Source organism: Schistocerca cancellata, chromosome 10, assembly GCF_023864275.1.
Source record: "Schistocerca cancellata isolate TAMUIC-IGC-003103 chromosome 10, iqSchCanc2.1, whole genome shotgun sequence".
Lineage (NCBI taxonomy): Eukaryota > Metazoa > Arthropoda > Insecta > Orthoptera > Acrididae > Schistocerca > Schistocerca cancellata.
Window position 1 is genome coordinate 107,523,660 of NC_064635.1, and position 72,089 is coordinate 107,595,748.

The following is a 72,089-nucleotide window of genomic DNA, read 5'->3' on the forward strand; positions in this document are numbered from 1 at the left end:
CGGACACACCAGGAACCGCGGTGTTGGCCGTCGAATGGCGCTAGCTGCGCAGCATTTGTGCACCGCCGCCGTCAGTGTCAGCCAGTTTGCCGTGGCATACGGAGCTCCATCGCAGTCTTTAACACTGGTAGCATGCCGCGACAGCGTGGACGTGAACCGTATGTGCAGTTGACGGACTTTGAGCGAGGGCGTATAGTGGGCATGCGGGAGGCCGGGTGGACGTACCGCCGAATTGATCAACACGTGGGGCGTGAGGTCTCCACAGTACATCGAAGTTGTCGCCAGTGGTCGGCGGAAGGTGCCCGTGCCCGTCGACCTGGGACCGGACCGCAGCGACGCACGGATGCACGCCAAGACCGTAGGATCCTACGCAGTGCCGTAGGGGACCGCACCACCACTTCCCAGCAAATTAGGGACACTGTTGCTCCTGGGGTATCGGCGAGGACCATTCGCAACCGTCTCCATGAAGCTGCGCTACGGTCCCGCACACCGTTAGGCCGTCTTCCGCTCACGCCCCAACATCGTGCAGCCCGCCTCCAGTGGTGTCGCGACAGGCGTGAATGGAGGGACGAATGGAGACGTGTCGTCTTCAGCGATGAGAGTCGCTTCTGCCTTGGTGCCAATGATGGTCGTATGCGTGTTTGGCGCCGTGCAGGTGAGCGCCACAATCAGGACTGCATACGACCGAGGCACACAGGGCCAACACCCGGCATCATGGTGTGGGGAGCGATCTCCTACACTGGCCGTACACCACTGGTGATCGTCGAGGGGACACTGAATAGTGCACGGTACATCCAAACCGTCATCGAACCCATCGTTCTACCATTCCTAGACCGGCAAGGGAACTTGCTGTTCCAACAGGACAATGCACGTCCGCATGTATCCCGTACCACCCAACGTGCTCTAGAAGGTGTAAGTCAACTACCCTGGCCAGCAAGATCTCCGGATCTGTCCCCCATTGAGCATGTTTGGGACTGGATGAAGCGTCGTCTCACGCGGTCTGCACGTCCAGCATGAACGCTGGTCCAACTGAGGCGCCAGGTGGAAATGGCATGGCAAGCCGTTCCACAGGACTACATCCAGCATCTCTACGATCGGCTCCATGGGAGAATAGCAGCCTGCATTGCTGCGAAAGGTGGATATACACTGTACTAGTGCCGACATTGTGCATGCTCTGTTGCCTGTGTCTATGTGCCTGTGGTTCTGTCAGTGTGATCATGTGATGTATCTGACCCCAGGAATGTGTCAATAAAGTTTCCCCTTCCTGGGACAATGAATTCACGGTGTTCTTATTTCAATTTCCAGGAGTGTACATGGCCAGTTCCTTTTGCTGCCTTCCTTGCTGCCCAAACTTCCCTCGTTCGCTCGCTGTGTTTCTGTTTCCGGTTCTCTGTCCATGCTTCTTGTCGGCGTTGTGTCTTCGGCTTCATCTTGATTGCCTTTTTGGTTGCCCATATTTCTTTCATCTTCTGGCTGTGATCTTGCTTGCGTTCTTCGGTCCATTTTATGCCTGTTCGTTTGTCACATTGTATCTCATGTAGTTTACTTTTCTTAATGATGTTTCTGAACTTTATTCTGTCGTTTATTGTGTCTGCTGTTATGTTGAGCTGGTTCAGGTCGTTTTCTACCTCTGCCACCCATTTGTTGTTTCTAGTGGTTACCCAGTCAAAGATCTGTTTGGTCAGCCTGTGTGATGGCGTTCTGTATAGGTGTCCATAGAATTGTAGTCTGCGTTTTCTAATCTTTTCTGTGATTGTCTCCGTATGTTTGTACAGTTCCTCTGTAGGTTTCTCGATCCATATTCCATTGTTGTTAGTTGCGCCAAATATTTTCCTAAGTATTTTCCGTTCTACTTTTTCTAATTGTCTGATACGTGTATGCCCTAGGATTAGTATGGTCTCTGCTGCATATAGTGCCTCGGGGAGCACCACCGTGTCGTAATGGCGTAATTTGGCTTTGGAGTAAATCGGTCAAGTATTTTTCGAGATGTTTCGTAACAACGTTTTTCGTACTGCGTACTTTCAGTTGATCTAGGTTCACCAAAATTGGCATGAAACAAGCCTTGTTTCTTTCCAATTTTGGCGAACCTAGATCAACTGAAAGTACGCAGTACGAAAAACGTTGGAAAGAAAAAAAATTGGAAAGAAACAAGGCTTGTTTCTTGCCAATTTTGGTGAACCTAGATCAACTGAAAGTACGCAGTACGAAAAACGTAGCTACGAAACATCTCGAAAAATGCTTGACCGATTTACTTCAAAGTTCTTGGGCGATTTACTTGAAATTTCTACATACAGATGAAACAATGAAGAAAATTAATGAAAAATTAAATGCGTACCAAACGAAATATTTCGCGATAAACTGGTGGTAATTCCTATCGCGAGAGTAAATTACAACAGCAACATCCATCTTGGACGTAGTACATCGCAGGACGAGCGAATTTGACAGAAACCTGAGTGAAAAATCTAATTTATTGATTGGTTACCATTATTGCACACGGAATATGCCCTAGAAGATATTTTAGTTCTTGTTCCACAGTTATAATTGTTACTAAAATCCATAGCGCCACGCAATCGGTAAGGCAGGTCGTGGATATAGTACCAACAAAAGTCGCTAGATCGCGAGCTGATCAAAATATCGAAGAGAACCCGAGATCTGCTGAACTGTGACATAAGCTGTTCGAACAGTTCGAGTCGTGCTCAAACACTGCCCTACTTGAAACAGTGAAGACTGAGATGAAACAACAGAAGACGAATTCTCCAGAAACACGATGAGATACTTATCGTAAAATGTAACAACAGATGTTGCAACTATTCATATTTTCATAGATGTGAAGACGTTTTCATCGTTGCAGTCCGCTGACACCCAGTGATTGAGATCCTCTTCGATTAGAAGTGACTGCAGTTTTCCAAGCAGCTTGTAATTTGTATGAGTGTCAACAAAGCAAAGGGCCAATCACTTTGTGCGGCAGGTACAAAACAAGGCGGGCAAGACCAGGAATTGCAGGTTGTCTCATATAAATGGGGATTTCTTTCTCTGTCTCAATCCGAGCTTCTCTGCATCTCAGCCTTCACACACACACACACACACACACACACACACACACACACACTGTAATGTAACCCGTTCGTGTATGTATTGTTCTAAAAATATAAATATGAAAGTAAAATGTTGACGAACACCACGTTCTCGGTAAAAAATGGAATTCATATAGGTATAAAATTTAGTAATGGAGCTGTGAACTTTAAACAGTCTTCTTGCTGCATGAACTGACTTGTTACTCTCATAAATACATTTTCTTACCGAGCAAATAGTAGCATCAGAGCCACAAATCGTCATTGGAAACCAGCGAGCTTGGCGACACACGACCGGTTTACTATTAATTGTTTATGCAATGGGATCTGTAAGTCCACGGTGTTGCCGATAAGTTGAGAAAGCCGTCCCGAAACACATGTGCTACAAAACGCCACTGTTTCCTGCGCGTGTGTCCCGACATCAATACGGGATACGATCACCATGCACACGTACACAGGCCGCACAGTGGGTTGGCACACTCTGGATCAGGTGGTCGAGCAGCTGCTGGGGTATAGCCTCCCATTCTTGCACCAGTGCCTGTCGGAGCTCCTGAAGTGTCGTACGGGTTTGAAGACGTGCAGCGATACGTCGACCGAGAGCATCCCAGACGTGCTCGATGGGGTTTAGGTCTGGAGAACAGGTAAGCTATCCATTCGCCTGATATCTACTGTTTCAAGGTACTCCTCCACGATGGCAGCTCGGTGGGGCCGTGTGTTATCATTCATCAGGAGGAAGGTGGGACCCACAGCACCCCTGAAAAGGCGGGCATACTGGTGTAAAATGACGTCCCGGTACACCTGACCTGTTACAGTTCCTCTGTCAAAGACATGCAGGGGTGTACGTGCACCAGTCACAGTCCCACCCCACACCATCAAACCACGACCTTCATACAGGTCCGTTTCAAGGACATTAGGGGGTTGGTATATGATTACTGGTTCACGCCAGATGAAAACCGTTCGAGAATCACTGTTCAGGCTACAGGTATATCTGGACTCGTCCGTGAACATAACCTGGGACAACTGTTCCAGTGAGCATGTACTGTGATCAGGAGTCAGTGGAATGCACCTTGCAGATCTCCGGGAGAATAAACCATGTCTGTTCAGATGTCCGTAGACTGTATACCTGAAGACAACTGTTCCAGCGGCTGAGATAAGATCCCGAGCAAGGCTACCTGCAGTACTCCGTCTGCGGGCACTGATGGTGCCCAGCCTCCAGTGGCCCTAGTATTTTACACCTCGTAACGTCATCAGTATGTGTTCTTTGAGTCACCATTAGTACTTCTGAAAACGTCTGCACACTTTCTCGCTGCACTGTACTCTGACATGCACGAACACACCTCTGCGTATGTGGACTGCTGCCAGCGCAGGTCAAATGCACCGCACGGTCATACCCCGAGGTGATTTAAACCCGCAAACCGCCCACCAGAGCGTTGTTTCACCATGTATCAGCATTATCCTTAATTTATGAGCATGAGTGTACCTTCAATTTTTCCGGGCATTTCCAACGGTCTTCATTCTGTGTTCTCGAGCATCATCATGTTTAATGAAATGCTTTTTTTTTTAACTACCCCTTCAAGACCTGGTAAGAAATCACTTCTGTTAATGGGTGAAACACGTAGCGCGTAGAGAATCCTCCTTGGCGAAACTAAAAGAAGTGACCTAGCCTTACTGCAGTTCATAGTTAGATGTGCAGCAAGGCACACAGCATTTCCTCGTCATCTAAAAACAGTTCACTTGATCTGCGGATATATGAAACTGAAATGTGTACAGCGGCTTACGGTAACAGCTGCGTAGATTCTAAGTGAAAATGAAATGAATTTTTCTAGAGTAATGTTCTCACCTTGTTTATACTGAACAGTAATTAATTGATACTGTAGGACGACCTATGGGCTGCACAATAACAGTCGATAAGGATAAATTACGTAAGCTACAATAATCGACAAACAGGAAGCTACGAACGCTTCACACAACTACGTAAACACGCTGTGACCAGAGCCCCGACGTGACGTCACCTCCATTCTCAGTTGAAGCATCCAGGCCCGTACTTCCACGGGTGCCTCGCACACACCGTCTAACACTGGTCACGAGTTGCATTATGGAGCTATCCTGTCTGATTAGCACTCCATTAAATACAAACACTCATGCTAATGGATCGTCATATCTGTTGCAGCTACAGGAATCCGACTGACGTGATAGCAAATCCCGAAACAGATTGCATCAGCACGGCACAAACTGAAAAAAAAAGAGAAAACCACTCGTTGGCTGTATCTGATGGCTTGATAATCCTTTGAACCAATCGCATGCGGATAAAAAGTGTATTCACACATTTTCCGATTTAATCACGTTCATATCCCTGCGAGTTGGCATTAAAGCAAATATACACTCTAAATCAGGGTCAAAGGGACTTTTTGTATGGACGGATTCTATTGAAATAGCGGGAAATGAGGTTTTAATTTTTTCTTTTTCCGTTAATGAAGTACGCACAGCAATGTCTCATGTTTCTTTCTTCTTCTGCCGGTTTGAAATACGCGTCGTCCTAGTTGTGTGCAGCATACCTTATTCTTCAAGATTGAGATATCGACGGTTTGGCGCAGGAGGCAGGATTTAGAACAAAAGTCTCAAATCTCGTATTTGGTGATTATTTAGAGACTGCTTTTACAACAGCATGTTACGCAGTTTTCTGTGTCAGTCACCTGTTTATTTTGCCTCTACGGGCTTCAATGGTTCACATCATCATGTTCAGGTGGACAGCTGTTTATTTACTTAGTTGGTGTTGTTTAAGAGTACAGACGTCTTTTCACAGTAGAAGACCAAGGGCAGTGAGAGTTATGTTGCTTCTTTCCCTAATGATAAAATTATTTGTTTAGAAAATGCTCTTTTGAGATTAAAATACATGAATTTCTGACACTGTATTGTACTTACAGGGGCGGCACAGCTGCCAACAGTCTCCACTATACATTACGTTCACACTGTCACTTTAACGATGTTGTACATATGGCACATATGCTTCCTTAGATTGGATACAAGCATAAAGATTAAATGATTTCTACATTAATATTTTTTAATTTTTTTGTAAAAATGTATGAACGGCAGTGCAGTGGTTAGACACTGGACTCGCATTCGGAAGGACGACGGTTCAATCCCGCGTCCGGCCATCCTGATTTAGGTTTTCCGTGATTTCCCTAAATCACTCCAGGCAAATGCCGGAATGGTTCCTCTGAAAGGGCACGGCCGACTTCCTTCCCCATCCTTCCCTACTCCGATGAGACCGATGACCACGCTGTCTGGTCTCCTTTCCCAAACCAACCAAGTTATATCTACATAGATGCACTTTTTTTGTATTTTTAGAAATATGAATGGGCTGCAGCACTGGACACAAAAATAAAAGATGAAATGACTATGTACATATATATGTCTTTCATTTATTTCAAAAATATGAATCGGCTGAAATAGAATGTGGACAAGTGCACAATTAGATTATCATATTTATTTCTTATATATTAAAAGATTTTAACAGATCGTACATATCTATTGTAATTCGAACTATTGAGAAATATATAGAAGTGGTTATACTGATTGCTATGCATTGAAATTTCAGGTTATGAGAATGCTTATTCTAAAAAAAATCGGTTGAGGCTTTTTCACTATTGTCTTCGAGTGAATGTGCCCTAAGTTTGTTGTTTTAACCTCAATAGTACATTATCTAAATAAAACATTTTTATCATCAGCAAAAGACGCAACGTATCCTACACTGCCCTTCGTCTGCTACTGTCAGACGGTGTCTGAACTCTTAACCAACTCCAGCTACATAAATAATCCGTTTTCCACCTGTGAATTATGGTGTGAACCATCGAAATGCATAGTGGCAAAATAACCAAGTAACTGAAGCATAAAACTGTTCTGTTTGTATGTATCAAAAGTCGCAGCCGTTATGATGGCGTCCTTTATGACGAAACATTCAAGCGCACTTGTTTAGTGGTATCTTTGTGGTATATCCAGCAACTTCGTGTACCGTCTTCACATGTCACCACGGAGTTAATTGTCTGAAGATTATTATGTTTGGCAGAAGCTTGGAACCAAAATTAATTTCGACGCGATCTGGACCTACTCTTATTGTCATACCTGTGTAACGCCTGAAAGAAGTTCTAGCAAAATTGGGACTCATATCACTTGATATCTGGATAAATGTACTGTCACAGAGAGACACCCCGAGTGACCTCATGGTAGGCGGATTAGGGTGAAATAGTGCAACATAAAAGTATAACCGAGGAAAGCCTGAAGCGAATTGAACCAAATGTGGCATATGGATGGCTCATTATTTGCTTAATAATATTGCCACGGTGAAATATCCTCACTATCTCCAGATGCAGAAGTGATGACGTGTAGAAACGTCAGGTGTCTTGAATCACTTTAAAACGCTGGTCGTTGAACTGCGGCCCACGGGCCATATGCAAGCTGAATCATATGTTTGCATAGACTGCAGTCCTTCTATAATCAGTTGCAACTAACAGCCGAGTTTAAGAGAGTATAGTTTTCCTCCTGAGTAACATAAAAAATACTTAGAGAGACAGTAATACTTTAGGATGTACTTAGTCTTAATTTAATTCATTTAGATGAATGCATGGTGTCTGTTCTATCAGACATATCCGAAAGAACAGATATCACGCATTCATACACTGAAGAGCCAAGAAATTGGTGCACCTGCCTATTATCGTATAGCTCCCCAACACGTCGTGGCATGGACTCGACTAATGTTTGAAGTAGTGCTGGAGGGAACTGACACCATGAATCCTGAAGGGCTGTCCATAAATCAGTACGAGGGCGTGGATATCTCTCCTGAACAGTATGTTGCAAGAAATCCCAGACATTCTGAATAATCAGAATGAGATTTTCACTCTGCAGCGGAGTGTGCGCTGATATGAAACTTCCTGGCAGATTAAAACTGTGTGCCCGACCGAGACTCGAACTCGGGACCTTTGCCTTTCGCGGGCAAGTGCTCTACCACCTGAGCTACCGAAGCACGACTCACGCCCGGTACTCACAGCTTTACTTCTGCCAGTACCTCGTCTCCTACCTTCCAAACTTTACAGAAGCTCTCCTGCGAAACTTGCAGAACTAGCACTCCTGAAAGAAAGGATATTGCGGAGACATGGCTTAGCCACAGCCTGGGGGCTGCAGAGTGAAAATCTCATTCTGGAAACATCCCCCAGGCTGTGGCTAAGCCATGTCTCCGCAATATCCTTTCTTTCAGGAGTGCTAGTTCTGCAAGTTTCGCAGGAGAGCTTCTGTAAAGTTTGGAAGGTAGGAGACGAGGTACTGGCAGAAGTAAAGCTGTGAGTACCGGGCGTGAGTCGTGCTTCGGTAGCTCAGGTGGTAGAGCACTTGCCCGCGAAAGGCAAAGGTCCCGAGTTCGAGTCTCGGTCGGGCACACAGTTTTAATCTGCCAGGAAGTTTCATTCTGAATAATGTTCATGCCTGGGAAATTTGGTTGCCAGCGGAAGTGTTTCAGTGAACACATGGTGTGTCGTGGGGCGATCACTCTGTTTTTAAAATAATTGAAAAGCCACGATCGCTTCAATATCGTTTACTAGATGACAGGTTTCAGCACTCTGAAGGTGCCATCATCGGATCCACGTTTCAAATCCGATGATGGACACCCCACAGGTCTAGAATTGCTACAGAGTGGCTCCAGGAACACTCTTCTGAACTGAAACACCTCCTAAAATAATTGAAAAGCCACGATCGCTTCAATACCATTTACTAGATGACCGGTTTCAGCACTCTGAAGGTGCCATCATCGGATCCACGTTTCAAATCCGATGATGGCACCTTCAGGGTGCTGAAACCGGTCATCTAGTAAATGGTATTGAAGCGATCGTGGCTTTTCAATTATTTTAGGAGGTGTTTCAGTACAGAAGAGTGTTCCTGGAGCCACTCTGTAGAAATTCTAGACCTGTGGGGTGTCCATTGTCCTGCTGGAATTGCCCAAGTCTGTGGGAATGCGCAATGAACATGAATGGGTGCAGGTGATCAGACAGGATGCTTACGTACGTGTCACCTGCCAGAGCCGCATGTAGATGTATCAGGGGTCCCATATCACTCCAACTACACACGCTACCACTCCTCCACCAACTTGAACAGTCTCCTGCTGTCATGCAGGGTCCATGGATTCATGAGGTTGTCTCCATACACATACACGTCCATCAGCTCGATACAATTAGAAATGGAACTCGTCCGACCAGGCAACATCTTTCCAGTCATCAACAGTATATTGTCGGTTTTGACGGGCTCAGACGAGGAGTAAAGCTTTGTTTCGTGCAGTCATCAATGGCACAGTAGGCGGCCTTCGGTTCCCAAAGCTCATACTGGTGATGTTACGTTCGATGGTGCCTACGCTGACACTTGTTGATGGCGCAATATGGAAATCTGTAGCAGTTTGCGGAAGTGTTGCACTTCTGTCACGCTGAACGATTCCCTCCAGTCGTCGTCGTTGGTCCTGTTCTTGCAGGATCTTTTCCCGGCCACAGCGATCTTGGAGATCTGATGTTTTACCGGATTCCTGATATTCAAGGTACTCTCGTGAAATGCTCGCACAGGAAATTCCCCACTTCATCGTATCTCAGAGGTGCTGTGTCCCATCGGTCGTGCGCCGACTATAACACCACGTTCAAACTCACTTAAATCTTGATAACCTGCCTTTGTAGCAACAGTTACCAATCTAACAACTGCGCCCTACCCTTATTGTGGCGTTGCTGACCATAGTGCCGTATTCTGTACGTTTACATACCTCTGTATTTGAAAACTTATGCCTGTGCGAGTTTCTATGGCGCTTCAGTGTCTATCGCCTAGATGGGCAGTGGATTCATCTTCTTCAGTGCTGATGCACTAATACGTGCCATCTCCTGCGGTAATCTCAGAGTAGTGAGTATGGAGGACATGACAGGGGAATGTGGACTGGTGCGAATGTGGGTCGGCCTGGAGGCGTGTCGAGATAGTCTGTGCAGTAGCCAATAACACTACGTCTGGGTGCAGAAAGTGGTTATTGCAGGAAATCTCAAGTTCGAATCCCAGTGTGGCAAAAATTTTAACACGTTGCTCTGATTCCGTGTAATGTCCTGGAGCAGCTGATGTACTATTCCATTTCCATCTCTTTCTCCGTCTCCAGCTTCAGTTTAAATATGACAGAATTCAGCAGTGAGCTGAGTCATGCTGGCCATTTATCTCAAGGGCAGAAGGGCTATAGCAGGGTCACTTCAGGAGAGAATGTGAGGTGGTTTTCTCGTTTCTTCTTTTGCCTTCCAGTACCGACAGCTCATGCACGTCTCATAGCCGTCAGTTACAATGGTACAAGTTTTGACATTGACGTAACATGGATACGTGAATGTGTGTTATAGAGATGGTCATCTTCAATTGCGGTATGTATTTTTACTACGAATTATGAAGTTAAATACAACACACTGAGTAGGATAAAATTGAATTTGAAAACATTTTGTAATAGGATGACCGAAGCAGGTGACATGTTTTTGTAGGGTATGGCTGGGTAGAAGAAGGTGGCTGTTTTTAGCAGTCTTCCTCTTTTTTATTGTTGGTTCTTCCAATACATTTTCCGGTAGCTCAGCCCCACCGCTTGTGTCGTGGTGGAGACGTGCTGATGCACGCAGCTCCGGGAACGCGACGCCGTGGTCGGTCAGCGGCTGCGCAGGCGGTAGGAGGTTAGCGGCACGAGGCCCGGCCCAGTGCGCCTCCTGCAGGCGCGGCGGCTCGTGATGACGCTGGGAGTCGCCGGTGCAGCAGTGGGCAACGCCCCCCGCCGGCCGGTCCTCGGGGACAGCGTCACTGATGACGACGTGACAGCGACCGAACTCCCAATTGGTCGAGCGGATGCCGACGCCCACCTCTGATGCCCTTAAATTGTGCAGACCGCTGCTGAATCTTCCGGTTATGCGGTGCCGTGTTTATTAGAACGTTCTCGATGAGTTGGCTAACGCAACCGCGTCATACGTGGCCCGCGCCTACATAATTCTGCTAATGCTGCGTTCTGACTGTTGATGGCTGCCGCGCACGTACACACATACCAACACTCGTTGCAAAACTGTGTCACCTGCATAATGCGCTGGCCAGCCTTCGTCCGCCGTCTGCTGAGAGGCTGGCGCATAGCGCACTGAAACATACAAAATCACAATTTCACACCATATTTCCTAAATATAACCCCTTGTCCCAATTTAGTAAACATTTGTGACTGGATCTCATATTACATAAAGCCTTTAAATATCAGCCCAGTTACTGTTATTAATCAGTTAGTCATCCGCTCACAGAGGCAGCACAACACTCCATCAGGCAGCTACTGTGCCACAACTTTGTTGTCGCTGACGATTGCGGCAATCTAAATCAGAAAAGAGTCAGTGTAATGGTATAGACTTTTAACGATCAGTACATACTATAGCTAGTATACTGGAGGCTCGTAACAAACTACGAGGGTCATTCAATAATTAAAGAGACAAATTGGTATGGGGGAAAAACTGTTAGTAGGGCAAGTTTGGTACTTTTATGGCATCAATGGGATGATGCCTGATCATTGTTTAGTTTTTAACCTCAAAAATACATCCTAGGTGGCGAGTCCGCTTGAAACATTCACAGTAGTTGAACAACGTTCTGTTATTCGTTTTTTACTTGCTGAAGGTGAGAAACCAGTGAATATAAACTGCAGAATGTCTAAAGATTATGGTGAAGGTTGTATGAATCATGCAAATTTTTGCAAGTGGGTAGAGCAGTTAAAAAATGGTAGCGACCCAGTTACTGAAAAACACCATTCTCGCCGACCAGTTGCAGTTTCAACTCCCTCACTTGAAAGTCGAACTGATGAAATTATTCGTGCCGACCGACGTGTGACTGTGAAAATGTTAGTTGATAAGGTTTACGTTAGTAATGGTACCGTTCATAACATTGTCTGTAACAAGCTGAAGTACTGCAAACTTGTGCAAGGTGGGTCCCAAAGGAGTAGATGCAGCTACACAAGGAAACAAGGTTAAGAGTGTGCACAGAGGTAAAGGAACGATATATGAAAGAGAAGGTGAGCATTCCTCAACAAAATTTTAACTTGTGATGAAACTTATGTTCATGATTATGAGCCAGAATCAAAAAGACAAAGCGTGGAGTGGAAGCACAGCAACTCACCTGTCAAGAAAACATTCAAAACCCCGGCATCAGCAGGAAGCGTAAGATAACACTGTGCATCTCTTATAACAACGATTGAGAGTATATGAAAAATCTAGTTTACTACCAACATTTATTTTCCGAAAACAAAGACAGACGTAAATTATGGCGATGGAAGTGGGTCGCAGCTGTATTTTTGGTATCGGCGAACACGAAAACTTGTCAATTTTTATTACGCATGGCTCTGCACACAATGCCCAGTTTACGACTGGACTGTGTAGACATGTCTCTTCAGTCTGTCGCCCCCACCCCAGCCTTCAGCTGGCGCCAACGCAGGTACAGCAGCATTGTCCTGTTGGAAACCTTTCTCTATGAGGGGCTGGTCTGTCTGCCCTGTACTGCTGTTGGCCTCTCTGGCAAGATTTACTGAGGGATGGGCTCGCCGCCAATTGCTTTCAACTCCCAACACGCCATTTCTAAGAGCTAAGAACCATAAAAATACCTCATCCTTTTAGCACGTTACCAGGCTCCATCACCATCTGCTCAGGCCGTTAACTCTCTAGAGTGTCGCTAAAGGTGAGTCAGGTTGTAATAAAATCTTTAATAATTTTCCGTATACGAAAAATAGGTGAGAGAGTAACTTGTCCTCTCTCAGAACAGTCACACTGATAGTGTTTTGGGACGCTGAAGGTCCAGTTTTTTGTGATTATCTCGAAGAGCCGCGTACAATGAACAGCCAATACTACTCGGATTTGCTTTTGAACAAGGTGAAGCCAGACACGAGAGAGAGAGCCGTCGCGTATCTCAGGGGAGAGGTGTGATTCTCCAGCAAGACAACGCACGTCCTTATATTGCTCAACTAACCCGTGAAACCATCGACAAAATGGGCTGGGAACTACGGCCGCATCGCCCTTACAGTCCTGGTTTAGCACCTGGTGATTTCCATTTGTTTGGCGCACTGAAGGAGTCATTACGTGGGAAGAGGTTCCAGGACAACGAGGACGTGAAAAAGGGTGTGGGAAATTGGTTCAAACATCAAGATTAACAGTTCTTTGCAGCCGGAATAAGAAAGCTTGTAGCCCATTGGAAGAAGTGCATAAATGTTCAAGGGGGTTATGTTGAAAAGTAGGAAAAGTGTTGTTTTGTAAAAATAAATGCTTTTTTCTGCAGACCAATTTGCTCGTTAATTATTGAATGACCCTAGCAAATTATGTAGGTTACCAATTAATAATAATAATATCGATACGTAAACGGTCTAAGGTGGCGCCGTACAGTCTCAGTATTCGCTCGTAAGCAGAGAAGTTTGACGGCCACTGTTTCAAAAGTAAGGAGAGCTGTCCGTCTGTTTATTTGCGTTGCTCCGTCCATCAACCACAGCGTGAGTAGGAGCACCGTCGTGAGCCAGTAATCTTGCGAGCGTGTTTCGGCACCAAAGGCCGTACCGCTTCGCTCAGTAGCACATACACGTCTAAAGTCGTCCCAAGTGTCGCTTGGTGTAAGACCATTGCCCGTTAACGTCAGTTTTTAGGTACTCTTCTTATGCATTTTATTTACAATACGAAATTACTTTTCTTGGTTGTAGCCTATGTTTTAATAGTTACCATCTGTCTGATAATTAATATTTGTTTCTGTCTAACCTAGACGCAGCTACTGTGTATTTGATATTTATGTTGTTTGTCCCACTTACGTATACCTGTTGCTAGTTATCTCAAAAGTTTTAGAAACGTTACCGTGACGTTAATAATTATTTCTCTTTGTTTCTTGAAATTGCCACTGTGCGTACATTTGCGACAAATGTCAGTCATCAATGACAAGCCCCATTTGACATACATAGGACGCGCAGAGGCTACTCTTCAGATGATGTTAAATGGCGACAGCAGTACTTTGACAAACATTTTATTATTGACATGCTACACTCACTAACGACGGTATGTCTACAATTGTACTTAGGCGCAGAGTCTCTACTAAACGAGGTATGTTTTCTGTTGTTTTTTTAATATTTCCGTGATTAAATAATGCAATGAATAATGTGTCTTAAAACTTGTTAGATAGTTCTCATTTATTGAAAGTAAATTTTCCGTTTAGTTTCAATAAATTTGTAGTTGCACTTAGCAACATTGTTGTTATAACCAACAGTGTCCTTAAGGACTGGTTCCTTAGTAAGCATGGCACATTTGTACTATTTTTATGCTCTACCGCTTTTACCCAATGTACGAGGAGCCCGTGAAAGTAATGCCTCCTAATTCTTTATCTGAAAACTGTTAAAGCTTCTTAAATGAGACAGTCTTTATTAACATTCGACATGTATATTCTTCATGTCTACATATTTATTTCTCAACATGGTCATCCTGGTGATGAGCCCATTTCTTCCAGTGAGAGAACAGTTAGTTGATACCGTAGCCGTGGAATTTCTGACTTTGTCGACGGAGCCACAACGTCCCCTCTGCATGCACCGCTTCATCACTATCAAAGTCAATTCCTCGAAAGTGTTCTTCAAGTTTTGGAAACAAATTAAAACCGAATGGGGTCAAGTCGGGGCTCTTGATAATGGAACCCAAGATTGTTGCAGATGCCGAAGCGCACGTGTGTCATATGGCACTGCCACGCAGGGTAAGGATGTAATTTTCTGCTGGGTTCCAGGGCACATAGGGATTCCTGGAAATGAACTTGCAGATGCGGCTGCCAAGGAGGCTTGCTCCATCCCACCTCCTGCTCGCTGTTCCGTCCCCCTGCAGGCCATTACGTCTTTCGTGACTCGGAAGGTCATGCGTTGGTGGGAGGCTCAGTGGCTGGACGTGAGGGATAATAAGTTGCGAGCGGTGAAGGATTCTGTCCGACCGTGGCTCACCTCCTTCCGACAACGACGCGCTGAGGAAGTAGCCCTTACACGGCTTCGAACAGGACATTGTCCTTTGACGCATGGTTTTCTGTTACATCGTGGGGAGCCACCAACGTATTCAGACATGTGGGACACAGCTGTCGATACGACATATTTTAACTGAGTGTGTTTTATATGCGGGTTTGAGGGAAGATTTCAGTTTCCCACCAGACCTACCCTCTCTTTTAACTAATAATGAGGCGAGTGTCGCTAGAGTTTTACGTTTTTGTGTGATGTCTGGCCTTCTTCCCAAAATATTGGGATTGAAGTCTTAATGTACTGTCCAGTGGTTTGGTCACCCATTATTTGTAAGTGGTCACTCAGCCACCGTTAATTATTTTTACCTGTTTGTCCTGCTATTTTATTTTTAGTTTTATCTCCCTGTTTCGATGTGCTGTGTCCAATCTTGCAATTTGAACAGTACCAATTCTCTCACAATTCGGCTCTGAATTGAACTTTTGGGAACGGGCGCTGATAACCTCGCTGTTGTGCGCCCTAAAACACTAATAATAATCATCATCATCATCACGGTGAAGGGGACGGTGCTTCTCATGTAGACGAACCGTTCGTGCTTTCAATTTTCTGAGGTTCTCGGAGTACGTTAGGAAATTTACGATGCTGCCCTTAGGTATGAATTTCAAATACACCACAGGTACAACATCCTAGGACACTGGAAGCCTGACTTTGCTTCCTGATGGCTTGGTCTTGAACATTTTTGGCGTAGGTACTCTTTTGTGCCCCCTGAGACACACTGCGGTTAGCACTACCGTTTCCTTCATTACGATCACTAACAACCGAACGTCGCATCATTCTCATGTCAGTGCAATCATCACCACACAAAGCATCCATTCTTTTACGGTCTTCCATTGGATGCACGGCTTTGCCGGCCATTGTGGCCGAGCGGTTCTAGGCGGTTCAGTATGGAACCGCGCGACCGCTACGGTCGCAGGTTCGAATCCTGCCTCGGGAATGGATGTGTGTGATGTCCTTAGGTTGGTTAGGTTTAAGTAGTTCTAAGTTCTAGGGTAGTGGTGACCTCAGATGTTAAGTCCGATAGTCCTCAGAGCCATTTGAACCATTTTTTTGAAGCACGGTTTCTGCTGTTAGAAACTATCATAGCAAGCCGTTTGTCGCGCACCGACATTGTCACGTGGGGCATCGCCATGTCACACGCTACTATTCGGAGTCCTTTAGTGGCAGAGGGATCAGCTTCAGTCGGCGAAGCGAAAGAGTCGACCGAGTAATAGGCGTAACACCTCAACAGGTGTTGAGAACAGAAGAAAATATTTATAGGCGTTATTCCGTTTCAGTAAGCTGTTCTATATTTTGAAGATCGTTAACTGATCACGACAACTGAAAGGCAATTTCTGTTTATCTCCATTGTTCTGAGATGGACTTAGTGACGATTGTGGTTTTGCCAATAGGGCACATAGGCGCTGACTCTTTTGTAGACTTGGTACGTTTTTCACTACTTAATGTTTTAATATTTGGAAACCATGAAAATTTTTTGGAGTATTGTTAAATTATCATTAACTGGAAGGCCATTTTCTGTTTATTTTCGTAGATCTGAAAATGGTTGCCAATAACGAAAACTGGTTGTCAACAAATTGTAATTTTATGTTTCTCTGTGATCAAGGCCATTAACAGTTCCATCCTAAATGGGAAATTTGTGGTAAGGTTCGATGGGACCAAACTGCTGAGGTCATCGGTCCCTAGGCTTACACACTAACTTACGCTAAGGACAACACAAACACCCATGCCCGAGGGACGACTCTAACCTCCTACTGGGGGAGCTTAGCTAATCGTGACAAGGTGTCGTAGACCGCGCGGCTATCCCGCGCAGTTCCAGCCTATTGATCATTTATAGCGTTCCTTGTCACAGACAATGCGAGTGTTACCAAGAGATTATGCCAACATATTAAATTTTTAAATTCGATCGATCAGTAATTATGCGAAATGTCGGCAATCAAATTTCTGTTGTACGTGGAAGTCTTTAGTTAGGCCACCTGCCTCTGAGAGCGTGAACCATGAACTGTGAAGCGGTTAAGTCATTTCGTGGTATATAAAACTGGAAAAATATTTACTCGAGTAAATCAGAAATTAGTTAAAATTATCATTGATATGCAGCAGTGTCTGTTTCCATATGAAACCGAAGTCGGTGGAACTGTGGAACAGAACCCTGAACTACGTACTAGTAAGGAAATTTATTCCTGTAGGAAAAATATATTTCTTCAATTCAGTCTGCAATTTTATAATTCGGTTTCCCACTGAAGCAAAATTACGAATGCTACTGACGCTATTAAATAAGAGTCATTACGTAGGATGAACATAATTATTAACATTCGAATCGAAATTTTTTTAAAAATATTGAAGAACGATAAATTTGGCAGATCTGTTTCCGGATCGTCCTAAAATTAATTCCGCCGTTAATTTATTATTCAAGAAACCTATTGGCAGTACTGGAAGAGAATCTAGATGCTAGAGAATGGCGGTCGTATCTCGAAGAGGAAAATACCTCGCTGTTTTAAAGTTGTAGTAAATGAAAAGTTAGGAATGAGCACCTCTTCGAAAGGCGCTGTTGTTATAGTTGATAGCTAATTAGCACGTAAGTCTGGCGAAAGTACTTGTTTTTCATTAGTGATGTAGCCATAGTAGTTCAGCGAATAACGTCAGTGGCTTTATGGTTTGGTGGGAACGACTTTTTTTTAATGATTTTCTATTAAAATTCCGAAGAATTAAAATACGACGAAAAACGTAACGTAGTTTACGCTCATGGAGGAGAAAAGTAGCTCTGTTACATCAACGAACGAATCATTGCAATGTTGGAAGTATCTTATATCTACACTCCTGGAAATTGAAATAAGAACACCGTGAATTCATTGTCCCAGGAAGGGGAAACTTTATTGACACATTCCTGGGGTCAGATACGTCACATGATCACACTGACAGAACCACAGGCACATAGACACAGGCAACAGAGCATGCACAATGTCGGCATGGAGACGATCGTAGAGATGCTGGATGTAGTCCTGTGGAACGGCTTGCCATGCCATTTCCACCTGGCGCCTCAGTTGGACCAGCGTTCGTGCTGGACGTGCAGACCGCGTGAGACGACGCTTCATCCAGTCCCAAACATGCTCAATGGGGGACAGATCCGGAGATCTTGCTGGCCAGGGTAGTTGACTTACATCTTCTAGAGCACGTTGGGTGGCACGGGATACATGCGGACGTGCATTGTCCTGTTGGAACAGCAAGTTCCCTTGCCGGTCTAGGAATGGTAGAACGATGGGTTCGATGACGGTTTGGATGTACCGTGCACTATTCAGTGTCCCCTCGACGATCACCAGTGGTGTACGGCCAGTGTAGGAGATCGCTCCCCACACCATGATGCCGGGTGTTGGCCCTGTGTGCTTCGGTCGTATGCAGTCCTGATTGTGGCGCTCACCTGCACGGCGCCAAACACGCATACGACCATCATTGGCACCAAGGCAGAAGCGACTCTCATCGCTGAAGACGACACGTCTCCATTCGTCCCTCCATTCACGCCTGTCGCGACACCACTGGAGGCGGGCTGCACGATGCTGGGGCGTGAGCGGAAGACGGCCTAACGGTGTGCGGGACCGTAGCCCAGCTTCATGGAGACGGTTGTTGTCCATATGTTTGACAGTTTTCTTCCAGCCTTCAGCGGTGACGTTCCTGAAGGCTTCGCTTGTGAGCGCTTCAACTGCAGAGAGGATAAATTTATTATTATTCCTGGAGACGTAACCTTTAACTTGGTCCCATATTAACTATACTGGGTTGTTTCCTTCCCAGTTCGTCGATTTCGTAAAGTGGAACTGTAGCTTATGGAGGCGTATTTTTTCCTTTAGCTCCACCTTTCTATGGTCATCACTTATATCGACGTTATGACGCTTAAGCCAATCGACCACTTCCTCCTTTAGGTCTGCCCAACAACAACTGAATGATAAGGAGCATTATCTAGAACAATTTTCGAATGTCTTCCAAGATTTGGTATTAGTGAATCTTCGAACTACTTCGTTGATGTAACGTGGTTCATTTCTTCACGATTATCTCTTGTTTGGGTCAAAACCTTACGAGGTTCTTGCATGGAGAAGAATAAGTCTGCCCTCTTCCCAGAAGGCTTTTCCATTGTTTAACTGTCTCGTCTGCCCAGACCTGCTTGACAGCGTGACCGGACTTGACCCACTGTTTGTCAGGCTACACCACTACGTCGATATGAAACCTGGTAAGTAAGAAGGCAGGACTGGGCTACGATTGTGGACGGGGCTCGAATCAATTACTATTGGTTTGCTTCGCAATTTCACTCATTTATTTTAGTAAACAATTTTTGAAAACAAGCCAATGAGGTTGCAATCAGACTTTTAAGGCACGTAACCACAACCACGGCTGAAGGCCTTTAACGCCAAAATGGTAATTATAAAAAAAAATTAAGAATTATACTGTCAAACGACGAATGACATAGCAAAAGTTAATTAAAAAATACCAACAGATCACCAAACGGGTGAGACAAATGATGGTAAATTAATACCGGTAATGTTGTTGTTGTTGTTGTGGTCTTCTGTCCTGAGACTGGTTTGATGCAGCTCTCCATGCTACTCTATCCTGTGCAAGCTTCTTCATTACCTAATGCAACCTACATCCTTCTGAATCTGTTTAGTGTATTCATCTCTTGGTCTCCCTCTACGATTTTTACCCTCCATGCTGCCCTTCAGTACTAAATCGGTGATCCCTTGATGCCTCAGAACATGTCCTACCAACCGAAGCCTTCTTTTAGTCAAGTTGTGCCACAACTCTTCTCCCCAATTCTATTCAATGCCTCCTCATTAGTTATGTGATCTACCCATCTAATCTTCAGAATTCTTCTGTAACACAACAATAACATAAAACACAAGGGCCAGTGACAGATGGTGTTCCAGAAATCTACCTCTGAGCAGGTCACCAAAAACACTTTCGCGAGCGAAGAGAAAAGCAGCCAGGAGTTGCATTCAGATCACAAGATGGTAACTCGGACTAGTGGCAGTCTAAAGAGCGACTAAGGATAAACTTGGTGAGGCTACCTGACATCCAACGAAACAAATGCACAGAATACTGTGCTTAGAGCGCCCGAAACAAGAAGGAATGATTACCACTACGTCAGAAGAACGCCACCCGACCTACAATCAAGAAGCTGTCAAACTTACACGCCTAACCGGACAGCGGCGGCAAAGCGAGGAATGTACACTGCCTTCCCCACTCCCTGTCGCATCTGCCCAGCACCCCCCACCCCTCTTATGGGTCCCCATCTTCCATCGGCTCCTTTCCCCCCTCCCCCCTGCGCTTTTCCTCTCCTTCCCCCTCTTTTTTCCTTTTACATCATCTGTCCAGTTTCCCCCCACCTGCTCTCGGCTGTGGTATAACACATTGGCAACATTTTAGTGCAGTGTGCCAGTGAATGTTCAGTGTTGTTCGTCTTTCTAGTGTTGCGAACAGAAACCATGTTGTCGCTGGGTGTGACTTTTCTGTCTTTTGCGAACAGAAAGCAGACTGTCGCCGTGTTTTTTTTAATTGTCTGTCTATTATTTTACCTGTCTGCTTCGTATGTATTTTATTAGCATCATCACCCCTTTGTTCTATTTTTAAGTTCCACAATTTTTTATCCCTGTTACTATTTCAGTCTCCAATTTTATCGCCTGTTTTTATTATTTATTCTCTTCACCTTATTCAGACAAAGTCTGTAGGCTGAAGAGCGGCATCCTAAGCTGCTGCCAGCCCGCCCCCTTCGGGGGAATCGAAATTCAATAAAGGGAAAAAAAAGTAATACATTTACGTGCTACAGGTTGGATCCCTGGAAGTGTTTTCTTGTACGAGTGCCTTTCCGCATCGTATCGTTGTACTTTTAACTGTATATCAGCATTGTTTACCTGCCTTTTCGGCGTCGGTCTTTCGTAGTTTTTTGCCACAGATCAGCTGCGAAGTTTTTGGTGTGCGTCGTCCTGTTGTGCTGGGCCCCTCGCTACGTCAGGCGGACCCCTGTCTCCCATGGAGGAGTCCGCAGTGCTACCGTCGCTGCTCTCGTGGTGAATCGCGTCGGTGACGCCACTCACCCCGACTTCCAATCGCGCCTGCCGTTCCGCTCACACCGTAGAGGGCGAAGGATCCCGCCAACGGCCACAAATTGCCGGTGGATACCACCGGGACTGAAACGGATCACCGTGACCACCGTGATGACTGTCCACCACCCAGTGTCGGGGACCGTTCTTCCCTGTCGTCGTCGTCTGACTCCTCACCTGACCGCTTAGTAGTTGATTTTTCTCTTAGCGAGGTGGTAGCACCCTCAGCTGTGCCTGACCACCACCCGGCTGTACCTAAGAGTGCACCTCTTCCCCCGTTGTCCCTCCACCGTGGCGAGTCTTCTGGGCAATCCGACCCAGTGGGAAAGTCCTCCAGCCGTCTCCCTAGACACTCCTCCGCTCACGCGGGCCGTGGTGACAGCGGATCGGGCTCCGATACCTCACTCCCTCTCAGATGGTCCTGTGGGTGAGAAATGGCTCCTGCTCCCGGCCCTAAAGAGATCACCTGTTGTGGTGTATAATGTCACTAATTATACAAAACTGAACACTGAGCTCCAATGGCTCAACTTCGGCCATTGCGGGCTGTTTACCAAAAAGATTGAAGATCATCTGAAATACCTGAAATACCTCGACAGTAGGGACGACTATTTTATCGTTCTCGAATTTGTCAAATCAAGGGCGATGCCTCACTTTACCCACCAGACGTCGGGAAATCGCCGTACCAAAATCGTCATCAGGGACTTGCCACCAGAGGTTACGGCGCAGGACACCAAGGAGGAACTGCTTCTGCTCCATTTCGAAGACCCTTTGGTCCACCAGTATAGTAAGAGAGATCCTGAGACCCTGGTGTTCATCCCCTGCTCCACCCACGTCATCTCCCTTTCCTGTATGGAGGACATAGAACGGATTTATCAAATCCAATACCTTCTGTAGACGAAGGTCCGGGTGAATTGTACGAGGGCCGAAATGGCCAACGTCTACGGCATACTGGGAATTACTGCTCACTACCGTTGCAGTGTGTTGAGTGTGCCGGCCCACACTTAGTGGAGAACTGCACGCTCCGTGCCTCAGAGAAACCTACATGCGCCACGTGTTTGGGCACAACACACGATCCCCACCACATGGCATCCTAGAGGGGATGCTCTGTTTACCAGGGGGCACTAAAGCCTTCACGTCCTCCCAAAAGGAAACCAAGAACAAATCAACCTCCCCCACCGCAACGGGACACCACCAACTTTCCTGTTTTGCGGAGCCAGCCTGGTGCGCCTCCCTCAGCAGTTGTTGTGGTACCAGCCACTATGGCACCGGCTGTTTCTGGGTCGCATGTGCCCCCTTCTGCCCAGACTTCCACGACATCCTTTGCTGCTGCAGCCCGATCTCCTCCTCATTGTCCTTCTTCCATGACGGCTTCCACTGCTCACCAACTACAGCAGCCAGCTGCAGCCCCCTCCAGTTCACCTGTGGCTGTATCCCAGCCCTCTGCCCCTACCCCCACTCTGCTACTACTAACCCCCCCCCCCTCACCACTGCATGGGCAAGCAGCCCACCTGGGACCCTCCCCCAGTGGTGGAGACTGATATGTCCTTTCGAGAGGACATGTACGAAATCCTCCAGATTATCTTCTTCATCAAGAAACCCTACATCCAGGAATTCTGCACACAGAATCCGTCAGTTGGAGGACGGGCCCTCCAAGGTCATCACCCTAGTGGAAGGGCTTAGCCAAATATTGTTGTAATGGTGAATCGACCACCAAAAGCCCACCAGTCACCTCAGGACCTTGTCATCTGCGTTTTTAATGCCAAACGCATTAAACGGATGGAGCTGAACGACCTCCTCCATGACCATCGTGTGGATATTTTACTGGTCACCAAAGCAATTACTTGTTTTTTCATGCTTAGCACAAGGTGTTTTGAGAATGTATTCACATCTTCAAGTACCTTTGTTTACGAATATTTTTGGTGATGTTTGCATGTGTGAGTTCTTAAATACTAGACGCTCCGCCTTTAGCTAACAGAATGACGCGGTCAGCGGATCAAGTATAAATAGAAAGAAGTATGTACAAAAACTTGTTCTTATGAGTAGATAGAACGTCAAAAGCGCATAGAATACTTTTGTAATAAACAAGAAACATCTTTTTAATACACCTTCTGTCAATTAAATTTACTAATAACTTTAAAAGAGAAACGATTAAATATCGCTTTTGTTGTGTGTAGGCTACCCTGTAGGGGAATGCTGCAAAATTATTACAATGTTATTGGTTTCTATGGAAATGGTGAACGCTTTCCAAATATGTAGCAGCAGGGCGATTTACAAAGAGATGGCGGTAAGTATCTATCGGCGACGTCCAAAATGGTTCTAATGGTTCTGAGCACTATGGGACTCAACATCTGAGGTCATCAGTCCCCTAGAACTTAGAACTACTTAAACCTAACTAACCTAAGGACATCACACACATCCATGCCCGATGTGGGATTCGAACATGAGACCGTAGCGGTCGCGCGGTTCCAGATTGTAGCGCCTAGAACCGCTCAGCCACTCCGGCCGGCCAGCGACGAAACCAGGCGACATTCCATTGATGTACAAAGCAGTTACTATGGATACGGTGGACGCCGATCTTAAGCGGGAACCACGGAAGCGGCCACAAACGTCGTTAAATGAAACTTGCAGGGAACGTTCCGTAGATGTAGTCCCAGGATATAAATAAGAGGTTAACGTGAATATACGTATCGATCTGTAGTAAATAGTTGTTGATCGTAATATGCTAGCAAATAACAAAAACGGTTTTAGAGGCTTTAATATTACTAACCTCATGGAACAGGAAAGCTAAATTTCAGTTTTAAACTATGTGATCATGACGAAGAAGTGGAGATATTCCATTAACGTTACTAACATATATGTAACATTAACCCAAAATATGAACTGCATAAAGAAAGCTATATGTAACAATCATATTGACTTTGGAGAGGTAATAGATGTTGGCAATAGAATCTCGGAGAAAGGTTTGTCAGATACATTTAAGAGATAGACGTGTTTTATAATTTCTACATAAATACGTTAATGTTTTGCGCGGTAACTCTTATGGTGCAGTTTTAATGTTTTAGATTTTTATGTTGAACGAGAAGCACTAATAAATCGTGAAGATTATTGAAACTAACTGTCGTATCGTAATATACAGGGTGATATAATTGAACTGTCCCTACTTGGGAGGCACCCATGGAAAACATCCTAGGACAATGAAACTTTGTGGAAACATTTTTAAGGACCTGAAGAAGAGAAATAACAAATTGACTAAAGAAACGCGTTTTAATTTCCACGTGAGAGGGTAACATTTCTTAACTGTGTGCCACGTTTACGTTCCAGGTCACAAACGTTACTGAATACGACGATGATTTGCATCCACGACAGCCTGGAACCGCCCTAAGAGGTAACATTTCACAGTAGTTCGCAGAACATTTCGAACTGTTGACCATAGAATGTTCAAGTGTCATGACACACCACTTTCGCTGCTTCAAGATCACACATTGCGTCCAGTATTCTCAGCCATGGAAATAACATCTTCATCAGTTTGCGACGCAGTAGACCGTAAGCCTCTCCCAGGAAAAAATTCCAAATCGCAGGTTAATTAGAATTTCCGAATCACACTCTTCAACCGAGGTGCCGAAAGAGGAATCCACCATGTTTCTTCAATGCGTCGATAGTCGCAAAGAGCAGTAGCACTGTCGCTGTTGTATTGATACAACAGATTCACGAGTAAGGCCTTGCACACATAATCATGTAGACTATCAGCAACTGTAATGGGCACTGGTGCTTGTGTGTCAAGAGTACTTCGCCGTACCAGCCTATCGCCAAGTCATGATGCTTATACTACAAACAACGCAAATCCTGTAGCGCGCAGTCTCAAAATCGTTCGTATAAAGCTGGGCATCAATACGATAAATAGTTTTTTGTCTACAATGAATCATGTACCGAAGGTTTCATTGTAACCACCCACTATTAAACTGAAGAGCCAAAGAAAATGGTTCACTGAATAATATCGTGTATGCTCCCCGCGAGCACGCCGAAATGCTGCAACAGGACGTTGCGAGAGCTCCACTAATGTCTGAAGTAGTGCTGGAGGGATCTGACACCATTAATCCTGCGAGGCTGTCAATAAATCCCTAAGAGTAAGAGGGGGTGGAGATATCTTCTGAACAGCACATTGCAAGGCATCCCTGCCGCCGCTGGATAAGCAGCTGCCAGCAGCAAGTCTTATACTCTTAGCTCACTTATTTGTTACATAGTTTAATTCTTAATTTATTTGCGTGTTTTTGGTTTAGCATCGCGTTTTAGTACCTGAATAGTGTAAAATCGCGTAGTCTCCCTCCTCCACCTAGCAGTGTATCAGCAGTGCGCAAGTAGCAGCATTACTGCATTTACTAGGCAATCTTTTATTTTAATAACCGTTTAAATTTTGTGTCGAATTGTTTGTGCTCTCTGTAGATTAGTTCAGACGTTCTTTGCACAACAGTTTTTAGCATGGATAGGGACTGCAACTGCTGTGTTCGGATGCAGGCTGAGTTGGCATCCCTTCGCTCCCAGCTTCAGGCAGTGTTGGCTTCGGTCACACAGCTTGAGGCTGTTGCCAATGGGCACCACTGTGGGAGTCCGGATGGGGGTTTGTCGGGGACGGCCAGCTCGTCCCACGCATCCCCCGATCGGACTATGACTGTGGCTGCCCGGCATACTGCCCACATCGAGGCTGATCCCTCACCTGTGGTAGAGTGGGAGGTCGTCTCGAGGTGTGGCAGTGGGCGAAAGACATTCCGGAGGGCTGAACGGAAGGCCTCTCCAGTTTCAGGCTCTGTCTCCGGCTGATACTCATCTTCGGCCGGACATGGCTGCTTGGCCTGTTCCAGAGGTTGGCCCTAAGTCTACAAGATCCGGGCGGTCGCAGAGGATGGGCTTACTGGTAGTTGGGAGCTCCAACGTCAGGCGCGTAATGGGGCCCCTTAGGGATATGACAGCAAGATAGGGGAAGAAAACCAATGTGCACTCCGTGTGCATACAGGGGGGAGTCATTCCAGATGTGGAAAGGGTCCTTCAGGATGCCATGAAGGGTACAGGGTGCACCCATCTGCAGGTGGTCGCTCATGTCGGCACCAATGATGTGTGTCGCTTTGGATCGGAGGAAATCCTCTCTGGCTTCCGGCGGCTATCTGATTTGGTGAAGACTGCCAGTCTCGCTAGCGGGATGAAAGCAGAGCTCACCATCTGCAGCATCGTCGACAGGACTGACTGTGGACCTTTGGTACAGAGCCGAGTGGAGGGTCTGAATGGGAGGCTGAGACGGTTCTGCGACCGTGTGGGCTGCAGATTCCTCGACTTGCGCCATAGGGTGGTGGGGTTTCGGGTTCCGCTGGATAGGTCAGGAGTCCACTACACGCAGCAAGCGGCTACACGGGTAGCAGGGGTTGTGTGGCGTGGAGTGGGCGGTTTTTTACGTTAGATGGCCTCGGGCAAGTACAGAAAGGGCAACAGCCTCAAAGGGTGCGGGGCAAAGTCAGGACATGCGGGGACCAAGCAGCAATCGGTATTGTAATTGTAAACTGTCGAAGCTGCATTGGTATAGTACCGGAACTTCAAGCGCTGATAGAAAGCACCGAAGCTGAAATCGTTATAGGTACAGAAAGCTGGCTGAAGCCAGAGATAAATTCTGCCGAAATTTTTACAGAGGCACAGGTGTTTAGAAAGGATAGATTGCATGCAACCGGTGGTGGCGTGTTTATCGGTGTTAGTAGTAGTTTATCCTGTAGTGAAGTAGAAGTGGATAGTTCCTGTGAATTATTATGGGTGGAGGTTACACTCAACAACCGAGCTAGGTTAATAATTGGCTCCTTTTACCGACCCCCCGACTCAGCAGCATTAGTGGCAGAACAACTGAGAGAAAATTTGGAATACATTTCACATAAATTTTCTCAGCATGTTATGGTCTTAGGTGGAGATTTCAATTTACCAGATATAGACTGGGTCACTCAGATGTTTAGGACGGGTGGTAGGGACAGAACATCGAGTGACATTATACTGAGCGCACTATCCGAAAATTACCTCGAGCAGTTAAACAGAAAACAGACTCGTGGAGATAACATCTTGGACCTACTGATAACAAACAGACCCGAACTTTTCGACTCTGTAAGTGCAGAACAGGGAATCAGTGATCATAAGGCCGTTGCAGCATCCCTGAATATGGAAGTTAATAGGAATATAAAAAAAGGGAGGAAGGTTTATCTGTTTAGCAAGAGTAATAGAAGGCAGATTTCAGACTACCTAACAGATCAAAACGAAAATTTCTGTTCCGACACTGACAATGTTGAGCGTTTATGGAAAAAATTCAAGGCAATCGTAAAATGCGTTTTAGACAGGTACGTGCCGAGTAAAACTGTAAGGGACAAGAAAAACCCACCGTGGTTCAACAACAAAGTTAGGAAACTACTGCGAAAACAAAGAGAGCTTCACTCCAAGTTTAAACGCAGCCAAACCTCTCAGACAAACAGAAGCTAAACGATGTCAAAGTTAGCGTAAGGACGGCTATGCGTGAAGCGTTCAGTGAATTCGAAAGTAAAATTCTATGTACCGACTTGACAGAAAATCCTAGGAAGTTCTGGTCTTACGTTAAATCAGTAAGTGGCTCGAAACCGCATATCCAGACACTCCGGGATGGTGATGGCATTGAAACAGAGGATGACACGCGTAAAGCTGAAATACCAAACACCTTTTTCCAAAGCTGTTTCACAGAGGAAGACCGCACTGCAGTTCCTTCTCTAAATCCTCGCACAAACGAAAAAATGGCTGACATCGAAATAAGTGTCCAAGGAATAGAAAAGCAACTTTAATCACTCAACAGAGGAAAGTCCACTGGACCTGACGGGGTACCGATTCGATTCTACACAGAGTACGCGAAAGAACTTGCCCCACTTCTAACAGCCGTGTACCGCAAGTCTCTAGAGGAACGGAAGGTTCCAAATGATTGGAAAAGAGCACAGGTAGTCCCAGCCTTCAAGAAGGGTCGTCGAGCAGATGCGCAAAACTATAGACCTATATCTCTGACGTCGAACTGTTGTAGAATTTTAGAACATGTTTTTTGCTCGAGTATCATGTCGTTTTTGGAAACCCAGAATCTACTCTGTAGGAATCAACGTGGATTCCGGAAACTGCGATCGTGTGAGACCCAAATTGCTTTATTTGTCCATGAAACCCAGAAAATATTAGATACAAGCTCCCAGGTAGATGCTATTTTCCTTTATTTCCGGTAGGCGTTCGATACAGTTCCGCACTGTCGCCTGATAAACAAAGTAAGAGCCTACGGAATATTAGACCAGCTGTGTGGCTAGATTGAAGAGTTTTTAGCAAACAGAACACAGTATGTTGTTATCAATGGAGAGACGTCTACAGACATTAAAGTAACTTCTGGCGTGCCACAGGGGAGTGTTATGGGACCATTGCTTTTCACAATATATATAAATGACCTAGTAGATAGTGTCGGAAGTTCCATGCGGCTTTTCGCGGATGATGCTGTAGTATACAGAGAAGTTGCAGCATTAGAAAATTGTAGCGAAATGCAGGAAGATCTGCAGCGGATAGGCACTTAGTGCAGGGAGTGGCAACTGACCCTTAACATAGACAAATGTAATGTATTGCGAATACATAGAAAGAAGGATCTTTATTGTATTATTATATGATAGCGGAACAAACACTGGTAGCAGTTACTTCTGTAAAATATCTGGGAGTATGCGTGCGGAACGATTTGAAGTGGAATGATCATATAAAATTAATTGTTGGTAAGGCGGGTACCAGGTTGAGATTCGTTGGGAGAGTCCTTAGAAAATGTAGTCCATCAACAAAGGAGGTGGCTTACAATACACTCGTTCGACCTATACTTGAGTATTGCTCATCAGTGTGGGATCCGTACCAGTTCGGGTTGACGGAGGATATAGAGAAGATGCAAAGAAGAGCGGCGCGTTTCGTCACAGGGTTATCTGGTAACCGTGATAGCGTTACGGAGATGTTTAGCAAACTCAAGTGGCAGACTCTGCAAGAGAGGCGCTCTGCATCGCGGTGTAGCTTGCTCGCAAGGTTTCGAGAGGGTGCGTTTCTGGATGAGGTATCGAATATATTGCTTCCCCCTACTTATACCTCCCGAGGAGATCACGAATGTAAAATTAGAGAGATTCGAGCGCGGACGGAGTCTTTCAGACAGTCGTTCTTCCCGCGTACCATACGCGACTGGAACAGAAAAGGGAGGTAATGACAGTGGCACGTAAAGTGCCCTCCGCCACACACCGTTGGGTGGCTTCCGGAGTATAAATGTAGATGTAGATACGATGTTCATGTCTGGGTAGTTTGGTGGCCAGCGCAAGTGTTTAATCTCAGAATATTATTCCTGGAGTACTCTGTAGCAATTCTGGACGTGTGGAGTGTTACATTGTCCTACTGAAATTTCCCAAGTCCATCGGAATGCACAATTGACATGAATGTATGCAGGTGATCAGACACGATGCTTACCTACGTGTCACCTGTCAGACTCGTATCTAGACGTGTCAGGGGTCCATATCACTCCAACTGCACACGCCCCACACCATTACAGAACCTCCACCAGCTTGAACAGTTCCCTGCTGACAAGCAATGTCCATGGGGTCGTCAGGTTGTTTCCATACCCCTGTATGTCCATCCGCTCGATACAATTTGAAACGAGACTCGTCCGACGAGGCAACATGTTTCCCTAATCAGCAGTCCAATGTCGGTGTTAACGGGTCCAGACTAGGCTTAAAGCTTTGTTTCGTGCAGTCATCAAGGATACACTAGTGGGCCTTCGGCTACGAAAGCCCATATCGATGATGTTTTGTTGAATGGTTCACACGCTGACACTTGTTGATGGCCCAGCACTGAAACCTGCTGCAATTTGCGGAAGGGTTGCATTTTTGTCACGTTGAAAGATTCTCTTCTGTCGTCGTTATTCCCGTTCTTCCAGGATCTTTTCCCTGCCGCAGCGATGTCGGAGATTTGATGTTTTACCGGATATCCTGATATTCGCGGTACGCTTGTGGAATGGTCGTACGGGGAAAATCCATACGTCATCGCTACCTCGGAGGTGCTGTATCCCATCGCTCTTGCGCCGACTATAACACCATTTAAAAAAATGGTTCAAATGGCTCTGAGCACTATGGGACTCAACTTCTGAGGTCATTAGTCCCCTAGAACTTAGAACTAGTTAAACCTAACTAACCTAAGAACATCACACACATCCGAGGCAGGATTCGAACCTGCGACCGTAGTGGTCTCGCGGTTCCAGATTGCAGCGCCTAGATAACACCATTTAAACTCACTTAAATCTTGATAACCTGCCGCTGTAGCAGAAGTGACCGATCTAATAACTACACCAGACACTTGTTGTCTTATGTAGACGTTGGCCACTGCAGTGCCGTATTCTGCCTGTTTAGACATCTCTGTATTTGAATACCCATGCTTATACCAGTTTCTTTGACGCTTCAGTGTAGACGAGAACTGAAGTTAATTTAAACTGTTCGTTACTTAATTTCGGTGAAAGATTTCGCTTGCAATTTTGTGTTATGATGTCTGTCTACGACGTAGTGTGTTAGGACTAGCCACATGAGTGTGTTACCGCCTGATTTTAAAATCACCCTCTTATGCTAACCAAGGTAGAAAGTGTTATTAATTACAATAATTCACTACAAGGCTGAATGAAATAATCCTGTGGGAAGTTAGTAAACGGCACGTTACGTGTACAGACCTCAAGCCAACGAAAATACGCCAGCCACAATTTCTATTAATGAACATTAATTACGGCTAACCTAAATAATATCCAGAAGTAATAATAAACAATCTTTAAAACATTATTCGTTAACAATAACGTTTTATATCGACATTATACTGTTGTCATATGAGGAGTGATGCCACTTGCTCATTACAGGCGAGAATTGTCGGGGAGATCACAACACACACTGCACGGAGGTAATATTCCTTCTGACGCCGCTAGTCCATTTGTAAAAGAAACTCATCTAGCGGTGGGGCTGCCGGTAGCCATAGCCGAAGTACAGTTCTGACCAGTTAGAGATGTCTCTTCCCTTCTCGAGAATGTTGAGAGCTTCCACTGGATTCAAGCCTGGCAGTGTGAATGATCGCACAGGTATTTCTACCTTTCGCACTGCTTGCGCTTTCCTGGACTGTTATTTGCTTAATGGATTGCCGCCGTTACCCTTGCCTCCGTGAGAAACGTTTCTCCGCTTGTCGTCTCCCGGATGACGTCATTACGCGAGACTGCGGGTCCGCGCCTTCCAGCAGCCACGAGTCGGATGGTCGCTCGCCAGTATTTCCTGAACGCCACTGTGTCCCTCACGCCTTCCACTCCTCCAGTAGAAGCCGGTGCCGCGTCTTTATTGCGACGTATCTGTTTCCTGCTACCGCCACCTCGCGAGTCGCAGACTTCCGTGGCATATTTTACTCCTGCCCACGGCAGCCTCGCAGTATTCTCACTGGAGTAAGATCGACGACGCGTCCCAATCGGCGCCGCTGCCATCAGCAAATTGCCCTTGCATCACATAGCTTTCAGGTAAACTGCGCAGCAGCTGAAATCGTAGGGGCACCACAACAGACACGCGTTTTCATCGATATGAAATCGAAAGCCCGATACGGTCTCTTTAGCAGTGTGGATATCCGATCACTTACTTCACGTTCCGCCAGGGAGTATGCGCCCTCTCTCTACCGCGCCGACTTAACGCCGATGCGGTAGGAGCTCCCTTTGAGTCATTCATCAACGATAATTGCAGGATGGCCATCCAAGACATGCACGCTATGAGCTGAATATCACCATGAGCGTGTGGGTGTGTGGCTCTTGATTCTGCCAGTTAACACGCCCGAAAACGCATTGCTCTCTTTTGGTGGAAGGTGATGTGGGCACTTGTTCTGCTATTTGGCAAAATGGAAATGAGCGTTTGGCGTCATTGTCCGGGAGCCCCCTTACGGGACAGGTCCAGCCGCCTTGGTGCAGGTCTTACTACATTCGAATCTACATTGGGCCACCATCGTGCCGGACGGGGATGAAATGATGATGAAGACAACACCCAGTCCCTGAGCGGAGAAAATCCTCGACCAGCCGGGAATCGAACCCGGTCCACTTAGGACGGCAGTCCGTCACGCTGACCATTCAGCTATCGGGGCGAACCTGTCTAGGCTTATCCACTATTTCCAGATGCCCGAAACCCATAAGACAACATGGAACGTAGGTTTACAGGTTGAGAAAAACCATATATATGGCAAGATATTGAGTAAACAGTAGCCATCACTATCAGCAAATACACTACCGGTAAAAAAGTAGTACATCCTTCCACCTGTTTCCAATTCATGCAAGATTTATTGTTGCAAGACCGCGTAAGGAGTACATGAAATGATTTCATTTACAGGTCAACGGCACAAACGGTTCTGAAGTGCCATATTTAGACCAATACTGAAACACCCATAAGAGGAAGTGGTGTAGCCCCAACGGGGGGCAACGTAGGCGCTGACTCTGGCATCTAGTCGATCGTACAGATGACCTATGCTATCCTGGGATACGTTATTCTACGCCTGCTCGACAAGTTCCCGTACTTCTGTAAGAGTTGTTGGGTGACGAGTCGCACAAGTCATCATGACCCATACATGGTGCTGGCCAGGGAAGTTATTGCACGTCTTACAGAACAGACTGTGTTTCACGGGGCGGGAATTATCCTGTTCGAACAACACATCACCTTCCTGATGCAAGAAAGACAAAAGAGCGGGTCTAACATCATCCCACACGTACCAACCGCTACTTAACGTCCCCTCAACAGATACCAAAGGTGAACGAGAGTTGTAGCTTGTCTCACCCCAGACCATAAGGCCTGGTATGGGGCCACTGTGTCTTGGACGATGCGCTCTACGAGACAGCGCTCACCAGGTCTATATTGTATGCACAACCACCATCATCTCCGTTCTGAAGTGCCATGTGTAGAGCAATACTGAAACACCCATAAGAGGAAGTGGTGTAGCCCCAACGGGGGGCAATGTAGGCGCTGACTCTGGCATCTAGTCGATCGTACAGATGACCAATGCTATCCTGGGATACGTTATTCTACGCCTGCTCGACAAGTTCACGTACTTCCGTAAGAGTTGTTGGGTGACGAGTCGCTCAAGCCATCATGACCCATACATGGTGCTGGGCAGGGAAGTGATTGCACGTCTTACAGAACAGACTGCGTTTCTCGGGCGGGCACTATCCTGTTCGAACAACACATCACCTTCCTGATGCAAGAAAGACAAAAGAGCGGGTCTAACATCATCCCACACGTACCAACCGCTAGTTAACGTCCCCTCAACAGATACCAAAGGTGAACGAGAGTTGTAGCTTGTCTCACCCCAGACCATAAGGCCTGGCATGGGCCACTTTGTCTTGGACGATGCGCTCTACGAGACAGCGCTCACCAGGTCTATGTTGTATGCACAACCACCATCACCTCCGTGCAACTGTACTTGCTTTAATCGCTGGAGACCACGGTGCACGATACCATCTTCCACGTGACGCTCTGGCGGTACCAATCGGGCAGTGCACGTCGATGCTGTGGTGCGAGTGGAAGACGGGCTAGAGACATGCCTGCCCCAAGTCCCACTGCCAATGAGCACTCCCTAACAGTTCGTGTTGACACGGGTGGGCTCACAAGCCCTCTTACCTGTGCTGTGATAGCTCTACAATAAGCCACTGCTGCCCTTACAGTACGACAACCCTGGCGTAAGGCTGTGCAGCGTGAACGTCGTGGACCCCGTATATGGGTGTGAGAATGTCCACGTGACCACTGATACAAGCATCTTTGCACAACCGGGCGGCCGGAGTGGCCGAGCGGTTCTAGGCGCTTCAGTCTGGAACCGCGCGACCGCTACGGTCGCAGGTTCGAATCCTGCCTCGGGCTTGGATTTGTGTGATGTCCTTAGGTTAGGTTTACGTAGTTCTAAGTTCTAGGGGACTGATGACCTCAGATGTTGTCCCATAGTGCTCAGAGCCATTTGAACCATCTTTGCACAACCGACTCAGAACGTCCATCTTGTGTGGCAATTCTCGCGAATAGACCATCCCGCCACTCGACAGGCCAAAATTTGATCCCTTTCAAACTCTCTCACTTGCCTTAGGAAGCACGAGTGTATCTCTGTGACCTGGTTGCACCAAGCTTCTGGATGTGAGCATTCCCTGTCATAGGGTAGACACAGATGGCGCTCTGGTAGATATGCCACTACGCTATTGTGGGTGGACGACGTTACTATATCTTCTATCCCCTACGTGGCATATGCTGTCATAGTATCAAAACTGACATCGTGTTTCCAGGTGCACTAATTTTTTTCTATCAGTGTGCATGCACCCAAAATTACTTATTACTACCTGACAAAACACTGCTTCAAGAAACGAAATGCACTTCGTACCATTGGCATTTATCTATTACATTAATAACAAAAGAGGACTAGTTGCACTGTGGGATTACTCCCAATATATACCTACACATACAATAAGCTTATGTGGGGTTGAATCCCTCTACCATCCTCCACATCTACAAATTGTACCATGCTCTGTTATGCCAGTCCCACCTGGATATTAACCCACCCCCCGTCCAGGTCCTTGAGTGCCATGCACTCTGCTTCACCTTCTGTCTACGTCTCCTGTCCCCCACTCAGCTCCTGATTCCATTCTCCCATCTGCTGGTTTTCCTCAAACATACCCGAGTTCTCTATGCCTCCTGCCGACTTGATCCCCCTCATCCCCTGGTTGCTCCTCTCCTCTCCAACCCCTGGCCACTGCCGCGCCTTCACCATTGTGCCAAGCTACCCTCCACCTGTAAACTTTTCATCTCCTTTCCCAAGGTGGCTTCTGTCAACTCCCAGATGGTGTCCTCCCTCCCCCTCCCTTTATCCCTTCTATCAACTCAAATCCTCACCTCCTCCTCCCTCCCTCTGTCCTTTCCCTGGGCTCCCTCTTCCCCCCTCCATCCTGTTTTTTCCCTCCTCCCCCCTCTTTTTGCCCTCATCTGTACAGATTCTCCCCCCCCCCCCAATATGTCTCTATATATATATATAGCAGTGTTTCTGTGAGTGCACAGTGTTGTGTATCCCCTTTTTCAGTGTTGTGAACAGCCACCATACTGTCGCTGTGTGTGTTTTTTAACTGTTGCAAACAGAAACCAGATTGTCACCGTGTTTTTTAATTGCGCCTGTCTATTTACTATGTGCTTTAGTTAGCATCACGGACCCTTTGTTTTTATATTTTCTTCGCAAACCTTTCGCCATATTTCAGGTTTTGACGCCTGCTCTTATTGTTATGATGTCTCCTACTTCTGTTTTTTAACTTTTCTGTAGGCTGCAGAGCTACGTATTGTGCTGCTGCCAGCCCACCCAAACCTCTGGGGGAAACGAAATCCAATAAAGAAAAGAAAAAACAAACAAACAAATAAACAAAAGCTAATGAAATATGTGAAGTGCAACACGCATTACACATGTTTCATACTAATAACAATGCCATATTAAGCGAAAATTTGAACTCAAGCTCGTCACCAGGTTTTAGTGTTAGAACAGAATAAATTCCAAAGTATAAGCAAACCCATGTGTAAGAATTTATTTACAAATGTGGTAAACGCACAAATATCTTCATGTTCAATTATTCCCTATATTTGCCCTTTACTCTCATTATTTATGCAGCCAAATGTCTGAGAAGATTTTGTTTCCTCTAGTTTGATTTATAACAATTATGGAACAAAATTCAACTGAAGAAGGTCTTAAGCCCAAGAGAATTATTCTTTACGAAAAATAAACTATGTGATCAAAAGCATCCGGTAACCCCCCGAAAACTTATTGTCAGGTTAGGTATATTGTGCTGCCTCCTACTGCCAGGTACTCCATATCAGTGACTTCAGTGGTTATTAGACATCGTGAGAGAGCAGAATGGGGTGCTCTGCGAAACTTACGGACTTCGAACGTTGTCGGGTAATTGGGCGTTAGTGCGGCTGCTCCCGGCGGAAGTTCGAGTCCTCCCTCGGGCATGGGTGTGTGTGTGTTCGTCCTTAGGATAATTTAGGTTAAGTAGTGTGTAAGCTTCGGGACTGATGACCTTAGCAGTTAAGCCCCATAAGATTTCATACACATTTGAACAATTGGGTGTTAATTGTGTCATAAGTCTATACGCGAGATTTACACACTCCTAAACGTCCCTAGGTCCAGGGTTTCCGATGTGATACTGACACACACCGGTAAATGCCAAACGACGCCTTGTTCAGTGTAAGGAGCGTAAACATTGGACGATTGAACAGTGGAAGTACGTTGTATGAAGTGACGAATCACGGTACACAATGTGGCGATCCGATGGTAGGATGTGGGTATGGCGAATGCTCGGTGAACGTCATCTGCCAGCTTTTGTAGCTCCTACAGTAAAATCGGAGGTGGTGACATAATGGTGTGTTCGTCTTTTTCATGGAGGGGGCTTCACCCATTGTTGTTTTACGCGGCACAATCGCAGCACAGGCCTACATTGATATTTTAAGCACCTTCTTGCTTCCCCCTGTTGAAGAGCAATTCGGGGATGGCGAATACATGTTTCAACACGATCGAGCACGTGTTCATAATGCACGGCCTGTGGCGTTGTGGTTACCTGAGCTGTCATATAGAACACCTTTGGAATGTTTTTAAACGCCGACTTATTGCGAGGTCTCACCGACAAACATCGATACCTCTCGTCAGTACAGCACTTCGTGAAGGATGGGCTGCCATTACCCAAGAAACCTTCCAGCACCTGATTGAACGTATGCCTGCGAGAGTGGATGCTGTCATCAAGGCTAAGTATGTGCCAACACCATGTTGAATTCCAGCATTACCAATGGAGGGCGCCACGAACTGTTAAGTCATTTTCAGCGTGGTGTCCGGATAGTTTTGATCACATAGTGTAAGTACAGCGTAGAAGACTGCCCAAGAAGATGCTAACTCTTTAAAGATTGGCACGGTTTATTTTTATTCAAAACAAGTAGGCCACAGATGCCTGCTAAGGAGGCCAAATTGGAGAACGTATGGCTGGGCCGAAAGGGACGGGTAGAAAATCATAAAAATCCTTGTAATGTGTCAGAGTATCGGTAAAAATGCCACAGCTTCGATCCCCGATATGTTAAAAAATTTTATGTATCGCTTATCACGTCTCTCGCTTCAGAGAATGTTTCTTAATGTTTAAACTGCTGAGTGCCACAGTAGTTCGGAATCCACGTCGAAGTGAAGGTAACTGGGTGGGTGAGTCAGTTTAAAAGTAGCCATAACACCTCCAGTGGGACCGTGCCTAGTAAAGGTACAAATAAAGCTTCGAGTTGTTGAGAGCTCAGTTACGACACATCTGCTACTAGTGTGGTGTGCAAGACGAATTTGTTTTAGCACCGAGAGGGGTTTGCCGCAGTCTGAGGCGCCTTTTCACGGTTCGCGAGGCACCTACCGTCAGAGGTTCAAGCCCTCCCTCAGGCGTGGGCGTGTGTGTTGCCCTTGGGTTAAGTTAGTTTAAGTTATATTAAGTAATGTGTAAGCCTAGGGACCGATGACCTCAGCGGTTTGGTCCCATAGTACCTTGTTACAAATTTCCAAAAAATTTGTTTTAGCACCCCTTCCGTGCCATCTCTAAAACCTTGACATGGAATAACAAATGGCCTTTCGTATTACACTGAGGTGACAAATGTCATGGGATAGTGATATGCACATATATAGATCGTGATAGTATCGCATACAGAAGGTATAAAAGGGCAGTGCATTGGTGGAGCCGGCATTTGTTGGATTGGGGTTGTTTGGGGGAAGCGACCAAACAGCGAGGTCATCGGTCTCATCGGATTAGGGAAGGATGGGGAAGGAGTCGGCAGTGCCCTTTCAAAGGAACCATCCCAGCATTTGCCTCGAGCGATTTAGGGAAATCACGGAAAACCTAAATCAGGATGGACGGACGCGGGATTGAACCATCGTCCTCCCGAATGCGACGTCATTTGTACTCAGGCAATTTATGTGAAAAGTTTTCGGACGTGATTATGGTCGCACAATGGAAATTAACAGACTTTGAACGCAGAATAGCAGTTGGAGCTAGGCGCATGAGATTTTACATTTCGGAAATCGTTGGGCAATTCAGTATTCCGAGACCCAATGTGTCAAGAGCATTCCCAGAGCACCAAATTTCAGGCATTACCTCTCACCACAGACAGCGCTGTAGCCTTCACTTAACGACCGAGAGCCGCAGCGTTTGTGTTGAGGTGTCAGTGTTGACAGACAAGCAGAAATCAATGTGGGACGTTCAACGAAAGTGTACGTTAGGACAGTGCGGCGGGAGTTAGCTTTAATGGGCTATGGCAGCACCTCATCGCCTGCAGCGCCTCTCCTGGGCTCGTGACCATATCGTTGGCCTCTAGATGACTGGGTAACTGTGGCCTAGTCAGATGAGTCTCAATTTCAGCTGGTAAGTGCTGATGGTTGGTCTGAGTGTGGCACAGACCCCACGAAGCCATGTACCTGAGTTGTTAACAAGGCACTGTGCATGCTCATGATGGGTCCATAATGGCCGGTCGCTGTAGCCGAGCGGTTCTAGGCGCTTCAGTCCGGAACCACGTAGCTGCAACGGTCGCAGCTTCGAATCCTGCCTCGGGCATGGATGTGTGTGATGACCTTAGGTTAGTTGGGGTTAACTACTTCTAAGTCTAGGGGACTGATGACCTCGTATATTAAGTCCCATAGCGTTTAGAGCCATTGGAACCATTTGGTCCATAAGGGTGTAGGCTGTATTTACATGGAACAGACTGATTCTGTGGTCGAAATGAAGCGATAGTTGTCTGGAGTTGTTCAGGTACTTCGAGACCACCTGCAGCCATTCAAGGTCATTATTATATATGGATGACAATGCACCGTGTCACCAGGCCTCATTGGTTTCAGCATTCTAGACAATTCGAGAGAATGATTTGGCCAAGTATGATTTGGCTACCCATCCACCCATACCACCCGACGCGAATCCTGTCGAACACTTATGAGGCATAACCTAGATGTCAGCTGGTGCACAAAATCGTGCACCGGCTACACTTTCGCAAGTACTGACGACTATTTATTTATTTTTTTAATTCATTTATTGTTCCGTGGGACCACATTAAGGAGAAGTCTCCATGGTCATGGAACGAGTCAATACATGAAATTATAACACGATTGTAGAAACAGATAAAATGAAATATAAGAAACATATTCAGGCGACACGTCATTAGTTTAAATAAAGAAATCAAGAATATAACACTGGAATTTTCTTAATTTTTTAGCTCTTCCAGGAGCTCTTCGACAGAATAGAAGGAGTGAGCCATGAGGAAACTCTTAGACTTAAAAGAGTTTGGGCTACTGCTAAGATTTTTGATTTCTTGTGGTAGCTTATTGAAAATGGATGCAGCAGAATATTGCACTCCTTTCTGCACAAGAGTCAAGGAAGTGCATTCCACATGCAGATTTGATTTCTGCCTAGTATTAACTGAGTGAAAGCTGCTAACTCTTGGGAATAAGCTAATATTGCTAACAGCAAACGACATTAAAGAAAATATATACTGTGAGGGCAATGTCAGAATTCCCAGACTATTGAATAGGGGTCGACAAGAGGTTCTCGAACTTACACCACACATAGCTCGAACAGCCCGTTTTTGAGCCAAAAATACCCTTTTTGAATCAGAAGAATTACCCCAAAAAATAATACCATATGACATAAGCGTATGAAAATATGCGAAGTAGACTACTTTTCGTGTTGAAATGTCACTTATTTCAGATACTGTTCTAATGGTAAATAAAGCGGCATTTAGTTTCTGAATAAGATCCTGAACATGGGCTTTCCACAACAGCTTACTATAGAGGCAGCATGGCTCAATATTTCTGCAGGTTACTCCAACGACTTGGTGAGTCCATACAAATTCGAGATGCGGCACTCCGCCGGGCACAAAGAGGTCCGACACGATATTAGGTGGAATCCCATGACCTCCGTCACCCCAGTGTATGTAACCGAAGGGAACACAACATGGCTGTTAATTTGTAACTACATATTTAAAAGTTTTTGAATCTATATTTGTCTTTTAAATTGCCCTTTTTAATATTGTTATTACGATCAAGGCAATTTTAATTAAAACTCGACTTCACGTGACACTTCCAAGAAAGATATACTTATATTGATATGGTGTCTGTTCTTTCGGACATGTCCGAAAGAACAGACACCATTGATGACCTGCAGCCGTCTACAACGAAATTATAATTATATGTTAATACCTTAAGCTGCTGACGGGCGTTGATACATATCAATGGGGACAGGTGAAAATGTGTGTCCCGACCGGGACTCGAACCCGGGATGTCCTGCTTACATGGCAGACACTCTATCCATCTGAGCCATCGAGGGCACAGACGATAGTGCGACAGCAAGGACTATTTCGCGCAAGCCTCCAGCGAGACCCACATTCTCACCTTATATGTCCATACACTACATTCGTAGTGTCCCCACCCAACACACTCATTACTCATGGAAGACATTCTTACCAAGTCCCGTAAGAGTTCGGGTAATATGTGTGCATTCGGACAGAAAAAGAAGGTCATGGCTGGTATTGCCAGAACTATATAATTATATGGATATGGAGTCTGCTCTTTCGGACATACACAACTGACCATTAAAATTGCTACACCAAGAAGAAATGCAGATGGTAAACGGGTATTCATGGGACAAATATATTATACTAGAACTGACATGTGATTACATTTTCACGCAATTTGGGTGCATAGATCCTGAGAAATCAGTACCCAGAACAACCACCTCTGACCGTAACGGCCTCGATATGCCTGGGCATTGAGTCAAACAGAGCTTGCATGGCGTGTACAGGTACAGCTGCCCATGCAGCTTCAACACGATACCACAGTTCATCAAGAGTAGTGACTGGCGTATTGTGACGAGCCAGCTGCTGGGCCACGCCGGCCGATGTGGTCGAGCGGCTCTAGGCGCTTCAGTCTTGAACCGCGCGACCATTACGGTCGCAGGTTCGAATCCTGCCTCAGGCATGGATGTGTGTGATGTCCTTAGATTAGTAAGGTTTAAGTACTTCTAGGGGACAGATGACCTCAGATGTTAAGTCCCATAGTGCTCAGACCAATTTGAACCATTTTGCTTGGCCACCATTAACCAGACGTTTTCAATTGGTGAGTGTTCTGGAGAATGTGCTGGTCAGGACAGCAGTCGAACATTTTGTGTATCCAGAAATGCCGTACAGGACCTGCGAAATGCGGCCGTGCATTATTCTGCTGAAATGTAGGGTATCGCAAGGATCGAATGAATGGTAGGGCCATGGGTCGTAGCTCATCTGAAATGTAACGTCCACTGTTCAGTTCAAAGTGCCGTCAATGCCAATAAGAGGTGACCGAGACGTGTAACCAATGGCACCCGATACCATCACGCCGGGTGGTACGCCAGTATGGCGTTGACGAATACACGCTTCCAATGTGCGTTTACCACGATGTCGCCAAACACGGATGCGAACATCATGATGATGTAAACAGAACTTGGATTCATCCGAAAAAATGACGTTTTGCCATTCATGCACCCAGGTTCGTCGTTAAGTACACCATCGCAGGCGCTCCTGTCTGTGATGCAGCGTCAAGAGTAACCGCAGCCATGGTCTCCGAGCTGATAGTCCATGCTGCTGCAAACGTCGTCGAACTGTACGTGCAGATGGTTGTTGTATTGCAAAGGTCCCCATCTGTTGACTCAGGGATCGAGACGCGGCTGCACGAACCGTTACAGCCATGCGGATAAGATACCTGTCATCTCGACTGCTAGTGATACGAGGCCGTTGGGATCCAGCACGGTATTCCGTATTACCCTCCTGAACCCACCGATTCCATATTCTGCTAGCAGTCATTGGATCTCGACTAACGCGAGTAGCAATGTCGCGATACAATAAACCGCATTCGCGGTAGGCTACAATCCAACCTTTATCAAAGTCGGAAACGTGATGGTACGCATTTCTCCTCCTTTCACGAGGCATCACAACAACGTTTCACCAAGCAACGCCGGTCAACTGTGTATGAGAAATCGGTTGGAAACTTTCCTCATGTCAGCACGTTGTAGGTGTCGCCACCGGCGCCAACCTTGTGTGAATGCTCTGAAAAGCTAATCATTTGCATATCACAGCATCTTCTCCCTGTCGTTTAAATTTCGCTTCTGTAGCACCTCAACTTCATGGTGTAGCAATGTTAATGGCGACTAGTGTAGAAGACTGTACTACGTATACGTACAAGCACAAATTTTGTGACAGCTTAATATTTCACGTAATTGTTCTGGGGCTAAAGTTTAATGACTGATGCTACAGCAAACGATCTAAAAAGATGTAAGATATCGACTAAGTCTTGTTTGTCTGTAATGAATACACAACGTAATTCAAGTAAATTTATAAAACTGTAAACTATCAACTTGCTAGATGAGGCTTTTAGTTTTCGGGGTCCTGTTTGTTTACAGAGTAATATAAAACGATTTGGGTGTCATTATGTATTTTACTAATATTGAGGTACGTTAAAAAAAGAGTACAGAGAAACATATACTTTTGTTTCAAGAATTTTCCACCGCACTATTGAGGCACCTGCTACGACCCAAACTAGTGGACAGCCGTCTCGAGAATTCCTTGTGCTGGTGTTGTGTACCAGTTCCGAAATTTCTGCTTCACGGCCTTGCCCGAGATGAATAGTTTGTCTCTCAAAGCCTTCTCTAGCTCACCAATAATGTCATAATCGCAGGGAGATGGGATGGTATTGTATGGGGGCTGGGGGAAATGGGGGGGATTGGGCAATTTACTGAGGACCTCCTATTTGAATGTCTGCGAGATATCACTGACTGAGTTTGCGGTATGCAGCCTTGCATTGTCATGGAGCAGAATAAACCCGCTTTTGAGGCACCCTGGTAGTTTCGATATGATCGATTTCTGACTGTTGTAGAGTTTTACATTACTGTGCATTCACCCTTGTCCCACGCTACAGAAAGTCGATAGAAAGGGGGCCATCCTGACCAAAGAAAAAGGTGAACGTAACCTTTACCACACTTTTGTGCCATTTCTTGGCTATTTTTGGGTGATGGCGACCCTTCATGCTTCCACTGCAGGCTTCGAGTTTTGAGTCGGGTTGAAGTGATAACTCCATGTCTCGTCTCCAGTGACAACTCGAGGCAGGAAGTCATTCTCTTTCTTGACGAAGCCCTGCTGATGTTCAAGATAAAGTCCAATTAGGCATGCTTAGAGTGCTGGTTGAATACTGTGAGGCAGCCATTGTGCGCAGACTTAGTGCAATTACAGTTCATCTTACACCCTCCGACTCTTTCATTTGCGAATGCAGCTTATAAAATTATAGAATGTATATTATGTAATGCATTATAAAGGATCAGTATGGGAAAATATTAACAAACAAAAGTGACATACAAAAAAGATGGAAGACATACTTTTCACAACTTCTCAACTGCAATGAGCCACACTCTTACTTTAAATTGGAAGAACCTGATACAATTGATGCAGCTGATACAGTTACTACCCCATCACTAAATGAAATACAGCAAGCAATAAAGAAATTAAAGAATAACAAGGCTTGTGGCGAGGGCAAGATATACGCTGAGTTATTAAAAAATGGAGGGTCACAACTGGATTTAGAAATACAGGCGTTAACAGAAACAGTTTGGGAGACAGAATACATTCCTGCAGACTGGAAAACTGCAATTGTGTGCCCCATATTTAAAAAGAATGATCCACTTGTTTGTGATAACTACAGAGGAATTGCCTTACTGGATGTCACCTACTAAATATTATCGAGCTGCCTATTAAACAGGCTGATACCAATAACAGAAGAACTGATTGGGGACTACCAGTGCGGTTTTCGCAGAAACAGATCCACATTAAATCACTTATTCACCCTAAGACAAGTAACTGAGAAGGCGTGGGATTCAATGTAGATGTCCACATATTATTCGTAGATTTTAAAAAGGCCTATGATAGCATACACCGACAGACACTCATAAATATAAGGACGGAATTTAAAATACCTTCAAAATTAATCAGATTAGTTAAAATGTTTGGATGAAACTTTATGTCGCATAAAGAGACCGGTAGGAGAAACTGAAGATTTTAAGGTGCACACTTTACTGAGACAAGTGGATGCCATTTCACCTGTTTTATTTAACCTTGTCCTAGAGAAGATCGATAGAGAATTTTCTAAAACCAGTCCACAAGGGATGCAGCTACAGGACGTGAACATTACAAGATCTGCCTATGCGGATGATGTAGCACTAATAAGTAGTTCCAAAAGAGAATTAATCAGAATGATGCAAAATTACTACTTAATTTCTGAGAAAACAGGATTACATGTTAATGAAGAAAAGACAGAATACCTGCCGATAAGTAAGAAAACCAGAAAGTATGCACATCTGACTGTAGAGGGATTCAATTTCAAGACTGTTGACCACTTAAAGTACCTAGGAAGTTTTTTTACTAATATAAACAGAACAGATATAGAAATAGATGCCCGTTTATCTAAAGCAAACAAGACACTTTTTAGTTTTATCAAAATTCTAAGAAAAAGATCACTTAGCAGTAACTTCAAAATCCGCTTATATCAATCGAGCATTATACCTGTGATGTTATATGGACGTGGAACATTAATATTTAGAAAGAAAGATGAAGAAAAACTGTTATATTCGAAAGAAAAATACTAAGGAAAATTTTTGTACCTGTATACGACGAAAATAACATGTTGTTGTTATTGTGGTCTTCAGTCCTGAGACTGGTTTGATGCAGCTCTCCACGCTACTCTATCCTGTGCAAACTTGTTCATCTCGTAGTACCTATTGTAACCTACATCCTTCTGAATCTGCTTAGTGTATTCATCTCTTGGTCTCCCTATACGATTTTTACCCTCCACGCTGCCGTCCAGTACTAAATTTGTGATCCCTTGATGCCTCAGAACATGTCCTACCAACCGATCCCTTCTTCTAGTCAAGATGTGCCACAAACTCCTCTTCTCCCCAATCCTATTCAGTGCCTCCTCATTAGTTATGTGATCTACCCATCTAATCTTCAGCATTCTTCTGTAGCACCACATTTCGAAAGCTTCTATTCTCTTCTTGTCCAAACTAGTTATCGTCCATGTTTCACTACCATACATGGCTACACTCCATACATATACTTTCAGAAACGACTTCCTGACACTTAAATCTATCCCCGATGTTAACAAATTTCTCTTCTGCAGAAACGCTTTCCTTGCCATTGCCAGTCTACATTTTATATCCTCTCTACTTCGACCATCATCAGTTATTTTGCTCCCCAAATAGCAAAACTCCTTTACTGCTTTAAGTGTCTCATTTCCTAATCTAATTGCCTCAGCGTCACCCGACGTAATTCGACTACATTCCATTATCCTCGTTTTGCTTGATGTTCATCTTATATCCTCCTTTTAAGACACTGTCCATTCCGTTCAACTGCTCTTCCAAGTCCTTTGCTGTCTCTGACGGAATTACAATGTCATCGGCGAACCTCAAAGTTTTTATTTCTTCTCCATGGATTTTAATACCTACTCCGAATTTTTCTTTTGTTTCCTTTACTGCTCGCTCAATATACAGATTGAATAACATCGGGGAGAGGCTACAACCCTGTCTCACTGCCTTCCCAACCACTGCTTCCCTTTCATGTCCCTCGACTCTTATAACTGCCATCTGGTTTCTGTACAAATTGTAACTAGCCTTTCGCTCCCTGTATTTTACTCCTGCCACCTTCAGAATTTGAAAGACAGTATTCCAGTCAACATTGTCAAAGGCTTTCTCTATGTCTAAAAATGCTAGAAACGTAGGTTTGCCTTTTCTTAATCTAGCTTCTAATATAAGTCGTAGGGTCAGTATTGCCTCACGTGTTCCAATATTTCTACGGAATCCTAACTGATCTTCCCCAAGGTCGGCTTCTACCAGTTTTTGCATTCGTCTGCAAAGAACTCGTGTTAGTATTTTGCAGCCGTGACTTATTAAACTGATAGTTCGGTAATTTTCACATCTGCCAACGCCTGCTTTCTTTGGGATTGGAATTATTATCTTCTTCTTGAAGTCTGGGGGAATTTCGCCTGTCTCGTACATTTTGCTCACCAGATGGTAGAGTTTAATCAGGACTGGCTCTCCCAAGGCTGTCAGTAGTTCTAATGGAATGTTGTCTACTCCCAGGGCCTTGTTTCGACTCAGGTCTTTCAGTGCTCTGTCAAACTCTTCACGCACTATCATTTCTCCCATTTCATCTTCATCTACATCCTCCTCCATTTCCATAACATTGTCCTCAAGTACATCGCCCTTGTATAGACCCTCTATACAGGGTGTTACAAAAAGGTACGGCCAAACTTTCAGGAAACATGCCTCACACACAAAGAAAGAAAATATGTTGTGTGGACATGTGTCCGGAAACGCTTACTTTCCATGTTAGAGCTCATTTTATTACTTATCTTCAAATCACATGAATCATGGAATGGAAACACACAGCAACATAACGTACCAGCGTGACTTCAAACACTTTGTTACAGGAAATGTTCAAAATGTCCTCCGTTAGCGAGGATACATGCATCGACCCTCCGTCGCATGGAATCCCTGATGCGCTGATGCAGCCCTGGAGAATGGCGTATTGTATCACAGCCGTCCACAGTACGAGCACGAAGAGTCTCTACATTTGGTACGGGGTTTGCGTAGACAAGAGCTTTAAAATGCCCCGATAAATGAAAGTCAAGAGGGTTGAGGTCAGGAGAGCGTGGAGGCCATGGAATTGGTCCGCCTCTACCAATCCATCGGTCACCGAATCTGTTGTTGAGAAGCGTACGAACACTTCGACTGAAATGTGCAGGAGCTCCATCGTGCATGAACCACAAAATGGCTCTGAGCACTATGGGACTTAACGTCTGTGGTCATCAGTCACCTAGAACTTAGAACTACTTAAACCTAACTAACCTAAGGACATCACACACATCCATGCCCGGGACAGGATTCGAACCTGCGACCATAACAGCCGCGCGCTTCCGGACTGCGCGCCTAGAACCGCTAGACCACCGCGGCCGGCCATGAACCACATGTTGTGTCGTACTTGTAAAGGCACATACACTCCTGGAAATTGAAATAAGAACACCGTGAATTCATTGTCCCAGGAAGGGGAAACTTTATTGACACATTCCTGGGGTCAGATACATCACATGATCACACTGACAGAACCACAGGCACATAGACACAGGCAACAGAGCATGCACAATGTCGGCACTAGTACAGTGTATATCCACCTTTCGCAGCAATGCAGGCTGCTATTCTCCCATGGAGACGAACGTAGAGATGCTGGATGTAGTCCTGTGGAACGGCTTGCCATGCCATTTCCACCTGGCGCCTCAGTTGGACCAGCGTTCGTGCTGGACGTGCAGACCGCGTGAGACGACGCTTCATCCAGTCCCAAACATGCTCAATGGGGGACAGATCCGGAGATCTTGCTGGCCAGGGTAGTTGCCTTACACCTTCTAGAGCACGTTGAGTGGCACGGGATACATGCGGACGTGCATTGTCCTGTTGGAACAGCAAGTTCCCTTGCCGGTCTAGGAATGGTAGAACGATGGGTTCGATGACGGTTTGGATGTACCGTGCACTATTCAGTGTCCCCTCGACGATCACCAGTGGTGTACGGCCAGTGTAGGAGATCGCTCCCCACACCATGATGCCGGGTGTTGACCCTGTGTGCCTCGGTCGTATGCAGTCCTGATTGTGGCGCTCACCTGCACGGCGCCAAACACGCATACGACCATCATTGGCACCAAGGCAGAAGCGACTCTCATCGCTGAAGACGACACGTCTCCATTCGTCCCTCCATTCACGCCTGTCGCGACACCACTGGAGGCGGGCTGCACGATGTTGGGGCGTGAGCGGAAGACGGCCTAACGGTGTGCGGGACCGTAGCCCAGCTTCATGGAGACGGTTGCGAATGGTCCTCGCCGATACCCCAGGAGCAACAGTGTCCCTAATTTGCTGGGAAGTGGCGGTGCGGTCCCCTACGGCACTGCGTAGGATCCTACGGTCTTGGCGTGCATCCGTGCGTCGCTGCGGTCCGGTCCCAGGTCGACGGGCACGTGTACCTTCCGCCGACCACTGGCGACAACATCGATGTACTGTGGAGACCTCACGCCCCACGTGTTGAGCAATTCGGCGGTACGTCCACCCGGCCTCCCGCATGCCCACTATACGCCCTGGCTCAAAGTCCGTCAACTGCACATACGGTTCACGTCCACGCTGTCGCGGCATGCTACCAGTGTTAAAGACTGCGATGGAGCTCCGTATGCCACGGAAACTGGCTGACACTGACGGTGGCGGTGCACAAATGCTGCGCAGCTAGCGCCATTCGACGGCCAACACCGCGGTTCCTGGTGTGTCCGCTGTGCCGTGCGTGTGATCATTGCTTGTACAGCCCTCTCGCAGTGTCCGGAGCAAGTATGGTGGGTCTGACACACCGGTGTCAATGTGTTCTTTTTTCCATTTCCAGGAGTGTATTCTAGCAGCAGAGGTAGAGTATCCCGTATGAAATCATGATAACTTGCTCCATTGAGCGTAGGTGGACGAAACTAAAATGAGCTCTAACATGGAAATTAAGCGTTTCTGGACACATGTCCACATAACGTCTTTTCTTTATTTGTGTGTGAGGAATGTTTCCTGAAAGTTTGGCCGTACCTTTTTGTAACACCCTGTATACTCTTTCCACCTTTCTGCTTTCCCTTCTTTGCTTAGAACTGGGTTTCCATCTGAGCTCTTGATATTCATACAAGTCGTTCTCTTTTCTCCAAAGGTCCCTTTAATTTTCCTGTAGGCAGTAACTATCTTACCTCTAGTGAGATAAGCCTCTATATCCTTACATTTGTCCTCTAGCCATTCCTGCTTAGCCATTTTGCACTTCCAGTCGATCTCATTTTTGAGATGTTTGTATTCCTTTTTGCCTGCTTCATTTACTGCATTTTTATATTTTCTCCTTTCGTCAATTAAATTTAATATTTCTTCTCTCACCCAAGGATTTCTATTAGCCCTCGTCTTTTTACCTACTTGATCCTCTGCTCCCTTCACTAATTCATCCCTCAAAGCTACCCATTCTTCTTCTACTGTATTTCATTCCCCCGTTCTTGTCAGTTGTTCCCTTATGTTCTCCCTGAAACTCTGTGCAACCTCTGATTTAGTCAGTTTATCCAGGTCCCATCTCCTTAAATTCCCACCTTTTTGCAGTTTCTTAAGGATTAATCTACAGTTCATAACCAATAGATTGTGGTCAGAGTCCACATCTGCCCCTGGAAATATCTTACAATTTAAAACCTGGTTCCTAAATCTCTGTCTTACCATTATATAATCTATCTGATACCTTTTAGTATCTCCATGGTTCTTCCATGTATACAACCTTCTTTGATGATTCTTGAACCAAGTGTTAGCTATGATTAAGTTATGCTCTGCGCAAAATTCTACCAGGCGGCTTCCGCTTTCATTTCTTACCGCCAATCCATATTCACCTACTATGTTTCCTTCTCTCCCTTTTCCTACTACCGAATTCCAGTCACCCATGACTATTAAATTTTCGTCTCCCTTCACTATCTGAATAATTTCTTTTATTTCATCATACATTTCTTCAATTTCTTCGTCATATGCAGAGCTAGTTGGCATATAAACTTGTACTACTGTCGTAAGCATGGGCTTCGTGTCTATCTTGGCCACATCAATGCGTTCGCTGTGCTGTTTCTAGTAGCTTACCCGCATTCCTATTGTTTTATTCATTATTAAACCTACTCCTGCATTACCGCTGTTTGATTCTGTATTTATAACCCTGTATTCACCTGACCAAAAGTCTTGTTCCTCTTGCCACCGAACTTCACTAATTCCCACTATATCCAACTTTAACCTATCCATTTCCCTTTTTAAATTTTCTAACCTACCTGCCCGATTAATGGATCTGACATTCCACGCTCCGATCCGTAGAACGCCAGTTTTCTTTCTCCTGATAACGACGTCCTCTTGAGTAGTCCCCGCCCAGAGATCCGAATGGGGGACTATTTTACCTCCGGAATATTTTACTCAAGAGGACGCCATCATCATTTATCCATACAGTAAAGCGGCATGCCCTCGGGAAAAATTACGGCCGTAGTTTCCCCTTGCTTTCAGCCGTTCGCAGTACCAGCACAGTAAGGCCGTTTTGGTTAGTGTTACAAGGCCAGATCAGTCAATCATCCAGACTGTTGCCCCTACAACTACTCAAAAGGCTGCTGCCCCTCTTCAGGAACCACACGTTTGTCTTGCCTCTCAACAGATACCCCTCCGTTGTGGTTGCACCTACGGTACGGCTATCTGTATCGCTGAGGCACGCAAGCCTCCCCACAAACGGCAAGGTCTATGGTTCATGGAGGGGGGAGGGGGGGAAATAAGAAATGAAGAATTAAGAGGGCTGTATAAACACACGTAACATCGTCGAAGTGCTCAAGAGAAGTTTGAATTGGGCAGGCCATATAGCAAGAATTACAGAGAATAGACTACCTAGAATGGCACCCAGCAGAACAATAGATGGAACGAGAGGGAAAGGGAGACCCAGAATCAGATGGCGGGATAACATTCCGGAGGACACAACTAGGATGAACAGCAACAACAACTGGACAAACAGCGCATTGGACAGGCAGAAGTGGAAGAGGCTCATAGAGCAGGCGTATGGCCGATAAGGCCCTTGCCACATGTAAAGTAAAGTAAAGTAAAGTAATATTACGTAATGAGCGACAAAAAATTTTCCGTTCGAAGGCTTCTCTAACATATTGCCTGCATGTCGAAGCTTATATAACCGCTTCGGAGTCTTACTGTGTTGCATACACGCTGCAGTAACGCCCTGATACAGAAACTTTTTAATCGCGTCTTATATTACTGAAAACTGCAGTAAAATAATGCGTCTCGTTACTTAACAAATAGTTGGAAGCCTATGTACATACACTGAAGCGCCAAAGAAACGACTGTGCAGACAGACATTCCATTGCCATGAAAGCGGAAACGAATACTGTTACATTTTATCGTGCAACAGGAGAGGTAAATAAATCCGTAGAATAAATCGGCAACTTTTTTCTTGTATAGTAAGCCGCTGGGATTTATATATAGGGCGCAGTGAAGCTGATTGCGAATTCAGTAAGCTTATCAACCTACATTTTTGAAATTTTCATAATCTCTGCATTCCTAACCGGAAAAAAATTCATAATACTTCGCGCAGTAGATCGATTCCGAGTGCTGTTTGCCAGAAATGACTTTTTTTTACATCTTTTATAACGATATGCTGGTGGCGTACGGGAACGAGAGGAATTTCGCCCTGATATTGGTGAAATATTGCAATTCCCTTACGATCTTGTTTATGACTTTCGTGACCCAAGAAGTGTCTTAACTTCCGAATTTAATGAGTATTAAATGCTTTGTACTATAAGGTTGTCCGCATTAGAGGAAAAAAAAATAGGTGAGGAAAGCCTTGCCTGAAACGTTCAACGACTTTGGGAGACATTGCTACCAACATGACAGAGAAAGTGTTTTGGTCACATTTTAAATCCGTAAAAAAGACCAATTACAGTCATATGTACACACGAAAATTGATAATATCAACATAGAAACGTAGGAAGACTGTGATTTGGCACAAGTACTAAACAATTTTTTTCCAAAATTATTTCTCAACGGAAGATCGTAATGCTGTTCCTCTTTCGATCGTCACCTAGATGGCACATACCTAAATAATTACCATGGTGACCAGTTGTAGAATATCTCCTATTAATCTTATTTGTACCTATCCGTGTCTGTCCAACTTACATGACTGCCCTTTTTAGAGATATCAACTCGAACTCAAGTACTTGCTGCGGTGTTAATTATCACTGCATCTATAATTATTTTTTAATTTGTCCATCTCAAAGTAGCACTTACGCCGTACATTGTCAATTATGTCTTAGATTTATTCCAGTCTCTACCTCCCTATACAGATTCTACCCTCTACAGCTCCTCTGGTAACATGGAAGTTATTCCTGATGTCTTTATACAAGTCGTATCGTCTTGTCCTTTCTTCTTGTCAGTATCTTCCGTGTATTTCTCTCTTCGCCAATCCTGTGCAGAACTACTTCATTCCTTATCTTCTTCACCTAATTTTCAGTATCCTTCTGTAGCAGCACATCTGAAACGCTTAGATTGTGTTCTTTTCCGGTTTTTCCGCAGACAATGACTCTTGACCGATTTATTTAAGATTTTTACATGATGCTCTGATAATCATTCGAACGAACAGAGGCTACATATTTATTAAGGTATGTAATATGTAGCTACATATTTAATAGTAACTGAATTGACCGACACTACGGTCGCAGGTTCGAATCCTGCCTCGGGTATGGATGTGTGTGATGTCCTTAGGTTAGTTAGGTTTAAGTAGTTTTAGATTCTAGGGGACTGAAGACCTCAGATGTTAAGTCCCATAGTGGTCAGAGCCATTTTTTTCAATTGACCGATTTACTTTATATTTTTCTGAAATTGTAGTTGATTCATTGTCTGTATATATACACGACATCTAACGATTTCCATCTCATTCGGATGATTCCCTCGTGTTTCGTCGTTCTTTATCGTACAGCGTATTTTGCTGCTTCTAATGCTAAAATTGTTCTGCAAGATACCTCACGTGGAAAGTGGTTACCAATGAACTTAATTTCTATTAACAAGTTGCTTCATTGCACGGATCGCTAAATGCATTTGAGCACAGGCTGACTGTTGTTTACGATTAGTGGCATGAGTACTGCAGCAATAAACACAGGCTTTGTGCTGCAGCAGTCGTAATAGGAACAATAGAGATCCCGGCAATAGCACTTCGAATACGTACCGTACCTGTGGAGTAGCCTCTATCGTAGCACATGTGAATAAAGGGATACGGCCCTCTAGCTTTAGGGTATTGTAATCAGACCGTGAGCAGAGAAACAATGCAAGGTATTATGTGAGTGGTTATCACAATTGCGGCGCTTTACTGCAAGCAGTTCTATACGATTACGACGCGCAGAGACTACCCCGCAATCTCTGGACTACTGGTCGAATGTACAGAGGGGATTTGGAATAAACAGTAAACGTACCATACAGAAAATCACTCTTTTTATAGGTAACAAAACATACTTACTAAGGTGATAAACGCAGACAAAATTAAATTCAAATTTGATTTTTCATAAATTCCATCTCAGACTTCAATGCACTTGGTAATTCTGTTGTCAACACGACGTGTTCTGGGGTATTCTTAGATTTCTTTTATAGGGACGGTACTACTCATAATCTGAAGGGTCACCTCGTTCCCGATGTTTTTGCTTTCTTTGTTGACTCCGCCTTTCAGGCTTGCCCTAATGCAAAACCGTAAAGAGACAAGGCCCAGGAGACGTGATAATTAAGAAACGTTTCCATTTCTACGTACAGAGTGTTTCCGTAAGAGCGTACAAAAATGTAACTGGACATAATGCTCCACTGAAAAATCTGAGGCAGGGAACTTGGGGTCGGAGAAGCCAAATGAAGGAGACATGTAAGTAAACTTGACTACTGCTTTTTATAGAATTAACTGTCTTGCAGATTATTTACAGCTAACACGCGTACAAGTTTACACTTACTGTGCTGTTTATTTACAAGTAAGTCCTTTATTTCCTGAAAGGCAACAAGGAGTACAAGCCTCATTACTAGGAAGTCTATTTGCCCGTCTGAATAGCCACCTGTATTTTCGTGCAGAGTGTTCTATTTCAGTTGCTGGAGAACATACCCTCGTCTGTTCCTGAGGGTATGTGGATACAACTGGACGTGCACCGCCTCACTTCAGTGTCGATGTCCGCAACCCTCTCAGTGCTGTGTTTCCTGGTCGCTGGATTGGAAGGGGAAGCCCTATTCGATGGGCTGCGAGGTCACTTGACCAGTATTCCCTCAGTTATCTCAAGTCGCTTGTATATGAGACCCCATTGGATACGACGATGGAATTACGTAGATGCCATGATTGTAGCTGTCTGTGATGTGATTCGAAACATGCCACGGATGTTTGTCAGGGTGCGTCAAAATCTTTTTCGTCGATGTCGTGCCTACGTTGAGGTTGATGGCCGTCAGTTTCACCACAATTTGTAAAGTACAGTACAAATGATAAGTTCATTGTGTCAATGATGATATTTACAGTTAACTCAAACTAATGTAAATAAAAAGATACACAGTAATGTGATTTTGTTCCTATTATCTCTTTAAGCTCCCTTCTCCGTCCCCAGGTTCCCTACCTCAAATTGTTTAGTGGAGCATCCTCTCTGTCCTGTAAAATTTTTACACGCTCTTACGGAAACAAAGTGTGTACTATATGTGATACCTATTATTTTTAATATGTCTGAAAGAATAGGCACTTTATATGATCCAGCAGCCATACAAATAAATACTCTAAAGTTCTGAATGGCGCTAGACAAATCTGAGCATTGAGATGAGTCAGTGGTACCATGTGAAAACTTGTTCCCAACCGGGACTCGATCCCGGATCTCCCTCTTAACACGAGCGTCATCTTAAGGGATTCGGCCATCCAAACGCGCTTCCCATCCGACTCAAATTGTCTTCCTGTTGCACACTACTAGCTGAGCGTCCATCTCCACAATCCCCTTATTCGCCACTTAGAATACCCACAACAAATCAAATGTGATTATCATACGCACTGAAGGTATGGATCTTTGGTCGTTGCACCGTATACCGGTGTTTCAGAACTACACCGACATATTGCAAGGGATGTAGAGGGTGCCCTGAGGGACAAAATGAGGGCAAGAAACAGTATCCAGACACGTCATACAACGACGCCACGACGCCAGAGAGCATCGAAGTTGAAGGCGCCGGCACCTATACAGGGTGTCCCATTTATCTTGACCACCCTAAATAACTATTTGCCCAGATGCAAATTACAAAATGTTTCGAGCAAATGTTCTTTAGCCGTGAGGGGGACATCAATCAACATGATTCCCTTAGTTGAAGTTTTTTTTTCTTTTTTTTTACGAAGGTATGAACAGCAGTATGACTTTTTTAAATCCCACCCTGTATTTTGTATTCGGTAATTCATTTCTTATCATAAACACCTATTCAAAAATGTATCACAGAGTACCATTCTCTGAAACACAACGTTATTAATTACATAACACAACATTGACTTTCAGCCCGGTATCACAAACTCGTCCACTTGCTGGAGTTGTCAGAAAACAAACGAAAACCAAGTAAAAACGTAACACAAAATCGACTTTGAATCTCCTGTACCATTGCCCAGGATTAGAACATTCAAAGGTGCTCAAAGTGTTGACCTGGACACCGGTACACTGGTGGAGAATTACAAGCAAGCACGCTACGTTCCTGCATGTCCTCTGGAGTTGTTGCATCCCCAAAGAAAAAAGTCCAGAGGATTTAAATCAGGAGACCTGGTAGGCCAAGTAACTGTTCCTCCTCGACCAATCCATCTGGCAGTATACTTTCGGTTCAGAACACGACATGCGCGCAAGGCATTATGTGATGGACATCCATCGTGTTGATACCACATAAGCATTCTGGTTCTTAGCTGCACTTCATTCAGATGAGGAGGAAGGATTCGTCGGAGGAAGTTGGCATACCCTGTGCCGTTTAGACTACCATTGACGAAATAAGGGCCAATAATTGTAGTACCAAGCATTCCACACCAGACGTTAACTCTCCATTGACGCTGATGTTCCACCTGTCTAAGCCATCGTGGGTTGTCGCTGGACCAATAATTCATGTTCCTTGTATTTACCTGTCCTTTGTTTGAGAAGGAATATTCATCGGTGAATAGAACAATGGGGAAGAAGTTCAGGTTGGCAAAGATTTGCTGCTGTGCCCACTGACAGAACAGTACACGACTCTGGAAATCATGTCCATGCAATTCTTGATGTTGGTGTACATGGTAAGGATGGCTTCGGTGAGGTGTAAGAATACGATGTACACTGGTCTCGGGAACGCCAATCTCGTGTTCAAGCTATCGTGTACCCTCATGAGGAACGGAAGCGAAAACAGTAACTTCGGCAGCTTCGTCTGTGCGCATGCTACGACGATTGCCTTGTCGTGGGTTGAAACTGCCCGTTTCCTGAGGCGTCGCAACAAGACGAGAAAACATCCGTCAGGAAGGTGGTTTCTTGTCAGGATATCAGTCCGCAGCTCGTGGACGTGCGGTAGCGTTCTCGCTTCCCGCGCCCGGGTTCCCGGGTTCGATTTCCGGCGGGGCCAGGAATTTTATCTGCCTCGTGATCACTGGGTGTTGTGTGATGTCGTTAGGTTAGTTAGGGTTGAGTAGTTCTAAGTTCTAGGGGACTGATAACCATAGATGTTAAGTCGCATAGTGCTTAGAGCCATTTGAACCATTTTGTCAGGATATCGCCCTCTGTACAGTTCCGCAGCCTGCGTAGCATTTCGCATACCTTCAACAACAACAATAAATGAAACGTTATGTCGATGCAGTTTGTAGGAAGGACAGCCTTTACTGTATGCCTACTCTACACAACAGTATTTAAAGGGACTAAACTACTGTACTGAATGTACCCGTACACAAGAAAACAGTATTTCAATTACAGCCTTTACTGTATGCCTACTCTGCACAACAGTATTTAAAGGGTCTAAACTATTGTGCTAAATGCACCTGTACATAAGAAAACAGTATTGTAATTGCTGTTCTGCCAACTTACATTTCCCATAGATGACTAACATTTCTACCTTCTCTTTGTTGTACACTCTACTCACACAACTCTTCAACTGACGATAGTTGACGGAATGACGGGTGTGCATTCTACTTATGTTTACATTTGTCCTCCGTCAACGTCAGCACGTGGATGTATTCCTTTACCCCGAGTACTTGTACTAAGCGCTGGGAGCGTCAACTACAATGTTGTGTTACGTAATTAATAGCGTTGTGGTTCCGTGAATGGTACACTGTGATACATTTTTGAATAGGTCTTTAGGAGAGGAAACGAATTATCGAATAAAAAAATAAAAATAAAAAGTACCATTTGAAAAATGCATACCTCTGCTCATATCTTTGTAAAAAACAAAGCTACAACTAAGGCAATTATGCTGATTGATGTCCCCCTGACGGCTAAAAACTATTGCTTGAAACATCTTGTTATTTGAATCTGAACAAACAGTTATTTAGTGTGGTCAAGATAAATGGTACACCCTGTATACACAGTGAAGAGCCAAAGAAATAGGAACACCTGCCCAATATCATTCGTCGTTGGTCTCCCTCCTGCAGGATCTTTTCCCGGCCGCAGTGATGTCGGAGATGTGATGTTTTTTCCGGATTTCTGGTATTCACGGCACACTCTTGAAATGGTCGAACGGGAAAATCCCCATTTCATCGATACCTCAGAGATGCTGTGCGCCGACTATAACACCATTTTCCGACTCACTTAAATATTGATGACCAGCCATTGTAGCATCAGTAACCGATCTAACAATTGCGCCAGACGTTGTTGTTTTATATAGTCGTTGCCGACGGCAGCGCCGTATTCTGCCTGTTTACATATCTCTGTATTTGAATACGCACGCCTATACCAGTTTCTTTCACGCTTTTGTGTGTATACGGAACGATATACGGGACGATTCCGTGATGATGTTAGCAACTTCCAAGGATGATGGAAAAAGATAACTCTATGCATTTGATGCAAAGAAAACGAGCAAGTCGAAAGTTATAAGCGAAAATCATTCTGCTACCTCTGACAGTGGAATGAACCGGTAGGGTCGTTACTAAGATTGTAAGGCAGGATATTTTCACAGGATAACTGTTATAAGGGTTGTAAGGCAAGTGTCAACATAGTTTTATTTATGGGTGATTATTGGCGAAGTAATCTTAGTTTCCAGGCTGTCATTAATCTGTATTCTTTGTGGTCCGTTTGTAGGAAATTGGTAAAGAGAAAGCCGCAATATTGCCTATGATGCACGGTTATGGTTCCAGTATTGTACTGATACATTTTGAGACAGTTGATCTCATAATAATGATTAAAGTCTGAACGTATTGTTATTAATTCAACATAATGCTTAGAAATGATTTCATGGATTTTATAATGCGTTCTTTATCTTACGTTAATAACTAAATAATTACTTTGTGTTGCAGTATGGCAGCACAAAGGCGTTGTTGAATGTGAATCACAGATAAATTGCCTTTAAGTGTAAATGTATATGTGATGGGGGGACACGGATTAAATGAATATGCACCTATAGAAAATGTGTCTAAGCTAAGAATTAACAGGTAAGTTTAACCTAAAACTGAATATAGAAAAGGAGATATAAAAATGGTTGCGTTCATTAAAGTGTTTTCCAATTATGTTGAAAACAAATTGGAAAACATGTTTGTACATTTGAAGAGCTGATGGTCTGTTTAAGCATGTTGGACGTAAGAGAACTTCTACAGTGCAGAACGAAAGGGACTGATCAATAATTTCAATGCAAAGGAAGTCATGTCAGACAAAAAGATGAGAGAAGTGATCAGACGCATCAAATGATCATGCAAACTATGAAGGGATAGGGAAAGGAGTGAAGAAGTTCTTTTACAATGCCTGCTAATTTCCAACGTTTTGTTGCATGTAAAACCAGCAAGGGAATGTGAGAATAAAAATTCTTACAGCAGGAGTTAGCCAATCGCGCTGAAGAAATGTTGCCAGCCGCCAGCCGGGAAGCGAAACATTTCAACACCGTTACTGCGTCGTGCAAGCACCTCACCTCTCTTAGGAGAGAGACAACTTAGAGGAAAATAGAACAGTGCAAACTGAACTGCCTCAGTTACTCCCATAACATTACTCATAAGTCAGTACGTAGGAAGCAACTACGATTAGTGGGAGCCTGACTAAGCGGTAAAAACCTTGTGATTAAGAAAATGAAGCGGAGGTTGGAGTCTTACCTGTCTCTCCTGCAAGGCCGCCAACCCGCATCGCAGTAACGCTATGCGAGTCATCGATCCAGCTCCACAGGCGCACCGGCTAAAATCAGATAGTAGGGGGCGTCACATCTACAGACGTTTTGCTGCATCCACCGCGCCATTTTCCTCATCCAATCAGTAGCTATCTGGTAATCATTCGCCACGCGGGCATAACTGCCCTTGCCTGGCTAGCAGCCGGCAGTTCCCTCTCCCCCAGCAGAATAGGAAGGTCGACAGCACCACGCCGCTGCCAGGACTCGCTGTTGCTCTTGCTATCCGGGGCCACTGCGCATCGCGACCCGCTACTCCGGCTGTCGACTCTGATGCTGGATCTCCTTGTACTGCTCGTGAGATGTGACTTTAATTTTCTGCCTACTGTGCAGTCTAAGAGGATAGTAGTTTTCGTTTGCGGGAGAACTTTTACAGAGGAACAGAGTATAGTTTCACACAGAGGTACAATGAAGAGCCAATGAAACTGGGATACCTAAGTAATATCGTATAGGCTCCCACGAGCATGTAGAAGTGCAGCAACTAATAACTAAAGTAGTGATGGAGGGAACTGACACCAACAATCCTGCAGGGCTGTCCATAAATCCGCAACAGTACGACAGGGTGGAGATCTCTTCTGAACAGCTCGATGGAAGGCATCGCGGATATACTCAACAATGTTCGAGTCTGGGGAATGTGGTAGCCAGCGGAAGTGTCTAAACTCAGAGTAATGTTCCTGGAGCCACTCTGTAGCAATTCTGGACGTGTTAGGTGTCGCATTGTCCTGCTGGAGTTGCACAACGGACGTGAATGGATGCAGGTGATCAGACTGGACGCTTATGTACGTGTCACCTGTCAGAGTAGTATGTAGATGTATCATGGGTCCCATATCACTCCACCTCCAAACGCCCACACCATTACAGAGCCTTCACCAGCTTGAAAAGTCCCCTGCTGGCTTGCAGGTTCCATGGATTCATCCAGTTGTCTACATATCCGTTCACGGGCATCCGCTTGACACATATTGAAACGAGACTCGTTCGAGCAGGCAACATGTTTCCAGTCATCAACAGTCCAATATCGCTGTTGAATGGCCCAGTTGAGGCATAAAGCTTTGTGTCGTGCAGTCATCAAGAGTACTCGAGTGGGTCTTTGGCTCCGAAAGCTCATATCGATGACGTTTCGCTGAATGGTTCGCACGCTGACAAAGGTTGATGGCCGGCCGGAGTGGCCGTGCGGTTCTAGGCGCTACAGTCTGGAGCCGCGAGACCGCTACGGTCGCAGGTTCGAATCCTGCCCCGGGCATGGATGTGTGTGGTGTCCCTAGGTTAGTTAGGTTTAAGTAGTTCTAAGTCTCGGGGACTGATGACCTCAGAAGTTGAGTCCCATAGTGCTCAGAGCCATTTGAACCATTTTTTGTTGATGGCCCAGCTTTGAAATCTGCAGCAACTCCGTCACGTTGAACGATTCTCATTAATCGTCGTTGGTTCTGGTCTTGCAGGATCTTTTTCTGGCGGCAGCGATACAGGGGATAAGATGTCTTACCAAATTCCTGACATTCACGATACACTCATGAAATAGTCGTACGGGAAAATTCGCACATCATTGTTATGTCGGGGATACTGTGTCCCATCACTCGTGCGCCGACTGTAACACCACGTTCAAACTCAATTAGATATTGATAACCTGCCATTGTAGCAGCAGTATCGGATCTAACAACTGCGCCAGACACTTGACCTATACAGGCGTTGTCGACAGCAGTGCTGTATTCTGCCTGTTTACGTATCTCTGTATTCGAATACGTTTACTTACACCAGTCCCTTTGACGCTTCAGTTTATATTTGTGTTGGTTTCTAAAAACTTTAAGCTGTCAAATAAGTCATTTCTTATTTTCAGGGAGCACATTTCTTATTTGTTTTGAAATGCTAAGAATCGCAGAAATTACGTTTGTAAACATAAACTGATTGTGGCAATAATTTTTTTTTGACTGTAAGAAACTGACTTACTGCGAAAGTGCCCAAGCACTTCAGAAGTGAAGACTGCTGATGACTCACGAAGAGTAGAATCAGTTAGGTCATTACGATCGCTGTCGCAAGGCAGAGACTCTCCTCGGCACATAAGTACTGGACCCCCACTAGCTTAGAGCACTAGGTCATGTTTGTACTGTATTCTATGGTTGTGGTATGCGTGCGGTTCTAGGCGCTACAGTCTGGAGCCGAGCGACCACTTCGGTCGCAGGTTCGAATCCTGCCTCGGGCATGGATGTGTGTGACGTCCTTAGGTTAGTTAGGTTTAATTTGTTCTAAGTTCTAGGCGACAGATGACCTCAGAAGTTAAGTCGCATAGTGCTCAAAGCCATTTGAACCATTTGATAGTTGTGGTATGGTAACCTCTTGTGTGTGTGTGTGCGTGTGTGTGTATGTGTGTGTGTGTGATGTTGTTTTAGTGTTGGTATTGCTGCGCTACTAGGCGATCCAGCCATTCTAAGCCACGGCTGATGAAGTCCAGCAAGCAGTATTGATATCAGTACAGCAGCCAAAGCTGATGAGTAGACCGAGGGTCTACCAAAACGACTCCTGTCCAGCAGAGAAACTGCCCTAAACTCCAGCGTCGCACAACTCCATTCGCCACCCATACCGGCGGGCCAGGTTCTGCATTCAGAACGACTACACTGCATTCGACATCTAGATCCACCTGAGGGTACGAAGCAGGCAATGATATGGGGGGCGTCGAGAACTCCCAAAAACGGCGAGTGGATCACAACACACAAGTCGTAGTCACCGCCATCTCCAATAGCAGACGTACCGACAGTTCCTGCCTACCTCGCCAGGGCACCAAAACCGCCGCATCATGCTTTCATCAACTTCCACTCCGAACCGATGCAGCGCACTCGGCAGCAGTGAGTCCGCCATGTTACTCAGTAGTTTCTGCGGATTATGTAGCCACGAGTCGGCACAGAGGAAGCAGCGACTTTTATTATCAGTAATAAATGGCATAATTTTGAATATTCTTTTATTGTGTCTAACGCCGCTCAGATCCTCGGTCTGCATTCTGACGAATTAATAAGACTTTACACTCGGTAGGGGGCGCACCGTACAATGTCCTTCTGCTTTATGTAGTACGTATCTTTCAGCTTAGGAGCATAGCTTATAAAGGTGGTACAATCTATAAACCCGCTGGTACGAATTAGGAAACCTGATTCCTAATTTGTGCCACTTGCAGACGTTTACAAAATTATTTCTAGTTGTTTATTTTTCACAGAATTTTCATTCTGTAAATCAGATACAAAAAACAACACCCTGCAGCTGAATACGACAATCTTTAAATAAATTAACATATTGCTTGGGTTATAATGCATAAATCTCAAAAGCGGTATTATTTATGCAGCCCTCTTCCCTCCTCCTCCCCGCGGCCCCTACGTCCCGAGTACGGAACCGTAGGGGAGTAAATCGTTAATTGAGAGAAAATTATAATGTTTGAGTAGTGGTATTGCAGAATTATGCAGAAGCTTAAGTGGACTAATGAGATGGGAAATGAGGACGTTGTATGGAGAATTCGGGAAACAAGTATGCGAAAAATACTGAGTAGAAGAATGGGACATGATGACAGGACATGTCTTAATTTGTCGGGGAATAGCTTCCACGGTACTAGAGCGAGCCGCAAACAGCACAAAAATGTCTGGGAAGAAAGAGCCGGGAATGTATGCCACAAATAATTTACGAATCTGGTTGCAAGAACTAGAGATGAAGAGGAATTTGTAGAAAGAAGCATCGTATTCGTTATAAGAGTGTTAACAACCCCCCTCCCTCCCTCCCTCCCACCCTCCCTCTCTCTCTCTCTCTCTCTCTCTCACTCTCTCTCTCTCTCTCTCTCTCTCTCTCTCTCTCTCTCTCTCTCTCTCTCTCTCTCTCAATCTCTCCCTCCCGCTCCCCCCCCCCCTCCCCTCCCCGCCCATACAAAAAATTTATCCTACAAATTTCACTCCTTAACGAAACTAGATTTATGTATCTATTCCTCTTTAAATTGCTCGAACACAGTTTGTACACAACATGTTACATTTGTTGGGATTAAAATAGAACTGGCCGACCTTGCACCAGTATTTGATTCTCAGCTGACTTCCTGCATTGCCGTCTACCTTTCTGCAGTTCGAACTCCTCTGTATGTAATAACATAGACAACACATTTATGGAGCTCTCAACCTCATACATCAAATCATTCATATAGATAGTGAACTATAAAAGACTCATAACAGATCCCTGGGGTACGTTGGTAACGACACTCCTGGAAATTGAAATAAGAACACCGTGAATTCATTGTCCCAGGAAGGGGAAACTTTATTGACACATTCCTGGAGTCAGATACATCACATGATCACACTGACAGAACCACAGGCACATAGACACAGGCAACAGAGCATGCACAATGTCGGCACTAGTACAGTGTATATCCACCTTTCGCAGCAATGCAGGCTGCTATTCTCCCATGGAGACGATCGTAGAGATGCTGGATGTAGTCCTGTGGAACGGCTTGCCATGCCATTTCCACCTGGCGCCTCAGTTGGACCAGCGTTCGTGCTGGACGTGCAGACCGCGTGAGACGACGCTTCATCCAGTCCTAAACATGCTCAATGGGGGACAGATCCGGAGATCTTGCTGGCCAGGGTAGTTGACTTACACCTTCTAGAGCACGTTGGGTGGCACGGGATACATGCGGACGTGCATTGTCCTGTTGGAACAGCAAGTTCCCTTGCCGGTCTAGGAATGGTAGAACGATGGGTTCGATGACGGTTTGGATGTACCGTGCACTATTCAGTGTCCCCTCGACGATCACCAGTGGTGTACGGCCAGTGTAGGAGATCGCTCCCCACACCATGATGCCGGGTGTTGGCCCTGTGTGCCTCGGTCGTATGCAGTCCTGATTGTGGCGCTCACCTGCACGGCGCCAAACACGCATACGACCATCATTGGCACCAAGGCAGAAGCGACTCTCATCACTGAAGACGATACGTCTCCATTCGTCCCTCCATTAACGCCTGTCGCACCACTGGAGGCGGGCTGCACGATGTTGGGGCGGTAGCGGAAGACGGCCTAACGGTGTGCGGGACCGTAGCCCAGCTTCATGGAGACGGTTGCGAATGATCCTCGCCGATACCCCAGGAGCAACAGTGTCCCTAATTTGCTGGGAAGTGGCGGTGCGGTCCCCTACGGCACTGCGTAGGATTCTACGGTCTTGGCGTGCATCCGTGCGTCGCTGCGGTCCGGTCCCAGGTCGACGGGCACGTGCACCTTCCGCCGACCACTGGCGACAACATCGATGTACTGTGGAGACCTCACGCCCCACGTGTTGAGCAATTCGGCGGTACGTCCACCCGGCCTCCCGCATGCCCACTATACGCCCTCGCTCAACGTCCGTCAACTGCACATACGGTTCACGTCCACGCTGTCGCGGCATGCTACCAGTGTTAAAGACTGCGATGGAGCTCCGTATGCCACGGCAAACTGGCTGACACTGACGACGGCGGTGCACAAATGCTGCGCAGCTAGCGCCATTCGACGGCCAACACCGCGGTTCCTGGTGTGTCCGCTGTGCCGTGCGTGTGATCATTGCTTGTACAGCCCTCTCGCAGTGTCCGGAGCAAGTATGGTGGGACTGACACACCGGTGTCAATTTGTTCTTTTTTCCATTTCCAGGAGTGTATATTCAGTCCTGTTGGTTTGACATGATGCTATTTATTAAGACCAAATAATGCCGTTTCCGGTTTCGAACCGATAGATTCAGCATCAGATGGCCGTTCATTTAAGTATGCTGTATATGCGATGTTCGCTGTTTTGATTTGTGTTGAAGGTTTCTTAGGTTGATGGTACCCTGAAGCAGGAAACTACCGGAAGAAAGGAGTACTGCCATAGACACGGTCAAACTTTGTTTTGTCTCCGAACACTCAGAGTCCTTTCCCGACATAATCTCAATCACCTTTACTTCAGAGACCATAAACTCATCCCGAAAAAACTACCCTTCCTTCCACTTATAAGCTTCATTATTGGTACCATCCCAAGTAAAGTTCCAGTCCATCCTTTCTACGGCCAGCTCATCATATCCAACACATCTCACAAAGGCTTCGCATCATATTCCACATAAAATCCCCGTTAATACACTCTAAGACAAAATAAACGACCCACCGCGAAAGAGCTTTCCGAATGGGACGGAAATCGCTGCGTGTGATTCACATCTACTGGCAATAAATAATTACAATTTCAGAAAAATTGCTTTCTTAATTAAAGACGAAGAGATCCACAAATTGAGCTCGCCACTAATGTGTTATTCCATATCTGGACTTATGCAAGCAGTTATTCGACTTGGCATTAATTGATAATGTTGCTGGATGTCCTCCTGAGGGATATAGTGCCAAATTTAGTCCAACTGGCAAGTTAGTTCATGAAAATCCCGAGCTGATTGCAGGACCCTGCCCATAATGCTCCAAACGGAGTAGTTAGGGAGCGAAACGACGAGCTTGCTGTAAAGATAGGTTTTGTCAAGCATGAAGACAAGCTGCACAGCCTCTCGCAGTGTGCAAGTGGGCTTTATCTTCCTGGAATATAAGCCCGGGGTGGTTTGCCTTCGTGGCAAAAAAATGGAGCTTGAATATCGTGGACTTACCGCTATGCTGTAAGGACCCTGCGGATGATAACCAAAGGAATGCTGTGATGGAAATAAATGGCACCCCTGACCGTCACTTCTGGCTGTCGAGCCGTTTGGCAGGCGACAGTGTGGTTGAAATACCACTGCTGTCCAGGACGACTCCAGGGGCGCCTTCGGCATGGAATTTCATTCACTGAAGTAGAATTGTATTCAGTGGGAAGTCCCGATTTTGAGCGCCTATGACTAGTTGTTTAAATGAAGTCTTCAATACGAATAGCCGCCGTGGGCTATTAGCTCCAGGGCGGCCACTTTAATCACAGAGGTATCACGTTCCCACTTGCCCACTATTAATTATATGAATGCGGTAACCACAGACCTGTAGATGGGAAGGAATGTTACGTTTGACTACCACCTGCACTGAAAGGATACTGTTTGGTGGATGACGTTTTGGGACATGGGTTTCGATATACAATATATTTTCCTCTGTACACGGAAAAACGGTGGAGATTTTAGAGGTTCCCAGTAGAAATATAAACTGCAGATGGAAATCTGTATCTGAAACTGTCATCCACTGAGGAAACAGAGTATCATATTCATACATATTAAGGGCTTTCTACACAGCAACTTGCTCCATCTTCTCTACTGGCCATCATGGCAATTAGTTGCGGTCTCTCAATGACAAACAACATTGCGAGACATTTCGAATACTATCTGTCAGTGTACTTTTCCTGCTGAACGGGTGGCCTAGTGACAGGCGCTAGCGCCTATAACTTGAACACTCTGTAGCATGTTTGGATGATGTTTCTGGACACGGGTGCTTTTTCCCAAATCGTTCACCATGACGCCCTCTAGACCCACTGGAAGTTTGTCGCAACATTTCTAAGACATCCCGCATAAAAAAGATAAGACATTTTGCTGTAGCATGAAATTGTCAGACACTAGGTTTCATAATTTTCTAATATTAAGACTGTATGCACAATAAGTAATTCTGCACATTAGCCATGAAGTCAATCGCTCCAATTACCTAACAGTTTAACAATTGTGGGTTTCTATTCAATGATTATTAACTGATGATTCATGGATATCTTTTCTGTATAAGTCCAATGTATATTAGTGTTTCAGTTAGGTGAACTAGATATTTGTGGACTGTCAAGTCAAGGGCACTGAGATGAGATGCTCAGGCTTGAGTTCCCTATTATTAGTGCTTGAAGTTTTAAACAGTGGAAGGTACCACTGGTTAGAAAGGGTGATCAAACTGCCTTCCATTAGATATGTGGAATGCACTCAATGACTTTCCAAGTGATGGAGCACAGGAACAGTCGTCCCTTCCTTTCGGGCTTTATTAAAGCAAGTCTACGTTTCGGCTAGTAACTAGCCGTTATCAATGCTAAAAAACACAAGAAGTTCATAGTGAGCCAACCGTACATGGTAAAACCAACTGATGTGTTCTCTACAGAGCCTACCATCATTATACAGTAGTCTTGAACGAAATGTGACAGGAGCTCGAACAACAGGGGACTGACGTAAGAAGACATGCATGAAAACTCTTAAATACTGGTACGTGATCTAATGTATTAGCGATATACTGTAGGTTATGACACGAGTTGTAACCTTTTATAGGGTCGCCTGCCTCTGTGATTCTTGTATTTTTCAGCATTGATAATGGCTAGTTACTAGCCGAAATCTAGATTTAATAAAGCCTGAAACGAAAGGATGACTGATTGCTGTGCTCCATCATTTCGAAAGGGGTTGATGTTGGAGTTCGATCGACTGATGGGACGAAAGGAAGGTTTGACGAATTGGAAGGTAGGCGGTGTCGTTACCATATTTGAGTAGGTGTTTGTTGGACATTGAAGAGTTAATGGAGTGATGGACTCTAGTCATTATTTCTTATCGTTAGGGGCATATTGGATTATCTGTGTTAGAAGAGAACTCCGGTTCACAAAGCTGGAATTGCCTTTCCTTGCATATCCTTACTACTAACCTGCGATGGTGGTGTACTGAAGGAAACCGCATCCTCCGTGAGACGAGGCGTGTTGGCGTGTGTCTGCCCTTCAGTGGTTATTGTGTCGCGGAGCACACAGGTGTCAGCCTGCTCCGTCCCGTGATGTGGGACAAGACGTGTCGACCGCGCCGCACGAACGCCGCCCCGCTGATTACGGCTGCGCTCGCCGCGGAGTGATTGTGGCGGCAATCAACGGCCGCTCACCGCGGCTTTGTCCTCGCCTGTCAACAGAGCGGACGCGTCGCGGCAGACACCTGGGAGCTAACCGGCAGCCTCTGCGTGTGTGTGGGCGTACGTGCGACGAGCTGGGACAATGCGAGCACAGGCCGGCGGGGTCGTGCAATCGCAGTAGCCCCGTCCAAACGTGGTGATCAAGAAATTAGTAATTTCCACCGGGTACCGTTTCTCGGTACATTCAGTAGTTGTTTTAGTCGGATACACATATCGCTAAGTTCGTGCTGCTTCGAAATCCAAGGGCAAACGACAGCATAGCGCATTATTCTCCAAATAACCTGGTGCATGTGACTGCCTCCCACGTCTGCCCTCACAGAAGTGCTTTGTAAATCTCGCTGCCGTGTAATTCGCTTCCTTTGCGCAAGGAGGAGGGGATGGAAGATGGAATGGAGGTATAGAAGAACTACACAACGGAAAAAAATGATGACAGAACTAGCGGCGGTAGACCCGCTGCCAGAAATATACCCCTTATTGCACTTCTGTGTGACGCATATTAAGCAATTAGAATATAACTGTTTCTTAGTGAACATAACAGGGTTTAGCAGATACAAATGCAGACATTTTTATACTGGAGAGCCAAATAAACTGGTACACCTGCCTAAGATCGTTTAAGGACCACGCTAGCTCGCAGAAGTACCACAATACGACGTAGCATGGGCCCTACTAATGTATGAAATCCTGCTGGAGAGAACTGACACCATGAATCCTCCAGTGCTGTCCATAAATCCGTGCGAGTAGGAGGGGATGGAGATCTCTTCTGAACAACACGTTGCAGCGCATCCCAGATAAGCTCAATAGCGTTCATGCATGGGGAGTCTGGTAGACAGCGAAAGTGTTTAAACTCAGAATATTGTTCCTGGAGCCACCCTGTAGCATGTGGTGTCACATTGTCCTACTGGAATTGCCCAAGTCCGTGGGAATGCACAATGGATATGAATAGATGGAAGTAATCATATAGGATGTTTACATACGTGTCTCGTGTCAGAGTCGTATCTAGACGCGTCAGGGGTCCCATATTAATCCAACAGCACAAGCCCCGCACCATTACAAAACCTCCACCATCTTGAACAGCCCCTGCTGACAAAATGGTTCAAATGGCTCTGAGCACTATGGGACTTAACTGCTGCTGCCATCAGTCCCCTAGAACTCAGAACTACTTAAACCTAACTAACCTAAGGACATCACACACATCCATGCCCGAGTCAGGATTCGAACCTGCGACCGTAGCGGTCACGCGGTTTCAAACTGTAGCGCCTAGAACCGCACGGCCACTCCGGCTGGCCCTTGCTGACATGCAGAGTCCATGGATTCCTGAGGTTGTCTCCAGACTCGTACACGTCCACCCGCTCAATACAATTTAAACGAGACTCGAGCGACAAGGCAACATGTTTCCAGTCATTAACAGTTCAATGTCGTTGTTGACAGGTTCTGGCGAGCCGTAAATCTTTGTGTCGCGCAGTCATCAAGGGTACACGAATGGGCATTTGGCTCCGGAAGCCCATATCGATGACGTTTCGTTGAATGGTTCCCACGCTGACACTTCTTGATGTCCCAGCATTGAAATCTGCAGCTATTTGCGGAAGGGTTGCACTTCTATCACGCTGAACGATTCTCTTCAGCCGTCGTTGGTCCCGTTCGTGCAGGATATTTTTGCTGTGGCAGTGACACCGGAGATTTGATGTTTTACCGGATTCCTGATATTCACTGGACATTCGTGAAAGTCCTATGGAACAATCCCCACTTCATCACTACCTCGAAGATGCTGTATCCCATCGCTCATGCACCACGTTCAAACTCACTTAAATCTTGATAACCTGCCCCTGCAGCAGCAGTAACTAATCTATCAACTGCGCCAGACACTTGTTGTCTTATATAGGCGCTGCCGACCGCAGCGCCGTATTCTGCTGTTTGCGTATGTATTTGAATCCGCATGCCCACACCAGTTTCTTTGGCGCTTCAGTGTATTTGTGGTACCTTAATATGTATATACATATGTTTGTTCCTTTTTTTTCTCTATGTCACATAATGTTCACAAGAACACGTCACAAACTTTAAGACCTGATGTGTTCTGTTTTTTTATTCACTGCACCACTACGTCAACAACGCCTGTCAATATAGACTAGTCGTTTTGAATCCAAGTTTCCATACTTCAGCACATGGCCTCTGCGTAGGGGGAGAATAAGCATTAATGGCTGGCTGTTGCCACATGTACTCGGAGGTACTAACCAACCTAAAAACATGCAAACTAGGACACAGCTGTTCGCAATTGGTTTGGAGAACATACTGGACAATTCGAGCGTATGATTTGGCCACACAGATCGCCCGACATGAATCCCATCAAACATTTATGGTACATAACAGATGTCAGTTCTTGCACAAAATTCTGCACTAGTAAACTTTCGCAGTTATGGACGGCTGTAGAGGCAGCATGATTCTGTATTTCTGCACAGGAGCTTCAACGCCTTGTTGAGTCCATGCGATATCGAGCTGCTGCACTGAACCGGGCAAAAGGAATTATGACGCGATTTGAGGAGGTGTACCATGACATTTCACCTTAGTGCATGTATGTAATAACAAATACAATACTAACGAATTATTCAGCTCTGTTAATTGTTATATTTATCCTACTATTGGTCTCATTAGAAAAATATTACTTGCATCATCCATTTCTCTCATTTGAGCAAATTGATCCAAAAGACTCAACATCTCCTGCGAAGCGAAGTTTACCATTTCATTTCTTTTGGCCACAACTACGTCTAAGTACATACTCCGCAATCCACTGTACGGTGCAGTGGTGGACGGTACCCGGTACCAGTACTAGCTACATCCTCTGCTGTTCCACTAGCGAGGGAAAAACGAATATGTATATCCCTCCTTAAGAGTTCTAATTTCTCGTACCTTATCTTCGTGGTCCTTTCGCGAAGTGTATGTTGGCGGCAGAGAATCGTTCTGCAGTGAGCTTCAGATACCGGTTGTCTAAATTTTCTCAATAGGTTTCCTCGAAAAGAACGTGGTCTTGTCTCTATTCAGCGAAAAACTGAAAATGTGAAGTGCATAATTCGTGCATCGTCTAGTGACATTACTACAGTACCTAACTTCAAGATGTTAACTGGATTAAATGGACACACAGTGCCTGTCCAGAAAACAACACGACGGGTGGAAGAATTTTGGTTGGAACTTCAGGGAATGAAATGTTCTCGAAATGTGACGGACACTCTTACCTGGACTGTCCAAGGATCGACGCCAGCTATGTGCCGTCCGAGGTTCTGCAACCAAGCTTCCACGGAATGTAAAAAACGAACTGCACGTGGACCAATTACTCGACGGGTCACGTCTGATCTGTAATAAGCAATGCTTTTAGTCACAACAAACTGCATCACAACGACTATAATGGAGATGAGAAATGGACACGCTTATGTATTAATCACGCTGTTATACAACGATGTTACTGTGATCAAAAAACTTTACCACGACGATACTAACCTGTAAAAAATTATTGTGCAGCGGATGAATATGAACTGTAATAACGACACGATGTGTATAGGTCAACGCACCTGAAACATACGGACATTTTTCTTTGAAGTATTTCAAAACAATACTATGTAACTAAGAACATTCAACAATCTAAGTTGTATTGTGTTATAACAAATATTGTAAATTTAAAACTAAGTTACCTGTCATAGAATGTAGTCTTCATATGTAATCTTGGTTGAATATTTTCTTTGTGCAACGACTGAGAAACGCGCGCACACGAACAATATGAACTGCAATACTGTGCCGCGTGATCTAACTGTACGACATAACGGCAGTCACACAGACGCTTCTGCGCATGCGCACACTCTATCTGCCAACATAAGAACTTTTACGGCGCACCCGCGTCATTCAAATTTTGTATATAATGTGTATAATGTGTATAATGTAGGTCATGTAAATAGTTGTAGATAACTTAGATTTTCTTGTGCCTTTAGGTGAATTGCTCGCCTGCAGGTGTGTCCTTTCGCCTCGCAATTCAGG

The 72,089-nt window shown here is 45.3% G+C and overlaps 1 non-coding gene across 1 annotated transcript; it reads right to left on the reverse strand.

Moving 5' to 3' along the window:
• Positions 1–40,558: 40,558 nt before the first annotated feature.
• Positions 40,559–40,633, reverse strand: Trnat-ugu (transfer RNA threonine (anticodon UGU)). The gene has a single exon. It is a non-coding gene; the product is annotated as a tRNA-Thr (tRNA).
• Positions 40,634–72,089: the final 31,456 nt, after the last annotated feature.